Source organism: Micromys minutus (assembly GCF_963924665.1).
Source record: "Micromys minutus genome assembly, chromosome: 3".
Taxonomy (NCBI): domain Eukaryota; kingdom Metazoa; phylum Chordata; class Mammalia; order Rodentia; family Muridae; genus Micromys; species Micromys minutus.
Window position 1 is genome coordinate 85,772,835 of NC_137972.1, and position 72,089 is coordinate 85,844,923.

At 41.0% G+C, this 72,089-nt stretch overlaps 1 protein-coding gene and 1 pseudogene across 2 annotated transcripts; both read right to left on the minus strand.

The window, feature by feature from the left end:
• Positions 1–23,389: 23,389 nt before the first annotated feature.
• Positions 23,390–51,186, minus strand: HNRNPLL (heterogeneous nuclear ribonucleoprotein L like). Its single transcript, XM_080913769.1, has 13 exons — positions 50,655–51,186; positions 44,403–44,521; positions 41,551–41,788; positions 40,570–40,655; positions 39,783–39,879; positions 39,625–39,697; positions 35,497–35,568; positions 30,843–31,060; positions 28,822–28,943; positions 27,559–27,760; positions 27,091–27,148; positions 26,896–26,994; positions 23,390–24,393 (listed from the first exon to the last, which is right to left on the minus strand). Exons 1-13 carry the CDS (start codon positions 50,973–50,975, stop codon positions 24,338–24,340), a joined length of 1,761 nt encoding a protein of 586 aa, XP_080769895.1. The 5' UTR covers positions 50,976–51,186; the 3' UTR covers positions 23,390–24,337.
• An 8,504-nt stretch (positions 51,187–59,690) lies between these two features.
• Positions 59,691–60,108, minus strand: LOC308418444 (eukaryotic translation initiation factor 1A-like; annotated as a pseudogene). The gene has a single exon. The product of its transcript is annotated as a eukaryotic translation initiation factor 1A-like (transcript).
• Between the last annotated feature and the right edge of the window lie 11,981 nt (positions 60,109–72,089).

Genomic DNA, 72,089 nt, shown 5'->3' on the forward strand with positions numbered 1-72,089 from the left:
CCTTCTACCCAAGCAAGCTTTTCCTGACACATTGTATCTGCATTTACATAACTCTCAGAAACTAATGGCCCAGGCTTCATAGCCTAGGTCCATTAAGATTTAAGCATTGAAAGACCAGGATAAAGCCTGACCCCCTAACAGGTAAAGGAGAAGACCCCTAGCAGGTAGAGTAGAGCCAAAAATGTAGGCTAGCCAGTTCTGCGATACTATCCTTCTATTCTAGGAACTGGCTGACCATAAAAGAATTTATGGTCCTAAGGTCAGGGTGACTCTGTTTCAGAAACTGACTGACCATAAAAATGTAAAAGTTAAATAACACATTTTAAACAATCTTGAGAAACAAGATGTTCCCCTCACGATTCTTCACTGGTAATTTTCACCTTATAGGCAATCTTGAGAAACTAGGTATTTCCCTTATGATTTTTCACTGGTGTTTTTGGTATTCTCCAATGTCGTACTCCGCCCCCCCCCCCCCGCCCCCAGCTGTGGTTTGTTTTCCTTAAAACCTCTTCTCTCAACTGTCACGCGCCTCACGTCTCGCCGGTTGAAACAGGCGTGCAACAACACAAGATTCTTCTGCGGACAACCTTTATTGTACAGCACTCTGAGCAGGGAACTTCCTGAGCAGGAAACTTCTCTCTGAGCAGGGGACTCTCTACCAGGGTCTTCTGTATAGGCGATCTCTCACGTGCGACCTCCCCTCGTGGGATCTCCCCTCACCGGGTCTTCCTCATGCGATCTCTCTTACTGGGTCTCTCTCCCACGTGCGATCTCCCCGCAATCTCTCCTATCGGGTCTCTCTCCACGTGGGATCTCTCTGCCATCTCTCTGCGATCTCCCGCAATCTCCTCGCGTGGGGGGGAAATGCACTGCTTATAAATGCCTAAGAGACTTGTGTTGCTACCTGATTGGTGCATCCTCCAGTAGCTCATTCACGTGCCCTGAGATTGGGCTGTGACTTATGTGATTGCCAAGCAACACGAGGGGAAAGGTTTTTGTAGGCTGAATAATGGGCGGGAAGCTGGCACCATCTATCGGCACCAACGGTTTCCTACACTCAACCACTGGGGATCAGACTCTTCTACCCCTGCATGGGATATGAGTCTCGACCCCAGTGCACCGGTTCATTAAAAAACCTTGTGTAATTGCAGCAAGGACGGTCTCTCGTGAGTTCTTGGGGGGTCGTGTTATCAAAATTTGACTGAGGGTCTTCCCTCTGCGGGGGTCTTTCAGCATGAGACTGATGAGATGGCTCAGTGGTGAAGAGCATTTGCTGCTCTTACAGAGAGCTCAAAATCAGTCGTCATTATCCACATCATGTGGTTCACAACTACCGCCTACCACTCCAGCTTCAGAGGATCCAACACTTTCTTCTGGCCTCCACAGGCACCAACATACATCACAAACACACACACACACACACATATACATACAATTTTTGTTTGTTTGTTTCTCTATATAGGCCTGGCTATCCTGGAACTCTCTCTGTAGACCAAGATGACCTCAAACTCCTTCTACCTCTGCCTCCTGAGTGCTGGGATTAAAGGTGTGCAGCACCACCACCTGACCAGAAACAAATATAAGCTCCTACTGTCCCTTCAAGGTACCCGGGGCTTCAAGCCCAGCTCAACCTTTTCAGGCTTCCTCTCACAACCTACTGCCCCACAGTTAAGAGCTCTGTCTGTTCTTCCAGAGGACCCAGGCTTGATTCCCACCACCCAGAGGCTCACAACTATCTGCACCTCCAGTCACAGGGGATCCAACGTCCTCTTCTGGCCTCCTCGGGCACCAGGCATGCATATGGTGCACCAACATACCTGCAGGCAAAACATCCATCCACATAAAATAAAATAGAAGCAATTCTTGTTTTTGAAGATTCATTTATTTATTATATATAAGTACACTGTAGCTGTCTTCAGACACACCAGAAGAGGGCATCAGATCTTATTACACATGGTTGTGAGCCACCATGTGGTTGCTGGGAATTAAACTCAGGATCTCTGGAAGAGCAGTCAGTGCTCTTAACCACTGAGCCATCTCTCCAGCCCAAGCAATTCTCTTAAAACTATTTTTTTAATGAGGGAAGGATAGATAAAATGCTTCAGAATGCAAGAGAGGTAAATTCTTAATTATACCTTGTAAAATGTATAACTAATAAAAGTAATAAAATATTAACAAGCATTCCTCCATAGCCACGTGAAAACCTAAGTGAAAATCTGTGTAAAGTCCCCTCAAACTGGATCAAATGCAAAGAAGCCATGCTGAAAGAATGTCTAGAAAAAAAAAACATTTTAATAACCTCATGGGGAGGGGAGTAATTCATGTAAAAAGAAAAGAAAATGAAAATACACTCACCACTGCTCACGAGAGAACTGCAAGTTTAACGTCTGCTGAGGGACCATCTATCTTTCTGAGAGACAGAAATCCAAGTGTTTAATAACAGACTCTAGAGCTGAGGCTGGGGCTGCTCTTCAAATGCAATTAGAATTCACAGTGTTCTAGTCTCAGCAGAAGGGAGACTGTTGTACTGCCCAGCAAAATCATACACTATTTTCCCTTGGACCCAGCAGCCACAGCTCAAATATAGCTACCAGAATTGCGAAATCACGCATGCCTGTGTTATCCACAGTAGCACCATTTATAACAGCAACGACCAGAAGCAACTCAAATGTCCTTTAGTGGAGGCCTGGTTGAGTAGATCGTGGAGATTACACACAATGGATCGCTGTGACGTCTGTTAAGATGGGCCCGGGCAGCTGGCTCAGTGGTTAAGAGCACAGGCTGTTCTCCTAGAGGACTCAGATTCCATCCCCAGCACCCACATGGCAGCTCACAGCTGTAACTCCAGCTCCGGAGGAACCGACTCGTCTGCCCTTCCTGCGCACAGGCATGCGGTAACACACAGACATACATGCCGGCAGTACATCTACACTCATTAAAAATAATTGTAACGCACGACATAGCTCCCAGAGGACACGGTAAACTGAGTGGTAGATGAGAAAGGGGACCACAGCTGATAGCTGCAGCCTGCCTGAGAGGGAGAGAGAAGCTAACCCTCTGTTACAGTAACACCCTCATGACATTTTACTCTCAGGCACTGAGAGCAATGAGAGGCACACTTGTGTTTGAAAAAGGCAGCCCCACCCCCTCCATCCAAATCCAGCCAAGACAAATGGAGCTAACAAGACATCAAGTCGATTTCATAATCACAATGAGAAGAATCGTGTCAAGTGACTCCAGGAGACAGCATTTCCGCTGAGCATCCCTAGAGGGGTAGAGCCCAGGGACAGAGAGAATGTCAGGAAAATCTGAAACCATTTTTATCAGTCTTCCTAGTTATCCTATAGGACAAATGACCCACTTTCTCTGACAAATAAGAAATACAGAAGAAAAAAAAAAGGGAAGACCTTGTTTTCTGGCTTAAGAAAAAATTATGCAATAGGTAAAGTGGCACCTGCCTTTAATCCCAGTGCTTGGGAGACAGAGGCAGGCAGATCTCTGAGTTCGAAGCCAGCCTGGTTTATAGAGCGAGTTCCAGGACAGCCAGAACCACACAGAGAAACACAATCTCAAAAACAAAAAACAAACAAACAAACAAACCAAAGACAGGAGGACCTATGACGGACAAAATATGCCCAGTAATGCTAAGGAAGTATTCTTGCTTTTCAGTATGGTTTTATCAAGTTATATGGTTTGCTGCAGTTTCTCTTTTATTGAACCTATGCTCTGATTTAATTTATTCTACTAAGTGTTATAGCTTTTATTTGTCTGTATGTGTTCTTGCTTAGAGGTGGGTTTTTCCCACTAGGGACACTATGTTTTTATTGGATGACTTTACATTTTATTTTGCTTTTTTTTTTCTTTTGAGACAGGTTCTCAGTATGCAGCTCTGACTCTCTTAGAACTCTTAGAACCGTAGAGATCCACCTGCTCTCCCTCCTAAGTGGTAAGTGCTAGACTTAAAGCTATGAGCCACCATCACTGGTTTATCTTCTCTTTTCAAAAAAGTGTGTGTGTGTGTGTGTGTGTGTGTGTGTGTGTGTGTGAGACATACATTTGGGTACTAGCAGAGGCCTGAAGACAATACCAGATGCCCTAGAGATGGAGTTACAGACAGCTGTGAGGCTCCTGAACTTGGTTCCAGGCACAAACAGCAAGCACTGTTAACCAGTGAACCATCTGTCCAGCCCTTACCTCGGGCATGTTTATTGTTGTTGTTTTGTTGAGACCTGAACATGCTGCATAGGTTACTCTGGGTTCTAACTCACAGTCCTCCCTACCCCGGGTACTATCACCACCGTGCCGGGCTATCTGGGTAAATTTCTAGTTGTCCGCCTTTCCCATTAAAACTCAAAGCTCACCTCATTAAAAATATGCTTATAGAGGGCCAGAGAGGTGGCTCCACGGTTGAGAAGTACACTGGGTGCTCTTTCAGAGGACCCAGGTTCCATTTCCAGAGCCTGTGGCAGCCCAGAACCACCTATTACTCTAATTCTGGGAGATCTGGCGCCCTCTTCTGGTCTCTGCTGACACCAGGGATGCAAATGTAGACACACAGGTAGACAAAGCACCCTATCTGTAAAATTTAAAAATGAAATATATTTGCATGATCATCTTCAGTATATAGTCCTGTTTCCTTTCATGAGCATTTACTGAGACTCTTCCTCAGACAGGATCCTCCCCTCCAAGAACCTTCATATCGCTTGAAGAAATAAATCTCATCATAGACACATTCACAATAAATAAATTGGAAAGGCAACCTATGGAATGAAAGGAAATATTTGTAAGTTATATGCCTGTTAAAGGTTTAATATCCATAACAAATAAAGAATTTCAACAATTGAATAACAAAGAAAAAACTCAAGAATAAAACTGATAATTCTCTAAAGAGGATACACAGGTGGCCTATGGGCACATGCGAACACATTCACCGCCACTAATTATTAGGAAAATGCAAATGAAAGCACAGAGAGATATCACCTCAGCCCCTTCAAGATAGTTACAACCAAACAAAACTCAGAAAATAATTAGCAGTGGTAAAGATGTGGAGAAACAAGAACCTTTGATGGGAATGCAAAATGGGGCAGCTAGGAATTCTTCACCCAGGCAAAAATTACTGTACAATCCATCAGTTGTAAAAAAATAAATAAATAAATAAACTGAAAGCAGGATTTTGAAGAAATAACCCCACATATATTGATAGCAGGGTTATGCACAGTATCTGAGAGATGGGAACAAACCAACTGTAGTTCAGCAACAGGTAAATGGATTTTAAAATGTGTTGTATTCCCACAAGGGAATATTGTTCTGCCTTGGGGGAAAAAATCCTGATGAGTTTTCCTCTATGACACAGAGGAAACTAGGGGACTATCAAGGTTTGAATATGCTTGGCCCAGGAAGTGGCACTATTTGGAGGTGTGGCCTTTTGGAGTGGGTGTGGCCTTTGGAGTGGGTGTGGCCTTGATGGAGTAGGTGTGTCACTGTGGGCGTGAGCTTTAAGACCCTCATCCTAGCTGTCTGGAAGCCAGTCTTCTAGCAGCCTTCAGATGAAGGTGTAGAACTCTCAGTTCCTCCTGCACCATGCCTGCCTGGATGCTGCCATGTTCCCACCTTAATGACAATGGACTGAATGAACCTCTGAATCTGTAAGTCAGCCCCAACTAAATGTTGTTCCTTTAAGAGTTGCCTTGGTCATGGTGTCTGTTCACAGCAGTAAAACCCTAAATAAGACAGGGACATTGTACTAAATGTCCCAAAGGACAAGCAGTGACTCCACTTAGCCAGAGTCATATTATAGAATCAGGAGATGAGGAATTTCGCTATCAATCCATCTTCCCTACCCCTCAGGAGCTGAAGTCTCCAGGCAGTGGCAGTGGCCCCTCCCCCAACTCCAATCTCCTTCCCTACTACTCTCCTCCCATTCTCTTCGCCTTTAGAGATTCATTTTACGCGTATGTGTTTTGTTTACATGTATGTCTGTACACTAAAAAGGAACGTTGGAGCCCGTTAGACTCCGGTTATAGATAGTTACGAGCTGTCATGTGAGTGCTGGGAATTGAGGCCAGCAGCCAGTGCTCTTAACCACTGAGCCATCTCTCCAACTTCTCTCATTGTCTTAACCCTGCTCTTCACCCCAGCAAACAGCCACTAGGGAGCAGAGTGCCCCTTCTTGCAAACACTTCTGATATTTTCTCCCCAAAATCTGACATTTGTCACTCTTTGTATTCTGGCTGGTGGAGTTGGGAGATTCTTGGACTGAGGTCACGGTTCCAATTCTGGCTTCCCACATAAGGGAAAGGGGGCATGGTTGACTCCAACTTTTAGGGTTCTAGATCTTTGACGAGAAGGCAACATCTGACCTGACCTTCCAAGGATAGGTCAGATTTGGTAAAGTAATGATTCATGCTCAGGTGAGAGAGGAAAGCAGGAGCTCTTTAGTTCTTTGGCACTTACCACCGCGGTACCTAAGGATTTAGATCTGCTCATTACATTCAAAGGAAAGGGCTGGAGAGATTGCCCAGTGGTTAGAGCACTGACTGCTCTTCCTGAGTTCAATTCCCAGCAACCACGTGGTGGCTCACAACCATCTGTAATGGGATCTGATGCCCTTCTCTGGTATGGCTGAAGACAGCTACATATTACTCATAAATAGAATAAGTCAATTTTTTTTTTAAGTTCAGAAGGAAGCTGTCAGTAGGAAGACACTTCCTCTCCTGAAATTGGATCCCCGAGGCTGAGCTTGGAGGAGGAGCCACAAAATGAAACAAACTACTGGGATGCTGGAACCTGGCAGACAGGGAGAAGAGGAGCCAGCATCGAATATTTATCAAATGTCCACAGGGTGAAAAATCTTATTAGCTGCCTGGAAATTTGGAATAATGAGTCCCTGCTTCTTGCCCTAGGGACTTAGAGTCTCTAAGGCAAGGGCAAGCTTTCTCTGTACATTTATCCCTAACAGGGCAGTCCATTATCCCAAAGCTAGTCCTTGCCAAGGGGGATGCTCATCTCAAAAAAAAAAAAAAAAAAAAAAAACCAGCAGCTCAGCTCAGGAACAAAATCTCATCATATACTGAGGGCAAACCACTTAGGGAACTCAAAGATACAGAGACATGTTTAGGGGAAGGATTCACGGGGCACCCAGAACTAAACCAAGAGTCTCAGAGCGATGAGAAACTGAGACCACTGGAGGCAAGAGTCACAAACTCTATTCAAATGATAGTCAGAGAGGCCAGATACAGATCCTTGGCTCTGGCTCCAATTTTTCCCCCAGCTCCACAAGTACTCTAAAAAGATGGCTTAATCTTGGGGGTGGAGAAATGGCTCAGTAGTGGAGAGAACTTACTGCTCTTAAGGAGGTTCAGAATTTGGATTCCAGCACCCACACTGAGTGAGCCAAAGAAAATCAACACCCACTTCTTGCTTCCACGAACATGAACTCTAGATCTCTCTCTCTCTCTCTCTCTCTCTCTCTCTCTCTCTCTCTGTGTGTGTGTGTGTGTGTGTGTGTGTGTGTGTCTGTCTGTCTGTCTGTCTCTCTGTCTCTGCCTCTGCCTCTGCCTCCCGAGTGCTAGGACTAAAGTGTGCACCACAATGCCTAGTTATGAATCTTTTTTAAATCTTGGTTGTCTGGTAAGTATGGATCTACAGTTGTCTTTTAAGCCATGAATCAGAATATGATTTGACAAAATATCGTGATGCTGTTTCTAGAAGCAACAGACTTTTTAAAGGCTGTGCACCGAAGGTGAACACACTGAGTCTATGCAGAATGTATCTCATTAGAGACCCCATCACTGACAGGGTATTGAAACCAGGATTCTTCCTGAAAGCCTGGGGCAGGGATTACAGAGCAGCAAGTGTCTGCCTGGAATTCTCCTTCCGTGACATTTCCACATGGTCAGCAAACAGCAACACCTTCTTTATGTCCAGGGAGTGAGGCCTTGGATCGAGGTCCTGCTGCTGCTGTTTGTCTAGGGTTTGGTTTTGGTTGGTAATGTTGTTTTGTTTTTCAAGACAGGGTTTCACTGCGTAGCTCTGCTGTACTGTAACTCACTTTGTGGGCCAAGCTAGCCTTGAACTCAGAGATCCTCCTGCCTCTGCCTCCCAAGCGCTGGCATTACAGGTATGTGTCACAGCCCAGCCAGGGATCGAGTTTTAATCTCCAAACACTCGCTTTCCAGGAATTCATTCCCTCAGCTCAGTTTTGGTTTGAATCTCACACAAAGTATCTTCGTATCCATCGTATGGATTTTAAAAGGAGGTTGTCCTTAGACATTTTATTTCTTCTAAAGTAAACTCCCTATTTCCTTCTGACAGTCTTGGTTTATGGCCCTGTGATTTAGGGGTGCCCCTTTTCTAAGCTGTCATTGCAGCAAGGACTCGACCAGTCATAGCACACTTTGGGTCACTAGGGGACGCTCGAGGTTCCCATAATCCACTCCAGTAAAGCATCTGGGGGAGTCAAGGGCACAAGAGTTGAGCCAGTATGATTTCCAGTCTCCCTGTCTCTCTACTGGAAGCACTGCCGCTGGTCTTGTCAAAAAAAAAAAAAAAAAAAAAGAGTAGGAAAGATTAGCCAAACCACGGAACCAACCAGAAAAGATAAGGCGCGCTCTTGCTCTTCTCTCTTGCTCTGCCCCACCCCTTCTTTTTCTCCTCTCTGACCCCAACCCCTGTCTTGTCCTTCTATTAAACCTCTTCACCTAGGGGGAAAAAAAGATATGCCCATTTGATCTAGTGGTTTTTTGTTTGCTTGTTTGTTTTTGGTTTTTTTTTTTTTTTTTTTTTTTTTTTTTTTTTGGTTTTTGTTTTGTTTGGTTTGGTTTGGTTTGGTTTGGTTTGGTTTGGTTTTTTCAGCCTACAATGTTCCACAAGATCAGACAAAGGATTTGTATATGCTTTTCCATAGATTTGAGGGAGGAAGACTCCTCGAGTCCATCAAAACAACATCTTTAACCACCTCCATCTCCTTCCAACAAACTAAAAATCAACAGCCAAGCAAAGAGTGCAATAAAATGAAAATCCTTCTCTGTCCCTGCACCTGGGTGCTCTGCGGGCACGGCACCACACTTTCTGAACAGCTTTTCTTTTGGCTCACACTGAAGCTGAATTAAAACAGAAAGCTACTTCCTACATAAAACTACATCTAGGTCCTGGAGATGGCCCTGTGTCGAGACAAACCCCTGGGCATCTCTGTATGCTTCCAGAGAGGTTTGACGGAGGTGGGAGGAGCCGGAGTAGAGCATCAGAACTTGTCTCTCTCGGTTTCCGGACTGTGGATGCCACGTGACCAGCCACCTTGAGCTGCTGCTACACAGTTCCAAATGAACCTTTCCTTCCGTAGGTGGCTCCTGCTGGGTCTTCTATCATATCAATGAGGAATCACTAGTACATCTCTGAAGTCGGAAGGAACAGGATTTACTGGGGTTCCAGTGTGATCCCTAACCTTTGGGTCTGTCAAAACATTTACTTCACTAAAATAGAGACTATAGCAACTATACCGTGGCGCCTGGATACTTAGTTTTCAGGCTATGAAGACAAAAATACCACAGGCTGGGCAGCTTACCCCTCACCCCGTAGCTGTACAAGTATTCCTGATTGGATGCAAAATTGCCAATAGTTTTTCCTCAACATGATTCTTCACAATGAGGCATGCCATTAAGCTCTGTGGCAAAGCTATTTAGTCACAAAGTATACCCCTCTAGATATGGACCAGAAAACCCTCCAAGGGCTTGGTCCTTATCTGACCTCCAGACAGCTCTCAGTGAAGGATGTTACCCTTGGAGGGTTCACCCTGCAAAGCAGAAATGTCTTCAAGCCTTTCTAATCTCCTGGGTATATTGTAGGAAAGGGGTGAATGCCATAACCTTTCGTCATCCCCCTCCAGGGTCCAGGAGCAGGGTTTATCTGCCAGCTTCGGGGTGCTTCAGGCTAGTGATAAGGTACCCAAGACCCTGAAAACAAAGCCCACCCCCGACTCTAATCGCATTTCTAATATGAAGACAGAGATCCGAGGTTGTCACACCTGTCGAATGCTACTGTAAAGGGAAGGGATGTAAGCAGTCATTCCAGTTTTAAAACTCTCCGTGACAAGGCAAAAATGCAAAGGAAAAAATACATCGAGGTCTATATGCATTAACACGTTGATTACAAGTACTTGGAGATGTTAAGGAACCCCATAGGCAAAGAGCATGCTCGCCCTTCTCAACTGAGTATCCCTGGACAGTGTAGATGACTTAGCTCAGGCTCTGCCTCCTGCTGTCCCCTACACTGGACCCTGCAGCCCAGCCCAGCTCTGCCTGCGCCCTGAGGCCAGCTACGAAAAGCACTTCCCCGGGACCTGAACTTGGACTTGTAACTGAAAGGCCCCCAAGAGCTTCGTCCCTAGAGGACCTCAGGTCCTGACCTGGGCGTTGCAGGGGACTGCTGGAGCACCCGGGATCCAGCAGCACGAACGATGCCAAAGGCCAGTCAGCCATCCTCAACAGCCGCTGCGAGACTGCGCATGCTCGGGCTCCAGTGCTCACAGCCAACAAGTGGCGCCACAGGGCCACCAGCAGAGCTCCAAGACAAGGGTCTCCTGAGTCTGACCGCTGTTCTCACTACAGAAGACAACCGTTTAATGAGAGAAAGACAGGGGGAAAGGGGAAAAAAACCCAGTCGACATTCCCAGATAAATTTAAAAATTAAAAAGAGGGAGCAGGTGAGGTAGCGGCTCAGAGTTTAATACACTTGCTGCTCTTTCAGAAAACCCTGGTTCAGTTCCCATCACATATATGGTGGCTCACAAGCACCTACAGAGGGTTCCTGTCTCAGAGGATGACCCTTTCCGATGCCTCTGGGCACCAGACACACACCATTTGCACAGACACACACCATTTGCACAGACACACGTTTAGGCAAAACACTCAGCCACATAAAATAAGTCTTTTCTTTCTTTCTTTCTTTCTTTCTTCCTTCCTTCCTTCCTTTCTTTTCTTTTCTTTCTTTCTTTTTTTTTTTTTTTTAAATAAAACTTAAAAAGAAACTGACAGGAAAAGTTGCTGGCGACCACGGCACTGAATATCCATGAGTAGCAATCAAGACTGTTGTTTAAGAAAATGAGGTGGGGGCTGGAGAGATGGCTCAGTGGTTAGAGCACCGACTGCTCTTTCAAAGGTCCTGAGCTCAATTCTCAGCAACCACATAGTGGCTCACAACCATCTGTAATGAGATCTGAGGCCATTTTCTGATGTGTCTGAAGACAGCTACAGTGTACTCATATAAATAAAATAAATAAATATTTTAAAAAAGGAGGAAAAAAGAAAAGAAAATGAGGTGGAAGTCTTAACACATGCCTATGTGTAGCCTATAATTCCAGAGGGTTAGGCAGCACACTAGCAGGCCAGGCAGCCTGGGGTACAGAGGAGACCTTGTCTCAAACAGTGCCCTCAACCTTAGTAGACCCTGAGACCTCAACACAACTGTCTCCATGGTGGAAGTACCAGCTGTAAAACTCTGCATGTAGACAGCACCACCTGCCAACACTAAAACAGACCTAAAACATCAAACTCCACTGTGCCTGGCAGTGGTGGCTCACGCCTTTGTTCCCTGAACTCTGGAGGCAGGCAGATCTCTGAGTTCTAGGCCAGCCTGCTCTACAAAGTGAGTTCCAAGATAGACAGGAGGACACAGAGAAACCCTGTCTCAAAAAAAAAAAATTTTTTTTTTTTTTTTTAGTAAATAAAGTCCATAGTTCTGGGCAAATCTACATGCACTAACTGTGGTTTTTGGCTTCTGTACTTCCACTTCTAGCTAACTGTTCTTGTTAATTAAAGTATTTCAACCCAGGACATGATTTTTTTTTCTTAATATGCTTAGAAGCATATCCCTAGGCTGGAGAGACGGCTCAGTGGTTAAGAGCATCAACTGCTCTTCCAGAGGTCCAGAGTTAAATTTCCAGCAACCACATGGTGGCTCACAACCATCTGTAATGAGATCTGATGCCCTCTTCTGGTGTGTCTGAGGACAGCTGCAGTGTACTCAAATACATGAAATAAATCTTTTGTTGTTGTTGTTATTGAAATAAATCTTAAAAAAAAAAAAACTTTATCCTTAGGGCTGGAGAGATGGCTCAATGGTTAAGAGCACTGGCTGCTCTTGCAGAGGTCCTGAGTTCAAGTCCCACAACCACATGGTGGCTCACAACCATCTGTAATGAGATCTGGTGCCCTCTTCTGGCAAGCAGGCATACATGTGGGCAGAATATTATATACATAATAATATATGTATTATAAAAGTAACTTTTACTCTTCAGAAGTAATTGTCATCTCTGTTGTGAGGGAAATGTTAGTGATTCCCCCCAAAAAAAGCAGACAGGAGCAGATCTGTTGCAACTCACAGCAGGGTCTTTGTTTTATTAAAGCTAGCTGGGTGGGGGTGTGTACCGCACCACCATCACGCAGGATGGTTTTGGCGCTGGAGGAGCCCCAAATGTCTATCAGGGCAAGCATTGATAGAGTAAGCAGTAAGCAGGGAGTACGTGTGCAAGCATCTAATTGGAAAGCTACCGTGGCCTTTAACACAATTGGCTGGTGCTGGGAGTCAGATCATACACTTAATTTCTGCATTGGTGGTCATTAGGCAAGGGGTGGGCTTGTAACCCAGAGGGTGCAGGTTTGTTGGGGGAATAACTTGGAGACGCTGGTCTTGTTGAGTCTGTAACCTGGAAACGTTGATCTTGTTGGGGACTAGCCTAGAGACTGGAGTTAGGCTCAGGTTTTGTTGGGGAGCAACTTGGAAACTAATGCTAACACCAGCCTGTTAGTTTACCTGAGTTCAAACTTAGGTCAGGTTCTCTAAAATGGAGTCTGAACTTAAAAGCTTTGGCATCTCAGTCTTCAAAGTTTACTTCCTGTCTGCTAACCTAGACCTAGACCTGGAAGCTTCTAGCCTTTGTACAATCTACTGTAGGCCTGAAATGTTTCAGGCTCTAAGACTTACTACTGAATAAACTCACCCTTTCTTGTTCTTTCTGATCTCTGGCTGGCTGGTTCAACTCAGCTGTTCAGGCTCAGACTTTGCTTCAAGCTGATAGATTCGATCTGGCTTCCCTCTCAGCCTCTCCTGAATTATTCTGCTTGACCTCAAACAAACTCTAGCAACTTGTTTTAATCTTCTGACTCCTTCTCATTCTCTGGCTCATTCTGTCTTCACCTGTGTCTAGCTTGTTCTCTCTGCAGACTGTCTCTGTAAAACTCTCCTGGTAAAGCTGACCGCTCTCTCCCCCTGCACCGCTCTCTTCTTGTGAGAGTTGGCCATGTCCGATTCTGTCAAATATCCCTGATTCGTCACTTTGTCTACCATTCAATTAGACATCACATTCAGACATGGTTGTTTCCTTCTACAAACTAACTTTACCTTCATTGTTTGAGATTAAGTGTGTGTGCTAAGAGCTGAGGTTTTTTTTTTTTTTTTTCCAGTAAATAACACAATCTTAGGGTTCACAGTATGATCCTGTAAAAACATATATCTTACATGTATACATGCTATGCAAGTATAATATACTAAAGCTCAGTACACAAATAAATAAATGCCTAGCACATACTAAATAGCAATTAAATAGATGTAGAGGATAGATGGAAAGATGGAATTAATTAATTTATTAATTTGTTTGTTTGTTTGTTTTAAAGGTGTGGTTTCTCTGTGTAACTTTAGCTATCCAGGAACTCACTCTGAAGACCAGACTGACCACAAACTCAGAAATCCACCTGCCTCTATCTCCCAAATGCAGGGATTAAAGTAATGCACCACCACCTCCTGGCTAATGGATGTTTTGTTTTGTTTAGCAAGATCCCATGTAGCCCAGGCTGGTCCCAAAAACCACAGTTAGGGTTATTGTGGTTATGATAAAACACCATGACCAAAACCAAGTTGGGGGGAGAAGGTTTATTTAGCACTTCCGTGTCATATTCTATCATTGAAGGAAGTCAGGGCAGGAACCCGGAGGCCGGTGAGCCAGGAAGCAGCATTCCTCCATGGCCTTTGCATTTTCTCCTGCCTCCAACTCCCTGTGCACCATGCCTGCCAAAGATTTTATATTTAAACATGCAATCTATGAATTTCTACATCTTAAATTATTTTTTAGATTTATGTGTGTTGTTGTATGAGTTTTCTTTTTTCCTCACTGTGTGTGTACCATACTGTGCCCTGGGAAATCCGGAGAGGGTGTCACATCCCCTAGAATTGGAGTTCCAATGGATGGCTGTACCATCATATGTGCCCTGGGAATCGAACCCAGGTCCTCCGCAAGAGCTGCAAATGCTCTTAGCTGCTGAACCATTTCTCTAGCCCTAACCGTGAAGTATAAAATTTTAAGAACATACTTGAAGGGGCTAGCAAGATTGCTTGGTGGTTAAGAGTGCTTACATCTCTTCCTGAGGACCTGGGTTGGGATCCTAGCCTCCTTGTTGGGTAATCCCAGCTCCAGGGCATCTTACATCCTTTCTGGCCTCCCTGAGTACCTGTGCACAAGTGGCATAGGTGGTACCCGGGGTGAGCTTTAAAAAAGAGCATATTATAGCCAGGCATGGCAGAGCACACCTTTAATATCTCTTAAGAGCTCAAGAGATAGAGGCAGGCAGATCTCTGAGTTTGAAGCCAGCCTGGTCTGCAGTGCAAGTTCCAGGACAGGGCTACTGAGAAACCCTGTCTTGAAAAGAAAAAAAAAAAAAAAAATAGAACAGAACAGAACTGAACATGATTCTGAAAGCTGCATGGCTGGGATTTAAAGGGTTAATTTTTATGTGGAAACGTCAGACATTTACAGAAGCGGAGGGAATAAATAGTAAGTCCCCTGGTCCTTCACAGATTTAATAATCATCAGCTCCTGGCCAATCCCATTCCAACCGTACCCCAGGCTCCCTTCCATCAGGTGAATCATATAAAGCAAATCCCTGAGTCTGCATAATCTCACTCACGCACACTTTCCCATGAAATGGCATTTTAAAAAAAGACTTATTTATATGAGCACACTGTGCTGTCTTCAGAAACACCAGTAGAGGGCACCGGATCCCATTACAGATGGTTGTGAGCCACCGTGTGGGTGGTGGGAATTGAACTCAGGACCTCTGGAAGAGCAGTCGGTGCTCTTAACCGCTGAGCCGTGAGATGGCATTTTTCATGCTCAGTGTTTATTTCATATCACATGTGTGTACAATCCATGGACACCAGTCTGGAGATTTCCAGAGACAGTGAAAACCTTACCACTGCCAGCATTTGACCCAGTGATTGAAACTGAACAGTGAGAACTGGGAGCAACAATTTCTTTAGCTAATGTATTTCTGCTCCTCGAGGGCTGTTTTCTAAGAAAAAAAGGGCTGCCTTCCTCCCAGTGAAACTCACTACTAACCATAGTGACAGGCTAGGCTGAATTCCGAATGCAGGGAAGGCGCAGTCTATTAGTAAGATTCCAGACTCAGGGCAGAATGTCAGCCATTCCTCTAGACACGGGTGGGGTTTAGTACAACACTCGGCATGGCGGGGACAATCTGTTGTCTGCCTAAATGTTTTCATGTGAAATTATTTTTCTTCTAGGAACTTCTGGAACACACACACCTGCATAATATTGAGAGCCCTTTGAAAAGAGAAAATTGGACAAATAAAGCCTAGTCTCCACTCAGCCCTAAGGGTTTAAAATCGGCACACCCGCCATTGTAAGGGTCCATGATTCGAGAATGATACAGACCCACGTAGTAAACAACAGCAGGGGTCTACCACACTTCAGGATGGAAGACAGGACTTTGAAGGGTCAATTTAAATGCAGTTAGGGTAGGAATGAGTGACTTTGACCTTTGCTCTGTCTCTAGGGCCATGGTGCCTTTGAGATTGGCTAAAGCTCTTGGTGATTTGGGGGGACTTTTGCTTCTGCGCCTCCTTACTGGCTGCCCGTGAGGGGTGGGTTTTCCTGAAACTGTCTTTAGACCTTTCCAGTTCTGGGAACAGAAACTTAGGGCTAGTCTCTCACACTGCTGGTTCACAGCCTGTCATGGAGTCAGCCTGGCTCTGGCTGACTCAGTCCTCGCCCCTCTTGCTTCCTGGCAGAAGGACAGTGCAGACATAACAGAATTAGAATCCTGGTATTTTCCAGCAGCATCTTTTCTAGTATTATAATAGTAATAAATATTTATACTTCCGTTAATAATACATGTTCACAAAAACAATGTTCTATGCTGAGTCCTCCCAACTCTAGAAATTTGTATTTTATAAAAGGACAGAAAAAAGAAAATGCACAGGGATCTAGAAATACATATGAACACATTTCACTGTTTAGGTTAGCAGCTGGTGGAGTGTGTCACTGGTATAGAAATCTTGGTGTTGTTTGCTCTGTTATATACACTTTTCTTCCTCTCCAACCAGGGAACAGTGCGATCATGTGACATCACGCAGAGTGTCTTGGCCTACCATGGAATTCCCTGTTTCCTTCGTTCCCTTTCAGCAGCATGAGCTCTACTTGCTCAGGTGCCCTCCTAACATTAGTTCCGCTTTCCCATCATTCTTTCCAAAGCCTAAGATTCCAACAACCAGCACCTCATCCTTATAATCTCTGCACCTTACAGATGAGAACCACAGGGCCAGTACATGCTTCTACTGAGCCATGAGCAAACAGACCAAGGCACAGAGGTCCAGGAGAAAGTCCAGGACCCTCAAACACTTCCAGGAGATGGCCAAGGATGTGACCATTGTGTCTGTGGTCATTGGACAGTGTGACCTGAAATTGAGATCAAGAACTCTTGAAAATCCTTTTCGGCCTTGGAAACCTTGGTCTTTCTGGGAGGGTGTCCCCCTGTCCATGTTGCCGAGACGGTTTGGGCACATATCCAGGGCTCTTGCAACAGCACTAGTGATGCTCTCAAAAGTCTCCTTCTAGCTAAAGACAGAGGTTGGCCTTCAAGGACCTCAGTGACCTTTTCAAAGCTGGTGCAGTGGGTAGAGGCAGGAGTATAAATAGTTTAAGGTCAGCTTCAGCTACAGAGCATATCCAGGCTAACCTGGGCTATATGGGACTTGGTCTGAAAAACCAAAAACCAAACCAACCCAAAGACCAATATTCTGATGGCATGGTGGTATGACCTTTAATACTTTGATAGCACTCTGGAGGCAGAGGCAGGAAGCACACACCCATTGTCCACCAAAGTTGGGATTATTGACCTGTTGTCCAGAGGAAGAGGTGGGTACAGTTTGACTGTAGGTTTATGTCAAGTGAAATCAGAGACTTCAGGGAAATGGGGCTTGCTGGATGTTATTACAAAGCAGGAATGATTCTGTGACTGGTCCTTGAATTCTTATCTAGAAAGCAGAAAGAGGGAAACAAGCTATGGCTGTACTTGGAAAGGAAGCAGCAGTCCCTATTACTGGAATAAACACAGGAAATACTGAGAGGCCAAAGGCCAAACCTACTCCATCTTGGGACCTGACTCCATAAAAAAAAGGGGGGGGGGGGACTGAGAACTTGACCTGCAGCTGAAGCCAAGCTCCACCAAAGTACCAGGAAGGACCCCATGTCTTATCCTTGGCCTATACCAAAGAGTTACTCCCTAGCTACTTCCTAACAATAGTTAATCAAAGATTAGTCTGATTGTTTCAGATGTACTTTCAAACTGTGATTGTTCATGGTCTTGCTTCAGAGTACCCACCCACTTGTTGGCTTACAATAATCATTCTATTAGATACTTGTTAGGCTGTACTCTCCACCCCCCACTCACACCCATTCCCTATAAAACCTTGTCCCACTTGCTCTGCCTTCCTGTCCTGCTGTGTTAGGGTTGGGTTGGATGGAAGCCCAAGCCCAAGCTTGTAATAGAGACCCTAATGCAATGACACTGGAACCAGCTCCTTGGTGGTCTTTTGAGGTTGACAAATACTTCCTAACACAATGGTACATTGTTTTTACCATAACAACTGAATTCAGAGATCTGCTTACCTGGGTAAGCACAGACAATAAGCTAGCTGGGTGGGATCTGGTCCTAAAATTACCATTCCTACCACACCTGGCCTAAACTCACTCTGTCCCAGGCTGACCTGAACTCAGGAACCTGTCCAACTTTGCATATTTCTGACAAGCTGGCTTATCAGTGCAGCTGCCTTTGTTTTCTCAGGTCCATGAAGCCACTCACATATTGCATATTGCACCCTTATATTTTGCATAGTTGAGAAATCCTGTTTATATATTTTTGAACTCAGGCTTTTGGAGTTTTTCCCCACAGCCTTAAGGGCTGTCCTGAAGGTCACAGCATTTATCATTTTGCTAAGGACGTTAGACACACCTTTGCCTCCTGGACTCATGCTGTCTCTGATTATCATGGAATCATTAACCTTAGCAAAGAGGACATTCCCCAATAACCTTGGCAAGGAGAACATAAAGTAAATTATGTACGTTATTATATGAACAAGCCTTATGTCTAGCAACCATCAACACTTGTGGAGGCCCAAGCCTTCCTGGCTCTGTCATGCTGTCCCTTCCATGTGGCCATGCAATGCAGTGCTCGGGAAAAGACCATGTTTTGTCTTTAATACAAATTTCCTTCCTAGAATCCAGCACATTGCTCCCTACTCATATCACATATTTGACATGACATGAATAGTCTTTTAACTTTGGAAATGTTCAGACATTTGCTAAAAGGAAGATAGTTCTTAGAATGAGATGTTCATATTTGACATATTCGCTGAGCAGGAGGAAGAGATCATTTCTTAAAATTTCTAATCCCATATGGTCCAGTTTTTCTTCATATGTCAATCTCTCTCCCAACATGTGAATCATATTTTCCCACATCAATATCCTTGTACCACGACTGAAGTCATTTAACTCTACCTTTAGTTTTCAAAGCAAGGCTGACTAACAGGGATCACATCCTTGCATAAAATGTTTAACTTCCATGTATTTTGTCTGGAGCAGGCACATACACATACCACTGAGTGCTTCTGGAAGTGACGGGACAATATATGAAGTCAATACTCTCCCTCCATTGTGTGGATCCTGGGCTCAAACTCAGGTTGTCAGGCTTGGCAGCTAGCACTTTAACCTGCTGAGCCATCTCACCACCTTCGACTATTTTAACGATGATCAAAATGAGGTTTGGAAGAATAATGTGCCCATTATCTCTGCGGCAGAGTAGCTGGAGCTAGGGCTAAGCCAGGACGCTCTCCTCTACATGGCACAGCTCTTAGGCATTGGCTAGGGTGTGAGCAATGATATTTTTTTTTAAGATTAAGTCTGCCACTGGCTGGCTACTCAGCATTCCTCCAGAACTTTGTACCGAGCTGAATTATGACCCATTTTCCTTTGAGCTGTTTTTGCCCGAGCATACAGCTCTCTACCCAGCCACTGATTTGTAGAGCTCCTCTTTCCTTGTGTTCCTACCTAGTTCTTGGCACTCTGGTGTGCCCTGGCATGGAATCAGGCTGCTGACTAACAGTTATATAAGGTGAAATCTACTAGATATGGCCTTGGCAGAAGTGGATCCAGGTTTACAAGGACCTGAAAACCATAAAAACTGGAGACAAGTAACAGAACCCGTTTCTGTCATCAATGTGAAATTATCTGAACACATTGTCCTGTCCTTTCCCTAGGTTTTAAGCGCTTGGCTCTGACAAGTGAGGTGCACTGGAGTCTAATTTCTTCCCACTTCCGAGTAAAATTGCAAGAAGCCAAGCTTGATGAACAAAGCTGCTTGGACCCCTACGTGAAGCACCCAACTTTTCAGAACAGTCCTTCTTTGGCTTATTATGAAATGATACATCTTGACTTTTCAAAATATGTCAGAAGACCAAGTAAAAAGAAAGGAAGGGATAGAAATAAAATCAATCCAGGGCGAGAGATGGTACTTGCAGCTCTTACAGAGGACCCAAATTCGATTTTCAATACCCACATCAGACAGCTCATGACTGCCTGTTGCTCAGGCTCCAGATCCTACAACACCCTCTTCTACACACACACACACACACACACACACACACACACACACACACACACACACACACACAGAGTTTAAAAACAACGGTGGGCAGTAGTGGTGCACACCTTTAATCCCAGCACTCAGGAGGCAGAGGCAGGCAGATCCTAAGTGAGGCCAACCTACACTGCTGAGTGAGTTCCAGGACAGCCAGAGCTATGGTAGTTAGGCCCTGTCCCAAACACAAAATGACCAAACTCCTAGGGAGGGAACTACCAGTTGTGTTATGTTCTCTCAGAATGAGAAGAGCAAAGGCATATGGCAACTGAAGAGTACCATTGCTTCCACCTAAGGAAAGCAGAAGGGTCTTTAGAAGAAAAATATTTTCCCTTATCAGGAGGCAATAACTATGCTGCCAAGCGATTCTCACTGTCCAAGACTTAGCATTTGGATAGGAAAGACACTTTAGTTGGCAATTCTTCAGATTTGGAGATGTATTTTCTCTTTATTTTTATTCCATGTGCATTGGTGCTTTGCCTGCATGAGGGAGGGAGTAGAATCCCCCAGAGTTGGAGTTACGGCTGTGATCTGCCATGTGGGTGTGGGGAATTGACCCCTGATCCTCTGGAAGAGCAGCCAGTGCTCTTAACTTCTAAACTGTCTCTCCAGCCCTGGAATGTGAATATTTTCAACAAAAACTTCTGTTCAAGGATTAGTAGTAGCCTAAATTGCATGTTCTAAAGGCCATATGCAAAACCCATCAGGATGAGACTGAATCAGTTACCAGCCCATCTTACCTTGGCTGCTCTACAATGGACACAGTGAAGAACTACAAACTTGCCTTCAGTTGATGCCTATTCTGCCATGCTGGGGACCAAACCCCGGGCCTTGCACATGCTAAATAAATGTGTGTCCTACCGCTGGGCCACCCCTAGCCTCAGTCACTTCTAACTCATCTGTAATAACTTTTGTCCTACTGATGACAAGGAATGAAGAAGCCCTCAGACTCCAGTGGCAGAGGACTCAACCAGTACATTGTTTAGAAAAAAATATAAAAGAAACAAAAGGGAGAGGGTTTCAATAAAAGATGTGATCCAAGTAGCCAGGGCTGTATGTTTTTATATGGTTACAAAACAAGGAAACAGCAACAAAGTGGTAAAGGGTGACCTGTCTTCTTTAGTTGCACGATAGAAGACTTTTCCCTTGTGCCAGAACTCTGCCATAAACTAATATAGTACCTAAAGGTCACCAAGCAGAGGGGCTTTGATCTGTGGAGCATTTGCAACTGACATAATTGTTTGTCCACACAGCCAGGTCACTCACTAGACACTTAGGGTCCTGCTGGAGCCAATTCATAACTGCTGAGATCTCCTGTCTCCTGCCTCTCAAATAGCTGGGAGTACCAGGCCCAGAAAATGTGTAGCTTTCTGGCTGCTGTCTGTCCTTTTGTTCATGCTTTATGTCTATATTTATTTACTGTAATGCTGAAGACTGAACCCAGAACCTCATAGGCATGTTAGGCAGATGCTCTACCATTCAGCCACATCCACTTGACAACTGTACCACTTGTAGTAAACATCTTACTTCTATAATCAGGGAAAGCCAAGAAACCATTTTCACATCATTCATTTAAAAGCAATTAAAAAAAGAGAGGTAATTGAGAACACAACTTTAGAAAGCAAGTAGCCAGGCTCAAGTCTACACAGTTATGTTAAAGGACACAGCCAGCTGTGGTGGTACACACCTTTACTTATCCCAGCACTCTCTCTCTGTCTCTCTCTCTCTGTCTCTCTCTCTCTCTGTCTGTCTGTCTGTCTGTCTGTCTGTCTCTCTCTCTGAAAAACACCATTCTCTTGTATGTCCTGTCAACTCTGCCAACACCAAGGTTCTTCTAAGAGCCTTAGCTTACTGGATCATTCTATTCCATAGTTACGATTATGCTTCAACATTTCTTATGTAACTGAGTCTTTGTTCTTTCTGTGTTGTGTTTAATGTTTTTGTTTTGTTTTTACAGTATACAATAGAGTTTATTCACGAAATGGGGAGGGAGTTGAGAGGATAGTTGAGACAGAAAAAGGCAGAGAGGAGTAGGGGCCTGCCATGAGCACAAGGAGGGAGGGAGGAGAATGGGGAAAGGGGCGGGGAGGAGCAAGGAGAGCACATTTAATGTTTTAATGCTCCCTTGGACCAGTCCCACTCACCACTGTATTACCAAGGTCTGAGATTTTATTTTTACTACCAATCTTCAGGTTAAAATTTTTCTCTAGGCTGGAGAGATGGCTCAGTGGTTAAGAGCACTGACTGCTCTTCCAGGGGTCTTGAGTTCAATTCCCAGCCACCACATGGTGGCTCACAACCATCTGTAATGGGATCTGATGCCCTCTTCTGGTGTGGCTGAAGACAGTGTACTCATAAATAAAATAGATCTTTAAATTTTTTTTTTTTCTCAAAGCACATGACTTGGGGAATGGGAAGGGAGAGATAACTGAAGATGTAAATTATCTTGATCCCCACGACCACCCCTGTTCTGGTAGATAAAGCTTCTAAGTGGGAGTGCTAGGAATTGAATCTAAAATCTCATTCACATTAAGCATACACTCTGCCAAACATCCCCAGCCCTGCTCCAAAGTACCCTTATATTTTTTTAAAATTCTGGGACATGGTGTTACTAAGTTGATCAGGCTGGCCTTGAACTGACTCCATAATTCAGATAAGCTTTCAACTTGGGATTTTCCTGTTTCAGCTTCCCAAATAGCTAGAATACAGGCCTGTCCACCAGCTGACTTCAAGCTCAGAAAGACAAGTTCTCAATGAACACACTCAGCTTCCAAAGGCAATGCTTATGTGCACCAACTCGATCATTCTCCTTCCCTCTGTCACAATTCATGTCCTATCCCCAACCAGGGCAGAACCACTGCTGCTCAACAGCGATCTCAGCTCGCTCTCTATACACTGGGATAAAACTTCCCCAGTCCAAGCTGCCCCTCTGAATGACACTAGCTTTAAGGATTGCCTCATGGGCATCTTGCTGTAGGAAGGACACTGGCAAGCAGTTACTAGGGTAAAACTAGTGCAGAAAACAATTACACTGATCAAAAATTAAAAGCCAATCTGATTAATTCAGGAAATAAAACACATATGAAACTCTTACCAATTTTATCCACATAATTTCAATAGACCTTTCCATACGTATTAACTGCTGAGCCACAAATAGTTGAGAGTGCACCTGGGCAGCAGAGGGCTTGTCAAGTATGCATGAAGCCCTGAGTTCACCCACATTACTGTAAAATATATATAAACCATGAGAAGAAATTTAGTTAGCTAGGCAGTGGTGGCCATTTGAATAAAATGACCACACCCATTCTCTAGTATTGAAAAAATGTTAACTGTATAACAGCCTTAGTGTGATTACTTAAAAAGAGAAAGAAACAAATCCAGAAGGGGAATGTTTAATAAATGGTGTTGAGACAAATAGCTGTTTTGATCAAAAATAAAATTAATTCTTAAATCTTACACCATATAGAAAAATACATATATTATGATGGATCAAAGATTAAGAAATAAAAATGCAAATATTCCAAACTCTACACACAATTTTGGAAGGGCTCACAAGTTCTCTGAAACTCATTTAAGGAACCCAGATTATTATAGAAGAACTGTTAATTTTAATTTCTATAGTATTAAAATATCAATGTCTAATTCTACATGTACTTTTAAGATTATGTCACATGCAAAATAATGAAGATGAACACATTAACTTATTATTATAACTTTATAAAACCTCCGAACTGCAACTAGGAACAGAAACATGTCGATACCCATGAATGACAACTTAAAAAGAAACAATCAATTTGAGTCTGAGTGCATACCATACCGTACAAGTGTGTTCTAGGCTATTAAGCCTTTTAAAATCGAAGTCAACTAAACCTGTAGTTCTTGAAAGTCAACATATGCAATGTTCTTCTCAAATTTGATTAAAACAATAAATACAACTTATATTTAATATGAGTAACTGTAACAAACTCAATCATCTATTGTAGGAATTCGGTATTAAAATGCAATACTTCCACCTGCATTAATCTCATACACATGGAAAAACATCTGCAGATAATTACCATTAAGAATGCAAATATATTTTACCATGGAACAAAATTTGTAATAATGTTAGAAATCATACATTTGCATAATATACAATGAAGCTGTAGACAGTCTACATTATGGTACTCTATCTTAAGGTGAAAACAATATTTAAGTTAACAACAAATTTACTTGAGGCAAAATATGTTTATTACAGAACAGGTTCTTATAGTAAGCAAGGCAACATTAGATCAACCACTTAGATTATCATGGATGAAGTATAGCTTTAAAACTGTAATAAAGACGAACGTAAATGCTAACATGCTCTTCTCTTCTTATAAATGGGATGATGTAGAAAAGCAAAGCTTCAGTGTATAGGGGTTGGAACCATCTGTAAAAATTGAGAAAAAAAATCAAAGTTAATAATCCATCAAAATTTCAAGACTACTTTGAATAATAAATTATTCTAACATTTTACTATTGGTCATAATAATATAAAGAAGAAAAACTCTTAAATATTTATGTGTATGAGTGTTTTGTCTGTAGATACGTCTGTAGTTATGCCATTAATGCGCATGCCTGGTGCCCCTCAGAGGCCAAAAGAGGTGCCAGATCCCCTGCATTGGAGTTACACTGAGCTACTATGTGGGTGCCAAAAGGGGCAGTCAGTGCTCTTAATCACTAAGCCACTCTAGTCCCAGGAAGGAAATTCTATATGCATGGTAAATTTTAACTGTCCCTACTTAACAGACAGCAAGCTCCACAAAAACAGTGTGTTACTACATTCCCACTGTTCTAAGCATTAAGAACATACTCAATTCTCAAGTGAATTAGTTCACCATGAAAGATCAATAACAGGATAAAACAGCCATCACACCGGAGTGCATTTTAATAGAGCATATGCTAACGGCACAGCACCTTGGTGGGAACTTAAGTTGAAAACTTTCTAAAATTAAACAATTTATATTACAAGGAGGTATTTTTCTTAATTTTTTAGGTAATTTTCAACATATGCAAAATACTACCCAGCTTCTATAATTTAACACTTGGCAGTACTATTATCTGCTGGTGCCCCACAAACATTTGGGTGCATGTTTAAAGCATGTTTCCACATAGAAAACACTCAAGTAATTTTTAAAACCTTTGTCCCTCTCTTTTTATTGGAATGAAGTCTTGCTGTTTATGTTGCCCAGGCTGGTCATAGAATTCATCAGCTCCTGACATTCCCACCCAGTCTCTTGAGGATCTGGAACTAGAGGCTCACACCCCAACCCTGCGGTGGCTTGTTTCCTTTTACTGTCACCGCACTCACCCATAGTTGTTTTTATTATTATTATTATTATTATTATTATTATTATTATTATTATTTTGAAATAGGATCCCATATAGCCTAGGCTGGCCTCTGGTTACCACCTCCTGAACACTAAAATTAAAAGTGTACCATATTTAGCTAGTGCTTTTTTTAAGATGGAATTTAAATACCCTTTAGATACAGGATCAAAGTAAATTATACAACATAGTTTCATCTGTTCATAACATATGAAAAAAAGGTCATTTACCCCTTATGGAGACAAACACAATACAACAGTATTTTTTCAGCTATCATACAGGTAAAAACTGAAGATATATAACTCAATGTTGTAAAATACTGGGCAATGGCCATTGTAATATGTCACAGGTGGTTCTGTAACCACAACAACCTTCTTAAAAGGACAATCTAACGTTTTGTCAAAAAAATATACATTAATGTCCTGTACTAAGGAAACTAACCTATACACTTTAGAAACACCAGCTCTTAGTCAGGTAGTAGCTACACAAGCTCCTCAGAGCTAGGTGCAGACAAGTTCTAAGCCAGACTGATTGGTATATGTGGCAGAACCTTCCCCTTATGAATAAAGATTCCAAGGAACCAATCAATAGGCAGTGGATAAAGAAGGCGGGCTGGAACTTTAAAGAAGGGGGAGGGGGAAGGTGGAGCAAGAGAAAGATGCTGAGTAGGGCTTTAAAAAGCCACAGGTAGCTATGAACATCTTATAAGGAGTGCATTGTTACAGGACAATTTGTTTTACATCAATAGGAACTGGCTCTGAGTTCATTGTGTGGACGTTTTGTGGGGTAAGAATTTACAAATCTATATCTGACTGATAAGTTTCAAGCTTCTAGAGTTTTGACTTTACCAGGTTATAGGGATTTGTGATAGCTAACCACAGAAGGCAGAGGGCTGGGAATGTGAGCAGAGAGCCTGGTGGGCTGATAACAGGTTGGCCAGTCTGCTCAGGCCAGTCTGTCTGCCGCTGCCTTGCCAGCGGTAATGTGGGATTTCTATATTTTATTTCACACTACAGGTCTATATACTGAGTTCCAGACCAATCAGGGCTGTGTTCCTCATTCCAGAGTTTGGTTGAAGCCCACCACCAGTTGAGAAACAACATTTCCAGCACAATCAGTATTTCCTTGAAAGGTTACTGGACAAGAGATAATTCCTTCACACATTCATGTTATGACAGCAACGAACCAGGCTTAAGGCAAAATTTATTTAACTTTGGGTAGAGTTGCATTTCCTTCCCCAATAGACTTCCTGGCAATCTCAAACAAGACTGGTGACTTTGTTTACAAAGTGAAAACCATTTCCCTTCTTCACAGTTTTAATTGTAATCCTATCTAAGCCCCCCAAGAACCTCCCGGTGGTTTCATTTAGGTTTTAACAACCTTTTAAAGAAAGCTTCAACCCCACCAAAATCTGCGACAAATACTGTCAAGCCAGTGGGGAGCTGCTTCTCTGAAGAAGAAGCACACTACTTTTTCCTGAGCACCTCCATCCTCCTCTCTTTCTGGCAGTGAGTACTTCACACAGGTTTGCATTCCAGAAGACAGTGCCTACTGGGTCACTTACTTGGGACTCGTATCTGATAGTGATTGAGCGCAGTAAGAGCTTCCACAGCATCTGTTTTGCATTTCCACTCCAACAGCCCAGACAGAGTTTTCGCAGAAGCTACAACAAAACAAAACAAACACAAACCCAGTGGTTACTTACGTGTCAGCAATCTTCCTGTAAAACTTGAAAACTTCCCCAAAGATGCTCACTTACCTTTCGCATCAAATACTTTATATTTGATGAATGGAAGAACTTCGTGGTCGTTACACAACTGCCAAGGAAAGGTAAAACTTTATCAGAAACAGAGTTAATAAAACTCTCTTAAAAAGATAGCTTTATAGTATCATTTAAGCCTTTAGTGTAACATGAATTAGTTTATGTTCAACTTAACATCAAGTTCTATGAGAAAAAAAAAACAGTGAAAATTGAAACTATGTAAATAATTTCATATATAATAAAACAACAGCTTTTTTAAAGTTATAATACATTTCCTCAGACTTAGAGTTATCTGAATACTAAATAACACCACCAACCTCCAACCTCTGCACACACAAATTCAAACCAAACTAACAACAAAAAGCAGGATTTTAGAAAAATTTAAAAATGAGGTTTAACTATGAGGTACTACATAAACTTAAAGCAGGAAGAGCAGCATTTTATACACTCTTCTTCAGTGCCTACCTTTGTGAAGGTCTCCTCTGTGACACACAGCGGGACATTGTAGTAATGCAGCACACACGAGGGCGGCTGGATTATATTCTTAGAGGCTTGGCCAGCACTTGTAAAGCGATTATTTTTGCTCATTGCAAAATCTTTGTAGCTGCTCGTACCATCCTCTAGCTCAAAGATTTGACTTGGAACAACTGAATGTTGTTTAGACACACTGGCGAGTAGAAAAGAAAAACACAATATATCTTGTTAGACAAAAAGCAGCAGCAGATCATTACACAGGTTTCTATGAATCAACAAAAGAAGGTGATATTTAAATTTAGTGCAGGTGATCATTTATCCAAGGGGATTGGTCCAGGAACCCCACCCACCCCCCTGTCAAGGAAAATAAACAAGATGCTCAAGTCTCTATCAAATGCTATAGGATGCACATTAACCTATGCACAACCTTCTGTATTATCTACTCTTTTCGTTTTGGGTGTTTGTTTTTGTTTCCGAGAGAAGCAGGCCTGGAACTCACTATGTAACTGAGGATGACTTTAGTTTTCTGATCCTCCTGTCTCCACCTTCCAAGTGCTCGGATTACTGGTATAGCCACGATGCCTGATTTTATTGCCTTTTTTATAATGCAAATCACTGCTATAAACTTCTTATAACACAGTATAAATATTAAATGTATAGATGTGTTATTTAAGAAATACTATGTTTATGTTCTATACAAATATTTGTTTTCTCACAAATATTTTCCAATAATGGATGGGTCAATCAATAGGTACAGAATATATCAACTGTATGCATTTTGGTTCTAATCAGTCATTTCTATATTTTAGGTTAGAAAGAAAATATATCAAATATATTCTCTTGTTAACTTATACGTTTTAACATTGTTTTATGATAATGAAAGTAAAACTTAGGAGATCTCGATTAATAGATGGCTCAGTGGTTAAGAGTGCTTACTGCTACTGCAGAGGACCTGAGTTCAGTTCCCAGCACCAAAGCCAACTGGCTCACAACCACCTGTATTTCCAGTGACAGGGAATAATGCCCTCTTCTGAACTTTTTGGACATTTGCACTCATGTATGCAAAAATATTTTTAAAATGAAAAAAAATACATTTAAAATTAGAACAATTATATAACCTTAAAACTTGCTGCCAATAATAACAATACTAATATTGTTACCTTCAGATATATGCTTAGTTACTACAAAATAGCCTAAAGTTTACAAGAATTTCAAAATATTCTTTAACATTTATAACTTAAGACAAGTAATTACCAAACATTAAGTCTTTTCCCAAACAGTTTGACATTATTAAGGTGTGTGACAGCTCTTTCCACAGCATACTCGTCACCCATTTCTACGAGTGCTGTGCCAGGAATGGTCTTCATAAACTTTACCTGCAAACACAAAAATGCCCCCAAAGATCATTTCTTAGAGTCTTAACCTTAATCCATCATTTATGAGATAGCTTTAACTCTTACCAAAACTGAGTGAGTTAAAGGGGGAGTCTGTTCTGTAACTGTACTCTACTGCACACTGAGCACAGGTTACCTCAAGGTTTTAACTGTGTGCTCTAGAGCTAATCTACTTAATCCTCTACTATAGACTGTCAGATGAAGATAATGAAGATAATGACAGAATCCCCAGGCACTCAGCCATTTTGTCAATATTTATTCAACAAATGTATCACAATCCACCACTAAACATTAGATAGAACTTGGGGCTGAAGAGATGGCTCAGCAGTGAATAGCATTCACTCACTGCTGCTCTTCTAGAGGACCAGGTTTAACCCCAGCACCCACATGGTCTCTAACTCTAGTTCCAGAGCCCTTTTCTGGCCTCCTGGGTACCAGGCATCCAAGTGGTACATAGACATACATAGGAAAAACCCATACACATAGAACACAATAAATAAAAGTTTAGAAAGTATTAAATTTTTGAGGTAATATGAAACGAAACAGTAGAATTAGTCAAACTACATACCAAAAACTAAGTCATGATACAATTCTCAACACCAAAGACAGATTACTAACTTCCAGAATTTTAGTTGTCTGCCTACCCATAGACCAAATACAGTGTCTTTTCTTCTTCCTCTTTTCAGTATGATGGAATGATGGAACTAACTTTTGTCTAGGACTCTCAAGAGCTGCTTATCAAAACTTTAGAATTAATGAACTAAGAACTAAAAACACCAAGTTTTTAAGCTATGTTCCCACTCCCATACGAGTGACTTGCAGATTTATACCTTATCACTAGCAAAAGAACATTAAAATCAGTTACAATAGAGGAAAAAACTAGTAGACAATATTGAAACATTCTGTCAAAGTGGATCAGTTTCAGATATTAACTGAGCTCAAATAAAAACATACCGTCCCTCACAACGCTGAGTTGGCTCAACAGTTAATATTTGCTCTTACAAAGAACCTGGATTTAGTACTAGCACACACATATGTGGTTCATACTATTCTTAACTCCAGTTTCAGGGGTTCCAACACCCTCTGCTGATTTCCATGAATACCAGGCACACATGTGACGCACAGGTATGCATGCAAGCAAAACATTCATTTAACAAAAATTTTTAAAAAATTTCATATCATGCCATCTAGAAAGCAAATGTGCAGCACCACTCCCCACCCTCCAAAGCAAGCTTTGAGACACATTTACAAATACCTAGCTCCAAGAGTATAACTGTTCTTTCAAAATCTATAGTTTAACATGTTCAATGTTAAGACCTGTTTGAAGTGATCAAAGGCTTTCTATGCCTATTACAGTAAAAACATCATAAACTGAAAATGAACTTAAATACCCAGTCTAGCCAATATCACACAACCTGGCTGACACTGTAAAGAATCAGTATCGGTCTTTTGCTCATGTGAGAATAACTGAAAAGTCTGGGCTGTTGCCGCTTCTCAGGATTACAGAGAAATATTACACAATAGTACAGCAAATCTTAAATCTAGAGTATGATTTTTATTAGATGTATCACATTCATAATATTATAAAGTATAAAAACCAGGAGTCAAACGACTGCTAAACTAACACTAGTTATCCAGGCTTTACACCATCAGTATACAGGAGGGGATTAAAGTGCTGCTTTGGACCTTGCTCTTTACATTTAAAGCATTATTACTAACCAGATAATATCTAAGTGTTACTGATCACTTACCATTTCTGTAGATAACACATTTTTTAAAGCTTATATGAGTCATTAGTGATTTCCTGATTAAAGTATGTGCAGCATTTTTTGAATTACCACTAAATATTCCACCCAAATAAACTAAGAAAATAAAATATACCTTTTCAATATTTCCATACAAGCAGAACAGGTTGAAGACTCTTGAACAATTCATTTTGAGCTGATGTAATCCACTAACCATTACAACGGACCCAGATGGACTTCCTCCATGCATGTAAGAGGAAGAAGCTTGTGGTAATGGATAAGCCACAAGTTCAGGTGTATCTCGAGAGCCCATCCTATAACGACTTGGTAAAGGTAATAACGGACCATGTGATCCTGTAAAAAGGACCAAATAATAAATAAGTAAAACACAAGTACCTATTTCCATTTACAGAAGTTAGTAGATACACTTCACCATATAAAAATCCAGAACCTGTGTGTTCTAAACAGGCACTCCAACCCAAATTAAATTTTCATAATTAGTTTCATGTACATTAAAAACAAACAAAAACCCTCAAGTATACAAATACTTAATTAAATATGTACAGAAAATAAATCAAATCAGCATTTACATGTACCACATCCAACAGACTTAGCTATACCTATATATACAATAGTCTATATTTTTCAAAAGATTTAAGACTAAGCTATAGAATAGAGAGCCAGTGTAAAACTTTGGGATATTTAAGTATGTGTGTGTATGTATATATGAAGCTATGATTCAGCCAGACATGGTGACATACACTATAAACCTGTAGTTAGGAAGGCAAGAGGACCCAGAACTAAAAGGTTATCCTTAGTTACATAAAAGACAACCTAGGTTACGAAGTCCTTTTTAAAAGAGAAAAAAGGAACACCAACACAACAGAAAACCCACCATTGAGATTAATTCCATTGTATATAAATTATATCTCCAATTTTTTTAAAAAAAGTCTCTTTTAGAAGAAGAAGATGTAATCAAATATAAGAAACTACCTTCATATACCTTATATAAATATAAAAAAAAAAACATTTTTAAGCCAGTGTGATGGTGTATGCTTTTACTCCCAACACAAAGGAGGCTGAGTCAAGTGAATCTCTGTGAGGTGTGAAGACAGCCAAAGTTACAAAGTGAGACCCTGTTTCAAACAAGCCCCCACCAAAGAGAAAAAAAATCATTTTCAGCTCTGCAAAAAGTTCTCCTTGAATATATTGTATTCTTATTAAAATACTTGAATATATTGCATTCTTATTAAAATAAAGACTAGAATTCATTAGGTAGTACCTTATTTATACACAGGTCTTCTATCATTCTCCATTAATACTTCATTTGGTGTGTGTGTGTGTGTGTGTGTGTGTGTGTGTGTGTCTGTCTGTCTGTCTGTCTGTCTGTCTATGGTACATGTCCTATGGTAAAGGTGAAAACAGAGGACAACTTGCAAGAGTCTGTTCTCTTGTTCTTCATGTGGGTTCCAAGAATCAAATTCGGGTTTTCAGGCTTGGCAGCAAGTGTCTTTACCCACTGATTCATCTCACAGGCCTGCAATCTTTTTTCTTTTTTTCTTTTAAAAAAGGAGCTGGAGAAATAGCTCAGTGGTTAGGAATACTGACTGCTCTTCGAGAGGACCCACACAGTAGCTCACGACTGTCTGTCTGTAACTCCAGTTCCAGGGAATTCAGCATCCTTACAGATATACACACACATATTTAAAAAAAAAAAAAAAAAAATCAAGAACCCAGCAGAAAATATCTAAAACTCTAATGGAATACCAACCTCGCCCTGCCACCACTAATCTCTTAATCTGAGAATCATGGTTTTTGCACCTACAGTTTCATTTTCAAGCTTTTTCTTAGGAGTGTGACAGAATGGAAAGTTGTGTAGAGACTGAGGTAGTACCAACAACAGGCAGAGAATGCTAACAGCAATTAGGAAAAACCCAGAAGCAGCAACTAAGATGAAAACCTACAGTGCAGAAACAAACCCAGGGACCGAGTTGTACCAAATGGAATCTTATATGTTCTAGCCTCTTCCAGCACCTGTACATGTGATATACATAAACCCATGCAGGCACACACATTTAAAAAAAAAAAAAGACAACGGAATCCTCTTGAGTAAGTGAATAATGAAATAAAAACAAACCCCAAATATCCAAGGCTCTCCTAAGTTAGTGGTTAGAGAAGCACTGTCTAGAATGTATACAGAGGAGCAACAAATACCAAATCTCAAGCTGTTTCCTTATTGTTAAAAAGAAACTTTTATCATTTGGTTTTTCTTTTCTTCTTCTTCTTTTTTTTTTTGGTTAGGACTCAAGGACTTTGATCAACATTTGCTAAGACATTATTCAGATTATACGGTCTCCCTGCCACAAGCATTTGCTTATGGCACAATTATCCTTCACTAAGATCACTACCCTTTCCCTACAGACAGTAAAAGACCTGCAACAGACAAGCAGTAGAAACTTCTACTGAGCTTGAGTTGAACAAAATTCATAAATGTTGATCAAATACAAATAAAAATGATGATTTTACTACGACTATAAGTCATCAGAATTAAATTATCTACATCATTTAGACTGTTGCGTATAGCTATCAGCCCTAAATCATAGATGCAAGTCTTGATGCTTTAGAAAAAACTAATGTTTCATATAATCAATTTATATGGAAAATGCTATATAAATGGCATTATGAACATTCTAAATCATTTCCTGTTTTTCAGAATACTGATCCAGGAACTATATCTAATAATGCTAGCCATCAACATGCAAGTGCTTGAAGCTCACTGTTCAAGTTTGGCTCAAAGCCAGTCTGGTTTACACTCGAGTTCCAGACCTGCTGGAGATAATATAACAGTGAAACCATATCTTTTACACAAAAAAATAAATTAAAAAATTGTGACAGTATAAAATTTATTCTGATAGAGCAATGAATAAATTTAATCTAGCTAAAAATATGCACGACTCTTATTTTAGATCAATACCTAGAAAAATTCAAGATGTAATCACAAAATGCAAATAAAGCTATTCTGTTCAACTGTTGCTCTGAAGGGTACAGTTGTGATCTTCACATCTGTAAAATCTCAGTATCCCCAGGACACGCTCTTATCTTCTTTGCACTTCATCTTGCTACACCTCTTTCTCTCTCTCTCTCTCTCTCTCTCTCTCTCTCTCTCTCTCTCTCTCTTTCTCTTTCTTTCTTTAAAATTTTCAGTCTCTGCCTTAAGCCCATGTGCTTACTTCTCTTAGGAAGCAGAACAAATCCATCTCCAAGTTCAGTATCTTACGGATGTAGCTGAGAATATAAATGAACCCACACAACCCACGACAACTGTTTCCTGAAGGCCACACTCGCTCCACCGTCTCCGTGACCCTACTTAAGACCTATCACTGTGCACTTCTCTTTACATACGCTGCACTTAAAACTTTACCCAGCAAACAATAAAATCAAGTATCAACAATTCTCACAACAGGCTTTTTTTAAAGTAAAAGGTTCTAATAGAGTAATTTACTTGTCTATCTAATTCTTTTCAGTAAAATATGTGATAATAGAATATTATTCTTGTTTTTTCACTTGGTCTTTTAAATTTTTCTAGCTACTTTGGCAAATGTCCAACCAGGTTTTGGGCTTCTGGTGACTACCATTAACACATTTTGGCTCTTAACTAGTAATGTGATCCTTCTGTAATACATCAGTCCTTCTTTACTGCAGAGACTAACTATACATATACACCTAAGCTACAGAAACCAAAGAAATCACACTAAGCCAGCAAGACGGCTCTATGGGTAAAAGGTGCCTGCCTCCAAGCCTAACAGCCTGAGTCCAATCCCTGGGTACCACATGCTGAAAGAGAACTAAGCCCTCTGACCTAGCCACTGACATGCCCACACAAAATAAAAATGCAATTAAAAAAAATTTTTTTAAAGGACTGTACAACACTTTTAACAAGAAAAAAAGTTACCTTCTCTGCCATACAGATTACTAAAAAAACACTGAATTGTTATCACAGATGTAAGAAATACATTTTTCAAGTTTTAAAGAAGACAATGGCTGCTCTTTCAGAAGAACTGGGTTTAATTCCCAGCCAGCACTACATGCAGGTGGCTTACAATTGTCTAACTCCAGGTCCAGGGATCCACTACATCCCGCTGGCCTCTGCATGCAGCAGACACACACACTGTGCACAGACGTACATGCAGACTAAACACCCATGCACATAAAACATAATTTAATTAAAAGAAGGAAATACAGCCAGTAGCTAAAACTTCAAGAATGGTCATAAAATGGGAAAGTAATTTGTGAACTGAACCAACTTTATGATAAATCTAAAGACTTCCAAGACATATCAAGTTCAACTTTCTTCCACTTTAAAAAAAAACAAAAAAAGATAAAATTTTCCACTTTAAAGCACAGACTACATAACATCAACAATCCCTGAAAATTAAAAAACTAAGCATCTATAAATAGAATCATGCTTCTTTCAATTGCCAAATGAAAATAAACCTACTAAGCAGTAATACCCCTTTCATGTCCTCTAAGCCAGAGTTCCTTACAAATCAAAACCAATCAATCAAACAAACAAGTATACAATCCCCCCCCAACCAATAGCTCTCAATTTATTCACAAATTATTTAATGTATCAATATCCTAAGAAAACAAAGGTTTTGGACAACTCTTTGGAAATAAACTACAACAGGTTAGGAGCTAAGGAAGAAAGACAAGAAACAGAGCATTCTTCATCAGAAATTCAGTATTCTAGTGGTTGACCTATGACCTTCCTTCTGCCTTGACAAACTTACCATAGCCATCATGTCTAAACGAAGAAGGATGATCTCCCAAAATGGCTTGTCTCTGGCGACCCTTTCCTCTATCTGACACAAAAGTAGAAACATGGTTTTAACAATTTTGATTCAAGTACTTAACAGAGTTTTCACATGGGAAACACCCATTCAAAACATCCATATACTTCATAAAAGAAATATGACTCCTGGTTAATTTTAAACATCCATTCATATCAAATTTAAATACAAACACCAAAAGTTTAAGAAAACAATTCTATCTAACAAATTCCACTGAAAATTATGTTCTTGATAAATGCCAAATACAATCACACTTTCAATGTAAAAGATTAGATGCTTTGCAGGAAGTGAATGTACACACTGCTAGAGCTTGACACTGTACAGAAGTTTTTACCAATACATGTCCTTAAAACAAGCTTGTAAGTGCAGTACTTTGAAAGACAGTACCTGAATCATACTATTAGCTTCAACAGCAACACATTTTCAAAGTAGGCTTCTTTCAAGAAGTTTCAGCATAAGCCAACAACAACCTGTATTACATGGTTTCACAATCAGTAAACACAGAGTATTTTATATGTACATACACATATTTACAAACACCTACTTGAGAGCTGAAAATTTGCACATCACTGGCTTATGTTGTATCATATATAGGTCATTTTCTATTGACCATAATAACATCAAGCAGAAGTATGAGCAACCTCCAGAGTTTAAATGCCAAGATAAACCTAGCCAAGGGGGCTACATTATTGGATGAGAATACTACAATACTCTAAAGATAATTTTTATTCTAGCTATATTTTCAAAAACAGCATGCCAATTTTCTCAAATCTTATGAGATATCATTTTAAAAAATTACTTCCAGGTTTCCAAAATAGGACTTCTAGTATCTGTTAGCAAATTTCAAATCATCATATACTTTTAGAAGTTTGCCGATTGAACTACAGTGCCAAAATATCCTTAGTCACCTAAACAAGCAAGGTTTATGGAAGATGAGAAATGCTTTAACTTTCACGTCAGCCTAGACAAGTCTATTTTTAATTACCCATTTTAACCAAGCTAATCATACCACGGAAAGGGACTGGAGGGGGTCATCTAGTTCAGCTTTTATTCAATTAAACAAACAAACTCTTATAACCATCCCTTTTGGCCACTGCTTAACCAACCACAGCAATAAGGCATTCACTATCTTTCTTTACATTTATATATAACCTAAATTTCAAGAAAATCATTTTTTTACACAGAATAGGAACTGATCTTCTACCTACATTCTCATGTATTTAAAACCTAATTCTTAGTACTAAACATTCTTCCAAATGCTCCTGAACACTTAATGTGGCCTCCCCTCAATCACTGCTTCTCCAGGCTAAAAAAAAGAAAAAAGAAAAAAGAAAAAGCCACTTAACATGGATTCCAGCATTTCCCAATATTTGTCTCAATCCTCTTAAGTTAATCCAGTCTGTAGATTCCTAAGCTAAATTTGTCTGCTTGAGCAGATACCACTAAATACTAAATTTAATTCCCCATTTCTTATAAGAACCATAATGTTTTCATGAATTTAACTGTTCAGGCTAAGGATTCTCTGTAATAAAATAAAATGTAATCACATTTTAAAATAATGAAATTGTATTTTAATGAGTTTTTTTTAATAGTAAAGCTATTATGAAGATCTTGTCTTTTATTTGTTTTGTTTTTGAGACAGTATCTCACATAGCTCAGGTTGACTTCAAACTCCTGATTCTTTGCCTCTACTTCCCAAGTGCTGGAATTATAGGCATGCACCACCATATCTGGCTCTCCATAAAGGTCTTTAGAAAAGGAAACAAATAGATTGTAATGATCTGTCAATTTGACTCAAGCTTAAATCACTACAGAAACTATGTTTATGTTTAAAAGCTGCCATTCTAGCCAGAAAGCTACCTGTCAATAATAAATTAGAAAAATTAGAGTACTTTCCTTAAAAGCATAAATATAAATTATTTTACTTCCTTAATTATGTTTTATTCTTCAAATATCTACCTTATAAATTATCTAACTAGAATTCCATTAAAAAAAAAAAGCTGGTTTTGTGTAAAATTCAGACCTTTTAAAAGAATACAATGTTAAAATGTATAAATGTTTTATTGGGTGCAATTGCACCTTTCATCCAGCATTCTGAAGGCAAGGTTATGATATATAAGTTCAAAGCTACCCTGATCTACAGATTGAGTTCCAAGACAGTCAGGGCCACACAGAGAAACCCTGTCTTGAAGTCTCCCAGCCCCAGAAAGAAAAAAGAAAAGGAAGGAAGGGTGAACAGGTAGGTAGATAGGTAAGTCAGACCACCAGACCAAGCAAGTTTATAGTGAAAACTTAAGTTTTCAATAACAGTGTTCACAAGTGAGAGATTTCTCATCAACCATTCATCCTCTTGTTTGAGTTCCTAAGGATTTGGTTTCCAGTATTGGATTCAACTCTATCAAGCATAGACCAAGCAAATTTCCACAAGTATCAAAATTTGGGGGGCCTAACAAAGCTACATTTTACAAAACAAACCTACTTATAATTCCAGGCATAAGATGAAATGGTTTCCTGGAAACTGAGAGCAAACAAAGTCAATCTCAGTATCTGAACATTCGAAGGACCAACACTGTGTTTTACTCTCTCCTTTGGCTTATGTACATGTACCATAGAGTACCTACTGCTCAAGATATTTCCTAGCTAACTATTGGCACATTCATCTTGAGTTTTTCTAATTTGTAGTTTACTGTTAATATTGTAGTTGAAATGTAGCCAATACTGAAGCCCCCTTGTTTTTACAAGATTGACATTTTAATTTGTATATTCCAAAATTACCAGTTACTTAACAATTTATCAGTAAAATTTATGCTTGTGAAATTTAGCATTTATAGACTACTGATGGAAATGCATTTCAAATGAAATGCTCTTAATATTCAGATTTACCAAGTTTAGAAATATTCTATCTTGAAAGGGACACATTATTTTCACCTATATTTGAAATGTCAAATTTTCTGGTTACACAAATTAACATAAGTAAAAAAAGCCCTTGTTACAAAATGACAACTTATAAACAACCACTTACAAAAATCAAACCACACAGAAAAACATCTTTTACATATAATGCACCTTTTCATTTTGTTAGAACCTCTGTTCATGTTCATAATTAGGAAAAAACAAAAACAATAACAAGGTAAACTTAAATGCAACAAATGTGTACTTTTTTGTGCTGAGGATCAAACACAGGGGCTATGCATGCTAAGCACATGCTTTATACCACTGACCTGTTTATCCCCAGACAAATGCGCACCTTTCTAATCCACGTATCTTTAATGTTTGTGTGGATTGGTTAAAACATTATCAATTCCCAAGGTCTGTAGATAAACTGACCCCTTGTTAAAACCAATTGACAATTTAAAATCTAAGCTGAAAACAGTTACATCAATGGGCAGTGAGCTTTACAACATTGCATAGTCTAGTTTTCATAAAAAGATCTGCCGCTGAAACCTTAAGGGAAATCCGATCAGTATACATACAACTTGAGTAAATGGGCACAGTCTATCATGGTGTTCATCCCATGCAAGTCTGAAGTACTGTTAAATGGCGTCCTTTAAAGACTTGGGGTGATGATGCATGTAGTATGCAGTCAAGGTGAATTGCAAGTCTGAGTTTTTCAGAGGGCTTGTGCTGATGCCGATGTTGTGCATGATGAAGTGTAGAGTCAGCCTGCCGGAGTCCTCTATCCTTCTTAATGCCTCGTCCAGCTTGGGGGGAAAGTCCTTTCCATAGAGAAGCAGTGTGCAAGTTTGCAGTTTGTAAGGAATATTCTGTATCAGTTTTCTCTCCTCCAAAGAGAGAGAGCTGCTTGGAGAAATGCAAGTCCTTGAACTGCGGGCGTGCCTGTATGTGAGGGCTCCTTGTTGAACTAAATATAAATAAGCTCAGCAGGTACCAGTAGGGGGCACTAATGTCCAAGGTTCATTTCCAGCATTACAAGGACTTTTGCAACAAAAGCATTCAGCAACAAGATTTTCATTTTAATTAACTAGCTCATCTCAGAAAAAAATTACAACTGCTTGTAAAAGTTTCTCAGCAGATCTCAGTACATTCTAAAATTCGTGAAATACCTACCTCGTCTTCCCAAATAAGGTTTAGTGTAGTCCCAACTGTCATTGTCATTCCTAATAACATTTAGACGAGTTGGCTGTTGAAAGTGAAGATAAGTAAGTTTAAACTGAATACCAAGTATAAATATTTCTTTGGTAGAGTGTTGAAAAAAAAAAACTTACCCTTGCATATTCAATTTTTAGTGTGCAACATCCAGCATATATATCAGCTCCATTGAGCGCTGCTTTAGCTTTCTGGGCGCAAAGGACGGACTCAAACGTAAGGTTTTATTAAGGAAATGTGGCTGAATTTAGTTGTGCTTCATTCCCAAGGATGAAAAGAAAACCAGAACTATGTTTCTGGGAATGTTTTCCCAAATATAACTTCTAAGTAAATCTTTATTTAATAAAGATTTATTTTAAAGATTGAGAACAGCAAAGAAAATATAACATGATCAACACTGCCCACATTTATCCTTCCAAATCACTAGAAGGTCTATAAAGTAGAGAATGATGAATTAGGTTCTGTTCCCTAGTGAAGGGCAATCTATAACTATAAAACAGAAAATTATTTTACTCTTAAAGAACAGGGCCAAGGAAGTAACACAGTTGTTGGGCTAGCATGTAAGGCCTATAGGTTCAATCCTCAGCACTTTAGGGGACTATTTTATGGTATGAAGTTATCAAAAGAGTAAAATTCCCCTATAAGTACTGCAGTTCCATCTCTTAAGCAGGGTGTGCTAGTGCACACCTTTAATCTCTGCAGTCAGAAATGGCTCATCTCTCAACTGATGGCCAGTCAGTTAGTTACTCAAGACCCCATCTCAAAATAAGAAAACAAGCAAACAAACAAAACGTAAGACTGCTTTAAGATGAAAATACATTTACCTAAAAATTCTCAGAGGAAAAAAATGAATATGAATTACAAATACTTCTATACATCAGCAACACATTTACAAATAAAGGATATTCAACCATTGCTTGTATGCCATTCCTTTTGAATATAACAATACGCTGTACTTTTCCAACAGGGTTGCATACAGTATATAGAACATCCTACAAAGAAAACAAAGTGTATTTATTCATTTTTTATATTTAGAAAAATTTAAATTATATTCCATTTTGTTTTATCTAAAAAGTCAAACTTTACAAGGCATCACTCCTCTTAATTACTAAACTTTTCTTAAAGAGGATCTCATTTTATAATTCTAACTGACCATGCAGACCAGGATAGCCTCAAAATAAGCAATCTACCCACTTTGGCCTCCTGAATGCTGGAATCAGAGGCATGACCATACCCAGCTATTAACCACCTTTTTTAAAGGGTAAAGAGTGGGGCTAGAGGAGCAGTGGTTCTCAATTTTCCTAATGTTGGGACCCTTTAATACAACTCCTCATGCTGTGGTGACCCCCAACCATAAAATTATTGCATTGCCGCTTCATATCTGTAATTTTGCTACAGTTGAGTATCATATTGTAAATATCTGACATGTGACCATGTGAAAGGTTGAGAATCACTGGGCTAGAGGTAGCTCAGATCAGATCCTGATTGGGTTTCCAGTAACACAGCAGCTAACAACCATCTGTAACTCCAGTTCCAGGGGATTTAGGATGCTCTCTTATGGCCTCCAAGGGGATTACACACGTGGTAAATGAACATACATACATGCAGGGAAAACACCGATACACAAAAAATAAAAATAAATATTGAAAAAAATTATCTCCGCATGTTGTTGCACATCTTAAATTCTAGCACTTGAGAGGCAGAGGCAGGCAGATCTCTTTAAGTCCCACATCAAACTGGTCCACATAGCAAGTTTCAGGTCAGCTAGGGCCACATAATGAAAATGTGTCTCAAAAGAAAACAACAAAAACAAAACTAGTTGGCAGATAAGTAAACTTGTTATTTGTTAGTTGTTATAGAAGTAGTTTGCTCTACTGAAATACATACCACTGTAATTGGATAAAGAGGATTCTGAATAGAAAGCAAGAGGACTTTGTTGCCCCCTGATGGGTCATCAGTATTTCCTGGTCGAGTGATTCTTTTACTTGTAGAATAGTTGAAGAAAGCCTGCTGGCCAGCAATGTACACAGGCACATCTGCAGCAAATGTCACACATTCTTTGGCACTATCGATATTTTCAAACTCCACCAGAGCCTGTCGTTTAAATGGCATCATCATCACATAGCTGAAAAGGAAGAAGTATGATTTATTCTCAGTCAAGTAAAAGCAGACTTTAATCCTCTTGAATGAACACTTATTCATCTCATGCCCTACTCAAGCCCTATCCATTACCCTTCCCCCTCCCACAAAGCATGAGAAAACATCAAGACACAGAAACTAAAAACTCCAGAGCCAACAAGAAAACCCACAGTTCAACAGTTCAACAGCAGGAACTAGCTGGCATGGTGGCACAGCTGTGATCTCAGCACGTCCAAGTGAAGGCAGAAGGGGACTTCAAGTTCAAAGCCAGTCTCAAAAGAAAATAGCAGAAGCACCCACACAACAGTAACTAAGAGTTATTTCTATATTATTTTATTAAAAACAGATAACTAGAAGCAACCATAGATTGACCAAAGTTCATAAGTAATTTACCCCAAAATACTCTAAACAGTCCATGAAAACACATCTAACAGAAGAATTCAGTCATCATGTTTAACTATGAACATGAGAATGAGGTATTTACTTTTGAAAATACATTCCTTTGAGGGCTATATTTTAATAGACAAATAAGTGATAAATGGAGAGGTCCTAGCACTCAAGAGGCAAAGTCAGGAATAGCTCTGTGGATTTGAGGTCAGCGTGGTCTACACAGTGAGTTCCTAGCCAACCAGGGCTACATTTTAAGACCCTATGCAAAAAAAAAAAAAAAAAAAAAAAAGAAAGAAAAATCACAGTGCATGTTTTCCAACTGTAACAGGAGAAAAAACATATTCCCAATCGACAGGAATAAGAACTTCGACTGTCTTAAAATACAACGAACATGGTTTAATCATATCAAAAAACAAATACATCAAAGCCAGGCAGTCAAACCACTCTGCTTAGCAGATAGATATCCAGGACCCACAGCTCTTAGACACTGACAAATAGTGCAGTATTAGTAAAAACAAAACAAAAACCCACACATCAATTCATAACTTAGTAAATCCTACCTTCTTCGTTTATAAACCTCCAGAGTTATCAACAATTAGGGTTACTACACACATACTAGTATACTAGCAAGCAGCCTGGTATACTATAGGATCTCAGTACATAGCTATTACTCTATTTTCTTCAGAACTTGCCACACCCAACTTTATATCCTCAGAAGACAGACAGAGCCTGGCACAGAGCAGGCTATTAAGTATGTGTTGACCTAGTAGGTTGGTTAGCTATCCCCACCCACATCACTAAAATTAACAGGGAAACAGGTCTTGGATTTAAAACTATAGCAACTACAAGTACAACAGCAAGAAATATTTCTTATAGAAATAAATTCCTCAATAAAGTTTTGAAGCTTTTTATATGTAAAAAATATTAATCCTGGAATCAGGTCTGTCATTTTAAAAGGGGGGCAGGGGTGAAATGGCTCTGCACTTATTACTCTTACAGAAGACCAGGATTCAGGTCCCAGCACCCATATGGTGATTCACAACCACCTATATATAACTCCAGTTCCTGGAGACGCAGCACTCTCTTTTAAGACCTCTATGGAAACCATAAATACATGCAGACAAAACAATCACACACATTAACAAATCTAAAAGAGAATATATGCTGTCTCTTATACATACATACATAAATCATGGTGCAAGCTAAAGATGCCCCCTGGAAACACAGAAAACTAAAAATAAAAGTATGAAAGGTACTGGCCTATTATAGATTTGGTCATAATAAACCTGCTTTCTTGCTGGGTACAATGGCACACATTCAGAAGGCAGAGGAAGATGGAGTTCTGTGAGTTTCAGACCATCTTGGTCTACATAGCAAGTTCTAGGGTAGCCAGGGATGCATAAGACCCTGTGTCTTAAAAAGAAAATGTTCTCTCTACCCAAAATAAGACATTAACTAGAAGCAAACTCAAAAGAGTTACCAGACAGTAACTTTATTTGAAGACAGGACAAGGAGAATTTAAATGACACAGACATTTCAGCATGTGCTTAAACAGCCTGGTGAAAAAAAAATTTTTTTTAATCTTTATAAAGAATTAATGAGAAAGACCAAACAAAAACAAAAGAGCATGAGGAGTCAACACCATGAACATTTTTTTTTACCTACTAACTTGTTGAATGGCTGGTGATATATCATACTAAGCACCTACAAATAACCCCAGAATTTAAAAACAAGCTTAAGGCTCAGCAACAGAGAGAATTCAATCTCTAGCACCAGAACACAAAAGGTAGTAACAAGCTTAGACGTTCCCAAAGGCCTCTCTCATTGGGTCAGGATGCAAGTCCTAGGACTGAGTTTAATCCCTGGAACCACAGGGTAGAGACTTGACTCCCTCAAGTTGTCCTCTTACCTACACCCACTATAAGTAAATGTAAAAACTTAAAAAGCAAAGGGGGGGGGGAGTTGTCCAAAGATGGCAGATACCTATCATCCTAGCACTCAATAGGCCGAGATAAAATGAACACAAGCTTCAAGCTGGCCCTCCTTTAAGAGGAAGTGCTACCTCAAAAAAAAAAAATAAATAAATACATAAATAAAGGGGGGGTAGGGAGTTCTTAAGCAAACAATACATACAATCAAGTCAAAACAATCAAACAAGGCTTGCCCTCCCACATTATTTTCAATGTCTTTGAAGTCTCCATTCTCCTTACCATATTGTCCCAAATTTCTCCAGTGCCTCCACAAGGTCAGCTTCCACAACAGATTCACAGAGCCCTCGAACATGGACAACAGGGGAAACAGAAACCTTATGATGGCTTCCACCTCCCTCCTAGGGAAGAGAAAACAATTTCCAGTTAACTTCAAAAGCCTAAACTACAACTTTCAGTAAATTCAACTCTACATTATAAAGCAAACACATACACATTAAAAAAAAAAAAAAAAGACAAGTCAAATTACATATTAGCAGAAGGACCTGAAAATAAATTGAATATTTGATTTGAAATTGTTATTTCTAGTAGCCCCCCCCCAACCCCCAAACACATACAACCTTACAAGCTTTGGTTTTTCAAGGCAGGGTTTCTCTGTATAGACCAGGTTGGTCTCTAAAATTTTCATTTCTAAAAAAGGATGACCTTGAGACACGGGCACCTGCCACCACACCTGACTCCAAAGTTTAATCTCTAGAACCCACACAATAGTGAAAACGGAGAACTGTCTGTGTACACAAAATCATTTCTTTAAAAAAAAGTGTTCAAGCGGGGCTGGAGAGATGGCTGGTTGGCTCAGTAGTTAAGAGCACTGGCTGCTCATCCAGAGGTCCCGAGTTCAATTCCTCGGTGTTCAAGCCAGGAAGGGAGATGTGGTGACGTGCAATGTTTTATTTACTGAAGTGGTGGTCTCAAGAGTGATTTTTTTCTCATACCTTTTGGTCTTACATAATTTATAATGAATAAATTTACAACTATCTCACACTTAATATTGTTTGTACCCCCTTGGGAATTTTTGATCCCTGAATCTTTTTTTTTTTTTTAAAGATTCATTTATTTATTATATATAAGGACACTGTAGCTGTCTCCAGACACACCAGAAGAGGGCATTTGATCCAATTATAGATGGTTATGAGCCACCATGTGGTTGCTGGGATTTGAACTTGGAACCTCTGGAAGAACAGTTAGTGCTCTTAACCACTGAGCCATCTCTCCAGTCCTGATCCCTGCATCTTATATCTAGATAAATAGACAGACAGATATTTCCCCCTTAAACTACAAGAAATAAGGTTGTGGGCATCATAAGACTTCATCCCTAATTAGTTCATATTACTTTTACATAGCCTTTATCATTTTCATTAAGACAGAAATAAGTTAATGAGAAAAACCTATCAGTGTCTGCTTTCATATTTCTCCAACTATCATTACTTCTAACTGCACTTTTTAGACTATTATAAAATTCACCTTCTGAATTCAGTTTTGTGTCTCTAGAGCCTTTATCTTGGCAGTAACTTTTGAAGAGGCCTTTTAGCTTTGCCAGTTTCTCTCTAAGAACTGCCCATCATGAATAATGACTATGATGAATACAGTGCAAAAAATGGCTAGTTTTCAAATTGATCTCTCTCACAAAAATGGATTACAGAACAATTTTTAAAACTTCCTCAGAAGAGCTTACAGCGAAGTCACTCCCTAAAAGCTGAGGATTGAAAATGTTACTGCACTGATCTGGTCTGTGTATTATATACAAACCACAACCCTTTAACCCACAAATATGTATATTATCGTGTCAAGGAAATTTTTTTAAAAGAATTCAGAAAAGTCAGAAAATACTAAATATAATATAGTATTTGATGGAAAAGTAATTTTTCTCAACCTCAAGGCAAAAGACAACCTCATACTCCTTGTATTTCCTTATTCCCACTCAATCTATGATTCTTACAATTATCTACCTTAGTGTTTCTCTCACTTTAATTATATACCCATACATACTTCTGTTTGAGACAGGGTCTTACTATATAGCCCTGGCTAGCCTAGAACTCATTAAACTTATGTATGCTACTCTGCCATACCCATCTTTAACACAAAAACTTTCTATCATTCACTTTAAAACAATTAAAATTCCAGTTATTTCCAATTGAAAAGTTGACAATTCATCTTCTCAAACTATATTTCTACCGCTCCAAGGCTTAGTTCTTCTATCCCCCATCCTACCCCAAAATAGTACCTTTTTAATTTTTTAAATACATATATATGAGTACGCTGTAGCTGTCCTCAGATACACCAGAAGAGGGCATCAGATCCCATTACAAATGGTTGTGAGCCACCTTGTGGTTGCTGTGAATTGAACTCAGGACCTTTAGGAAAAGCAGTCAGTGCTCTTAACCGCTGAGCCGTCTCTCCAGCCCATTAACTTTTTAAAGAAAAGCTCTCATACATCCAAGGCTAGCTTCAAACTTCCTATGTAACAGAAAATGACCCTGAACTTCTGATCTTCATGCTAAGATTATAGGTATGCATCAAAATTCATGCAGTATAGAAAATCAAACCCACCATTTCACACAAACAAGGTAGGCAAAAACTTAGCAATATCCCAACCGTTAACACTCTTCTTAAATCACCATTTTCTCTATTTGTTAGATAGCTATGACAAAAAATTTGAACTCTTCTGCAACACAGAGCGAGCCTCTTTACCCACCCTAAAATCAGGTATGTATGTGTGTTGGTATGTAGCTGTGATATTTCAGAATACTAATCTTCTCTCATGCTAGGCAAGTACTCTCTACCTCTGAATCTTTATCCTAGTTACTGATTTTTAAACTAGTTGGCAAATGATTATTGATAATCCCCATCTATATACCAACTAAACTGGATGTGGTAGCAAACACCACAATCCCATCTCTCACATCACCAGCATCCATGGTTCAAGGCCAGGCTATGGCCCCATTAATACTTTTAGTATGTATTCTCCAGCTTAAGATATCCATTTAAAATCTTTTCTCCTACAGCAGTCTTTTCTTTTTTAAAAAGATTTGTTTATCTCATTCTTGAGTACACTGTAGCTGTCTTCAGACACGCCAGCAGAGGGCATCAGATCCCATTACAGATGGTTGTGAGCCACCATGTGGTTGCTGGAATTTGAACTCAGGACCTCTGGAAGAGCAGTCAGTGCTCTTAACTGCTGAGCCACCTCTCCAGCCCTACAGTGTCTTTTCATTTCGAGAGCTAGGTTGTTGTTTTCTATTTCCCCCTACCTCAAAGTAATGTTCCAAGTGTGTACCCAGCAAATGCAGTACACGCGGTTTTGTTTTCAGTTTTTTTTTTTTTTTTTACAATTCAATTCTTTCTTTGGACAAACTGGGTCAAACTATAAGGGAAGTTCAGTGGGTCCCCAATAATAGGCTCAAGGCTGCTCTTGTCATACCCATGCTATTCAATAGCCATTCAAGGGCAGCCTCAAGGACAAATTCTCACAAGCCAATCAAACTTTGTTCAATATAGCCTTTCATTTGGAAATCTTGGGCCATTTTTCTGTTTCAGTACCTTACAAAACTACTCATTAAAATTTGAAAACTCTAAATAGTTACCTTATTAGCAAACAAATTACCTAGCTTGTATGTTTTTTGGCTATTTGGGCCTTTTCTTTCCTTTTGGGGCTTTCTATTTGGGCAATTTTGCAGTTAATGTTATTTTAGCAGTTATCTTGGAGTCCAGGCTAACCTCAAACACATTATGCAGCTAAGGCTAGCCTTTAACAACTGAGTATCTTGCCTCTTCCCAATTGCTATGGCATCCCTGACCTTTCTTGGCTTTCTGAGATTGGTCTGGAGCCTGGGCTACACACCAGAAGAGGGCATCAGATCCCATTACAGATGGTTGTGAGCCACCATGTGGTTGCTGGGAATTGAACTCAGGACCTCTGGAAGAGCAGTCAGTGCTCTAACCACTGAACCATCTCTCCAGCCCACAGTTTCTCTTTTCACTTCACAAATTTCCAATTAGAGTTAAAAAGATAGTTCATAACTGTACCTAATCTGCATTTACTGTTTGACCACAGATGATTTCTTCTATAGGTTAAGAACCACTTAAGTTGGACTAAACTCCTCAGTTAAATGAAAACCATATTTCAACATCATAAAGTACTAGACGCTCTACCTTAATTACATACATGTTTCATAGCTGCAATAGTTTCAAAATATTACTGAAAAATTACAAGGAAGTTTTTTGAAAAAGGAGGCTCAAGAGATGGCTCAGCAGTTAAGAGCACTGCCTGGTGCTCTTCCAGAGGACCTAGGTTCAATTCCCAGCACCCACATAACAGTTCACAACTGTCTGTAATGGAGCTTCAAGTGATTTGACTGACATACTCATATAAGCACACATGCAAGCAAAAATACCAATGCACGTGAAATAAAACTTTTAAAAATTCTTGAAAATGGAAAAAATGAGTCTTCCTTAAACTCCAAGTTAGCCTATAAACTCTAGTGTTAAAATTTACAAATTAATTTACTGGAGTGGAGTGTCGATAGGGTCAGGAAGTTTCACAAGCTAGGCAAGCGCACCAAACCAAGCTACAGTCCTAGTTCCAGTTAAACCGTTAAATAAAAGCAGCTCTCCTTAACTACAGAGAAATGAACAACAATTTGAATTTATAACTACATACATTAATTCCCTTCTTGTCATTTGAAAGCTGCATTTATTTAACTTCAGCTTCAAGGAAGGAAAGCATGTACAGTCTTTCATATTTTACAGACTAAGAAAACTCAAGGGCATCAGTTAACTGAGTTTCTCGAGGTCACAAAAACCATATGCTAAGACTAGACTCCTGATCAAACTCAAGCCCTTGCCCAATGTCACTTCTATTGCTTGACTTATGTTAATTGCTCATTTCTTATTAGCATTCAAAAATAACTATTTTCGAAACAAAATTTTTATCTTGTTGCATGTGAACACATGAATATGTGTTTGCACCCCAATCTGAGTCAGAGGACAACATCTACCATGTGGGCTCTGGCAACTGAAACTGTAGGTTTTCTGGTGTTCGCAAGCACTCTTCCCCACTGCGCCATCCACCTCTCCTGCCAACTGTTTTAAGTGTTCCAAGACACTTAAAAGACATTTCATAGTATTATACCAAAAAAAAAAAAAAAAAAAAAAGGCTTTTGGCAAACTTATAACATTCTTACAATACTTGATTTTGATCGTAAGACACCCTAAGAAAATCATCATCTCCTTTATCCACAGTTCCGAGTTACATTCTGAGTATCTCAAAATGCTTGACAGAAAAATCCAGATAACTGCACGGAACCGATGCTTGACCGTGACCAAAAGGCCAAGAACGACTCACTAGATGGAAGTAGCTGTCCTTTGACCTCCATACTTGCCTGCAGGTTCCAATTCACACAAAACAAATGAATGTAATTTTTTTTTTTTTATTCAAACGGGCTGAAGAGCGAGCTCATCCAAAAAGCACCTAGTGCTCTTGCATAGAGGGCCGGAGTTTGACTCCCAGCACCCAGTCAGGTGACTCACACCTAAACTACCTTAACTCTACCGGCTGCCACCGACACTTGTTATGTACCCACACATAACTACTTTTTTTTTTTTTTAATTTAAGCTAGACCAATAAAAATTTGAACTTTTGAAAGGAAAGCCACCTCTAATTAAAAGGGTCAAAACAGTTCGGATAGATTTGCTTCCTTAAAGTCTCCATGGAACTAACTGAAGCTGTGGGCTACTCTGTCCACATTCCTTCAGCCTCCAGCTAGCATTTCTGATAAAGGAGGGTTTAAGGCATGTGTGACTACAGCTCTGAATTCATTTCCTTCTGTGGGGACAAACTTGGAAGGACACTACTAATGGAGAACTCGTCATTTGAAAACCTTTTATTTGACAGCAGGGGCACACTATATTACCCGCCCACACATTTTTGTAACATTTTGTTAGTGAAAACTATCCTGAGCCATCGGCCGGCCCACAAAGAGTTCTCGACCGAAGGAGTTAAAATAGCAAGGGAACCAAAGTATAGGGAAAAGCACGGGGGGCGTTAATTTGTCATTCAATCGCGGCTTTCAAGATGAGGCTACGAAAGCCTTCCCGTTACGGTGCCCGGCGCGAGGATGCTGCGGGACGCCGAGGCCGGGTCCCCGCACAGCCTCGGAGCCAGAGTTGTTCAACTAACAAAGAGCTGATCCCGCCGAGGGCGCGCGGCACAGCCTCCCGGAGCGGAAGCGACACCCGCCCCCGCCGCCCCCGCCGCCCCCGCCGCCCCCACCCCACTGCGGACTCCCTGAGGCCCCGGCACCCCAAGCCCAATCCCGCATTCGCCGTCAGGATTCGGGAAACGTGTACCAATAAACACATAAGCCCGAGTCCCCAGCGACACGCTCGGCGTGCACGCAGCAGCAAAGGAGAGGCGGGCGGGCGGGCCGGAGGGCCGGGGCCCTGCTGGAGGGACGCGGCGCCGCGCTTTGTTACCGTGGACGGGGGCATGCTCCGAGGGCCGCCGCCGCTGCCGCCTTCGTCGCCGCCGCTGCCTCCCTCATCGCCGTCGCCTTCGTCGCCTTCTTCTCCGCCGTCGCCTTCCTCGCCGCCGCAGCCGCCGCCGCTGCCTCCGTCGCCGCCGCCGCCGCTGTCGCTATCGCTCCCCGCCTGAGGCGTCGCTTCCTGGCGATTCTCGCTCTCCTCGGCCGAGTAGACGATCTCTCCCTCCTCCGTCTTGAGGCGCTTGGCCTGGCTCTCGAACTCCCGGTCCTCCTCGTACGTCTCCTCCTTCGGGGAGGAGGAGGTGGAGGACATGGCGGCGGTGGAGACGGCGCGGGATACGGGCCTCAGATGTCGCCGATCAGTCCCCGCCGCGGGCTGCGCCTCCTCAGCGCGGGTCTGAGCGGCTCCGGCGACCTCTGCGGCGCGCTCCAGGAGCCCGTGACAGAGAAGGGAGCGCGGGCTGAGGGGACGCTTCCCTTTATCTCCCAGCCAGCCTCCAGCCTCTCCCTCCGCCAGCTTCACGGCTCCCAGCCCCGGGGGGAACGCGAAACTAAGGATGCGGCCCGGGCAGCGGCTTCCGGTCTTCCCTCCTCCCTAATCCGCTCCCCGCCGCTCAGGCGGAGCCTCCACCCGCCTTGACTGCTGCCGGGCGGGATCGAATCCTCAGCCCAAGAGTTCCCGCCCCCCTCGCCGAATTCTTGCCTCCTATTGGCTGGGGGAAAATCTATCTGGTTTCCAATTGGTTGAAGGAACTGCTGGTCAAATCCCAGCCTGGACCCTTGCCAGGCTCCAGTCCGAACCGTGCAACGCCCGCTGCGCGCGGCTCCGCAGCGGTTGCGGCCCCACGGCAGTTAGTGCTGTTAGGCCCTGTCCGCAGCCCAGGTACCCGGTGAATCTGGGGGGCAGCGGTGCGTTCGGCAGAATCGGGGCTGTGGGTGTTAACCGCCTTCCCGCTAATTTGAATGTTTTTCTTCTCTTTTTATAAAGATGAGGGAAACCTCGAGAATCTCCGCACGCCTACCCCACACAGCTCCAAAAGTGCGTGTGGCAAAATTTCATCAGAGTGCGTGGACTCTGCGCCACAAACTAAACATTGGAGAACAGCTGTTAGCTAATGTGGCGAGTCAACGAGGTGACCCACACAGGCCCGCGCAAGGCATAGCTTATTTTCAGACCGGAGCTTTTGCTGCAGGCATACACATATAAGTCCCTGTTGCAGTTAAATGTTCTCAGCCTTCATCTAAAGCCCCTTATTCTCACTCTTCCGGATGATCCATTTCATTCATTTCCCAAAATAGGAAACGGTATCACAATTCCGTTGGTTCCCAGCCCACAACTCACTTCCTCTGTGAAGCCTAAGGACTATTTGCAAAAGGCCTTTTAATATCTAAAGGTGTTGTTTAAAATCCAAAACAAAACTGGACGTGCTTAAGGGCAGGAACTGTGTTCATTTTTGTAATCTAGTTCCAATACAGTACACCCCAACCCAATGGATTTCAGTGACCACCTTACTCAGTGGTCCTTCTTTGATAGGTACAAGGTTTCTTTTAAGCAAGAAACCTATCCTGCCCTAAATGCCCTCTTACTTTAAGCCTTGGGAAACTAAGATTAGTTCTGTGCACCCGTTTTAAACGAATGTGCCTCTTCCTTTCCCAGCTGTAGGTTGCTTCCTCCTCTTGCCTGTTTTTTCCCCACAAAGGCATTTCTTCCACCAGAAAGATGTATTTCCCACGGATCGTGCTTCAAGGAATCCAAGAGTTTCTGCACACTGCACAACTGTCTGTGTGTGTGTGTGTGTGTGTGTGTGTGTGTGTGGCCGCTGGCAGAACTGAAAATTAGAAATTTGTTTTTAAAATTAAGATAAGACCGAAGTGTACCAAAGACAGATCAAAGAAGGAGTTGCAGAGCTGGGGACAGATAAGGAAATGTCATGAACAAGTGTGCCTGCAGTAAGAGAAACATTGCCCTAGTTTTGCCCAAAAAGTTTCTGTTTGAATAAGATACCCCACACAAATTTACAATGCAAAAATCATTCTGCTAGAAAGTTCACATACAGGAGTTTTAAAAGCTAAGATCTGAAAAGCCTTAGGTTTAAAGGGCTGGAGAGATGGCTCAGCAGTTAGGAGCACTGGCTGTTCTTAAGGATCTGATGCTCTCTTCTGGCACCTTCATAGGCACCTGTAGTCCCTAAGCAGTGTTCTGCAAGAGCTGTCAAAATGCCCTCACCTGTCAAAATGGTGGCATCAGTTAAAACTAAAGGGGTGGGGGGTGGGGGGGAAGGCACCAATCCCTGAACTCCTAAAGCTCAAGACTTGAAATCCTACCAGTCCTGACTCTGGAAATCTCCACCCTAAGAAATCCTCTCTCTGCCTGCCTTTTGTCCAGTCCCCTACTGTCCTCTCCCAGGAGCAGAGGGTAGCCACCTCTGGACACCTCCCTCCTTCCCCTGGATTCATCCCTCCAATAACTCTCTTTTATGAGATTTGCTTTCTGCTATGACTGTTTCATTGGAAGAGGTCAATAAACAATTGGGATAAGAAGAAGGGAAGAAGTGGAGTGTGGGGCTGGGACTCCTGAGAACCTCAGCTCAGCTGTGGACCCCCTCCCACGCCTCTGCTGAAAAGGCTTCTTCTCAGAGCTGTGTGGTTCCTGCGTCTCAGGATACCCTTCCATTGGGATACCTTCTCCCCTCCAAGCTCTGTGGTTCCTAGTCTTTCAAAGTCACAGGATACCCTTCTATCCAAGCAGGAAGGCCAACACACCACATATCCATATGGTACACAGACATACATTCAGGCAAAACACACATAAAATAAATTAATATATCTAAAAAATTTAAGTTTAAAAGCCTAGATATCTTTAGCCTTTCTGTCCTTATTTATGTATGTATGCAAATATTTAAGTATTTATTTATTTTGGAGACCAGGTATTACTGTGGTGCCCTAAAACTTTGTATGTAGTTCAGGGGTTCTCTGGAAGTCCCTGCCTCCCTGATCCTGGGATTAAAGCAATCACTACTAGTCCTGGCTTTCTGTCCTTTTTTATAGTAGTTTTAGCATCAGAGACCAGGGAGAAAAAGGATAAATCATAGCTTGTTTGCCAGAGAAAAATTCTTCTGGTGAAATGCGTACTTCCCAGCATACTTTTATTTCAAATATGGAGAGCTAGCACCAAAATCATTTTTTAAATTACATATGGCAATGTCAAATTGGGAAATTAAGTTTTTAAACTGTTTTTTCTTTAAGATGGTTGTGCATGCCTTATAAGATCCTAGCACTCAGAAGCCAGTGGCAGGCAGATCCTGAGTTCTCTGCCAACCTGGTCTACATTCCAGAACAGCCAGGGCTATGAAGAAAGACCCTGTCTCAAACAAACAAAACAAGATTTTGTTTGTTTGTTTGTTTTGGAGAGTTTGACTATTTCAATATACTGTTGTGAGTCAAACTCACAATCTTCCTTGCTTTGCCTGTTAACTACCATGCCTGGCTGTTTTGTATTTTCATACAAAAGGTGAATTTAACAAACTATATTCACATCCAAACTATAGGTTTATTGGGACTTATGCAAATTTTCTAAATATGTGTTAAAACATTTTCAATGTTTAAAGCCCTGAATTTTAAACTAATTGACAAATTATAATGCAACTCTCATGCTAAATAGAAGCAACCTTTAAAAATTATAGTAAACCAAAGCATTCTAGTTGCAATTTACTGTTGGAGGTGAATTAAAATTTCTGATACAAATTAAAATGGTTTATCTATAATCTTTCACACCTCCTAGAATCATCCTATTGGTAGAAATTAGAGAATGAATTACTATCAAGATAAGTAACTATAAATTAGGTCTGCCTGTCCACTGTAGTAACAGACACAGTCACTAAATCATTTTCATTCATGAATAGCCGTGACTCTGGAATCTGATTCCTTGGGTCCAGTCCTAGAGAGAGAGCCAGGTTCATTTGTTGTTGTTGCTGCTGCTGTTTTTGGTTTTGTTTTGAGTCGAAGTTTCTTTGTGTAGCCTTGGCTGTCCCGGAACTCACTATGTAGACCAGGCTGGCCTTCAACTCAGAGAGATCTGCCTGTCTGTCTCCTAAATGCTCCACTGCCCAGCCAAGAGCCACGTTCTTAACTGCACCTCTAGAGAAAGATTCTTGTTTTCTCTTAAGCTTTTCCGAAAATGCTTAATTACAGAACAGACAGAGAAATAATAATGCCTCTGAGAAGGAGTTTGGGGCAGAATTTATCAGCATGACCCTTTCAGGGGTTAGCACATGGAATGGCAGGTAGGTAGTGGTCATTGTTATTGCATGTGAATTATATAAACGGACACATACATGCTTATATGGCTCAGGTATGTACTATATCAACTTGATTGTAAAGTTTAAAAAGCAGGATCAAATTGTCTGGAGTTAACCGTGCACTGCAGTGCACACCTGTAATCCCCTCATTTGGGAGACTGAGGTATGATCTCATATTTGAGGCCAACTATTTGCCACTGCATACACAGCAAGTCCCTGTCACAAAATGTCACAAAACAAGTAAGAATTCGAGAACAAGCTCCTAGCTTTCTAGTGTCCTTATCACTTAGAATGTCATATCATTTACATAGGTAGCAATGAGATTTTAAAGTGTAAGCAGCATTTGGGGACGTGTTATGAAGGACTTTGTCCATTTCCCCAGACCTGCCCTAGCCCAGTAAGTCCAGTGCTGCTGTTGTACCCCCACGGGGTTGTGGCAGTGGAAAGGGTTGCTGTCTACCCTCCTTGGCAGTGACTAGTCTATACCAAAAGCCTAATGCATAAGTGATTCCAGACGTTCATGGCCTTGAGAAAGGAGTTAGTCCTGATTTTCTTGTCATTTCTGGCTACCAAGCGCTGTATAATTTTTCAATCTCATTGTAGATCAAATCATGTATCATATAACTCATGACTTATTATTATTTGGTATCCTCTCTTGAATCTTTTTCAGGAGATAGGGGTGAGCTAGCTAGCTTTCTTTTTTAGTCAGTCAGTCAGTCAGTCAGTTAGTTTTTTGAGACATAGTTTCTTCATCTAGCCCTGTCTGTCTTGAAATTTGCTCTGTAGACCAGACTGGCACCAAACTCAGAGATCTACCTACCTGCCTCTCCCTCCTGAGTGCTGGGCTTATAGGCACGTATCACTATGCTTTCATCAAAGAACCTACTGCTGCTGTCTGGATTTCTTATCTACAACAAGCTGAAACATTGCTCATAGCTTAAATGACTGTCTGATATCACGTAACATTTTCTTGAAAAGGATCACCATTTTCTGATCCCTACAGCATTTGAAGCAGGGCTACAGATTGTGAGTTTTCAAACCCAGACTCAATTTTCAACACTGTTGCTATGTCACCCACTACACAAAACTCTGGTTTTATGCCTGAACTTCGGTAAAAGTTAAATACACCTTCATAGAGATGTTTTAGGTCAAGGCTCCTTGTTTTACCTGAAATCCAGTTCTTCAGAAACAATCTACTTATTTCTGCAAAATACTGTTGAATCCTTTACAGAGTTCTATTTCTGGGACCCTTCTATTAGTTTGACAAAAAAAAAAAAAAAAAAAAAAAAAAAAAGCACCTAGAAAAAGAATTGAAAACTTATTTCATCTACTCTACCAGAGGTTGGTTAGTTATGATGGAAAGTCACCGTTCAGGAAGAATGCACCATACAGGAAGTGCCTGTGGCAATATTAACTCCAAGTGTAGTCAAGTGTAACCACAGTGGTGTGTGCTTTTGAGAGTTCTGCATATCTGTTTGGGGGCTCCAGCTTCCTCCACAGTATTTGGACTCTGCATTCTGTGTTGTTGTTTAAGGAGTCTGGGGCTGGGGATTGGTGGTGGACACCTTTAATCCTAGGACTCAGGAAGCAAAGGCAACTGGACCTCTGAGACCAAGGCCAGCCTTATTGGTCTATAGCAGTGTTTCTCAACCTTCCTAATGCTGAGACCATTTGATACAGTTCTTCATGTTGTGCTGACCACCCCCAAACCATAACATTCTTTTCATTAACAGCTGTAATGTGGCTGCTGTTATGAATCATAATATAAATACCTGATATGCAGGATATCTGATATTCCACAGCTGCGAAAGGCTCATTTGACCCTCCAAGAGGTTGAGACATACAAGTTGAGAACTGTTGGGCTACACTGTGAGTTCAAGCCATCCAGGACTATAATGAAACCCTCTCTTTCTCTCAAAAAAAAAAAAAAAGATAGATAATGATCAGGCAGGAGCTATAATTCAATGGTAGAGTGTTTGCCTAGATTCAAGAGAGGATACTAAGTAATAATAAATCATGACTTATATGATACATGATTCGAACTGTATGAGATTAAAAATTATACAGTGCTTGGTAGCCAGAAATGACAAGAAACTCAGGACTAACTCAATTACAAAAAATATAATAACCTGGTCTATAGTGGTGAATGCCTACAATGCCAGCACTCAGAAGTTGAACCCAAAAGGATCCAGAGTATAGGGTCTTACGAGAGGGGAAACTATGTAATAAATGAATACATGATAAAATGAAATTGACCTTAGAGCTGCTTAGTCATGCCATATGATAAAATTCAGGCCCTAGATACACATTATAGATATAATAGCATTTAAATAGCATTTAAATCCTTTCTACTTCTCTCTCTGATAGAATTATGTCATCTCATGTCAATTAGGAGTATTTTACATGTTAAAAGGTAATTTTATAGCCAGGAACGATGGCAGATGCCTTGAACCCAAGCACAGGAAAATCAAGAGCTCAAGGCCGTCCTAAGCTACATAGCAAGACCCTGCCTTCAAAAGAAAAGAAGGAAGGTTTTTGTAGCTCCCCATTTTGATTTTTGCTGTCTTTGTTTCTCCTAGCTGGACAGTGTCTCTTTATTCTGAATATGCTAAGAAACATGTGAATCAAACAGGAATGATATATAGACACAGATATAGATGGTATAGAGATAGATATGGATAGATATAAATAGATATAGATATCATTTATTTTGGGTGTTTTTGCTCATTGGTGTTTTGCCTGAATGTATGTTTATAGGAGGGTGCCAGGATCCCCGCAACTGGAGTTACAGACAAGTGTGAGCTGCCCAGTAGATGCTGAGAATTGAACTGGGATCCTCTGAAAATGCAACCAGTGTTCTTTACCACTGAGCCATCTTTCCAGCCCCAACAGGACAGATTTTAATCAGAATTATGTAATTGCTCCTTTTATTGCAATTATCTCAGCTGCAGCAATACCTTTCTCACTCCCAAACCACAATCCAGTGGGCCATCCTTACTTGAAAACAGATATGTTTTCATAACACCGGTGAGCTATTGGCCTTAACCTGTGTGGTCCAATATCACAACCAATGGTCACATTTGCCGTTTAAATTGATGAAAACAAAACTTGACAGTCAATGGCTGGATCATACTAGCCACACATCACATGACCAAGAACGATTCAAGTGGCCGCTATGTTGGACAGAACAGGAAGATGGGCACAGGAAATGAGCGTTGTTCATTTACCAGGTACAACAAACATCACCTAGTCCATAGTGTAGACCTCGATAAGGTGCTTATTCTAAATTAAGCTCTTTATTTGGGTCAGGAAAAAATTACATGAGGTCTGGGGGTGTAGGAAAGTTGGTAGGGTGTTAGTCTAGCACGCAGGAAGCCCTGGGTTAAATCCCCAAGCACCACACAGACCATGCATAAAAGTACAAAGCTGTAATCCCAGCACTCGGGAGCTAGAGAAAAGAGTATTAAATTTAAGATATTCTGTTGTTATGGAGTTTGGGACCCCTGGGGTAAAAGACCACAGACTCAATCCAAATATAACTACATTTTTATTGATTAGCTGCTAGCCGGATGAACAATCTCTGAGCAACATTTGAGATTTTTGTGGAGAGGTATGGGAAGGACTTTGACTTTTTTTTTTTTAACTAGAAATCATCCAGTCATTTATTTGTTTTATACCAGAGATATAATGAATGTATTAAAAAGAAAAATGTTTTTATACCAACATATTTTTATTCTGTTTCTAGACTCCTCCATTTAGAAAACAGGAACCATCTTTTCATTAAGCTGCGGTTCCTTGTCCTTTAACCTAAGCTTAGTTTAAGAAAAACTTTGCTTGTACAATTATATAACTAGCTTTAATCAATACATGGTAATTAATTATCCAAAGCCTCAATACAGTAGCTAACTTTTGGGAAATGACTTAACACAAACAGCCTATTTTGCAAAGTAAAAAATATTTTGTGTGAACAGTTACCTTCTTTGAAAATTTCTCTGTGCGAGTATCAGAACAGACTTACTTCTCTTTTTAATTTCATTTTCTATATTTTGGGTATGCCTTAGAAAAGTAAAACTATATAAGCATTGTCAATTATTATATCTAAAGTCAAGATAATAGATTATCTCTAAGTACTTTCTGCAATGACTAATTTTTAAAACTCAAAATTGCTACCCATGAAATTTGAAAACTGCACTATAAGTTGCCTTTTTATTTTATGGGTGGCACTAACTTGAAGGATAAAATGAATGTATAGAACATGGAAGTATAAAATGGCTCCACAAATACAAAAATAGCCATATTCTGTTTGACTCCACATGCAGACTTACATATCTGTAAGTCAGATGAGAAGTCTCAAATGCAGCCAGATGAGTACTATAAAGGTGTGTGCTGAACTAGGACTCACTTCAGCCCACAATGGTCACCTACTGACAAAAACACTCATGGGCCTGAAATGGAGCATCACAAATGGAAAGGCAGTCTCTGAACAGTGCACACTGCTGTGCCCTGAGTTCAGTGACATCCGTAAGCACAAAGTGTCAACATGTCACTTTAAGATAACTCAACATCTTTGGTCTTCAAAGAAACGTAATATTTCAAAAATAAAATTCATCAATTTGCATTAAGAAGTCATACACATGCCAAATGAAGTTTTACTTAACAGCTGAAGGTCAAGATCCCAAATGTGTAGCGCTATCTTCAGAGAACTTGGAATGTAACATGCTTGGGTCAGGTTAGATATCGTCAATGTCTTCATCATCAACTCCAATATCATCAAACTGGATTTCCTCATCATCCCCAGGACCAAATGCGTCCGTTTCATTGATTTTAGCGTGTTCTGGGAGCTCTCCATATGCCTTCAGACTTCTTGCTTCATCTGCATTATACTTTAAGATTACATCAGTTTTGTTATCTTGATAGTCTCGCAGACCAATCAGTATAATGTCTGAGGTATTTATCCAAACCTTTTTTCTCAACTTTCCTCTTACGTGGCACAGCCTCGTCACGCCGTCAAAACACACAGCTTCCAACCGTCCGTTTCCCAGCATCTAGATCACCTGAGCACACTCTTGCCAGCTCTCTCTTCTCAGACTCCTTCTCATTCTTACCTCTGCGCCTGTTTTTGCCTCCTTTGCCTTTATTCTTTGGCATGATGGAGAGGACAACCACAGGAGTGGGGTGAGGATTCCTGCTGACAGTGGCTGTGACTCCTTTCCAGGAGCTACCACACTCCTAGGATGGGCGGCAGGAAGTATCTAACGGTGGATCTGAAGCGACCGTGAGGCTGCCCTGTCAGTACAGAAGATTCACAGCAGCAAACAGCGTTCCAGAGTCCTGGCTCCTGATAGCTACAAAATAATACGTCTGTTTCTGGCCTGGTTCTCAGGAAGGTGTAGTCTCTCCAGTGGTGACAAAACTCAGCAGAACCCTTTTATGGGGCAGCCAGACAACACGCCCTTCCTAAGCAACGGCCGGCCACGCCCCCCGGGAAGGACTTTTAAAGCAGGAAAACCGCAAGAAGACTCTCTATATCTACGTAAGCGAGCAAAAACTGGTTATTCTGCCAAGTTAAGTGACCCAAAATAATTTCGGGGTATCTGCATAAGCAAATTACAGAAGGGAAAGCAGTTAGTCATATCTTAACAATTAGATAGTCATGGTTGTATTTTTAGGTGGGGTCACTGGCTCAGGGTTACTGGGAACTTATCTTCCAGGGACTAGAGTCGGAGACAAGCAGCTAGTGGGTACCAAGATGGGTTCTAGCATAAAATGGAATTTCTTTTAACCGTTATACTTTGACTACACAGAGACGTAGGGACTAGTCTGAGCCATGTGAGACCTTGCCTCCTAACACCCCGAATTACATGAAACATTGGATGAAACTGAGCAAATTATGCGTGTTTAAGAATTTCAAAGACTGAAACAAAGTTTATTCCATAACTATATTTAAAATGAGATTGTATAAAAAACTATTCTATTTATTTAAATAACTAGATAGACGTGAATAAAAAAGAAATTAATGAAAGAAAAATAAATAGACATTGCCCCTTTTATGCACTAGATATATAAAAATGTGTATGGTTTAAATTGGCAGAATAATTGGGATAAGCATATGGAAGGCATTTTTCTTTTATCTCTTCTTTTTTAAAGATTTATTTATTTATTATATATAAGTACACCATAGCTGTCTTCAGACACACCAGAATAGGGCATCAAATCTCATTACAGATGGTTGTGAGCAACCATGTGGATGGTGGAATTTGAACTCAGGACTTCTGGAAGAGCAGTTGAGCCATCAGTGCTCTTAACCACTGAGCCATCTCTCTAGCCTTTTCTCTTTTCTTTTAATCTGTGCGAATGTGTTACCTACATGTATGTCTGTGAATCATGTGCATGTCTAGAGACTGCAGTAGCCAGAGAGGGCCCCAGCACCAAATGCTCTGATAATGGAGTTACAGACAGTTGTGAGCTGTCATGTAGGTACGAGAAATCTAGCCCTGGGTCCTCTGAAAGAGCAACCAGTGCTCTTAACTATTAAACCATCTTCCCAGCCCCACAAGAGGCAGTCTAACAAAACCAAGATAGCTGATATGAATGGTTTCAGAAGGAAAAAAAATCCTAGTGCCTTTAATCACAGCATTCAGGAGGCAGAGGCAGGCAGATCTGGGAGCCAACCTGGTCTACAGAGTGAGTTGCAGGACATCCAAGGCTACACAGAGAAACCCTGTCTCAACAAAACAAAACAAAACAAAAAGAGTAAAAAGTCCTTTAGGGCCAGTGACTCTTTGGGTAAAGGCACTTGCTGCCTGGCCAGACAACCTGAGTTAAATTTTCAGGACCACAGGAAGAGAACCAACCAAACCTCTGATAGCCTCACATGTGTGGGGTGGGTGTGTGTGTGCATGCGTATGTGTGTGTCCCACGTGCACACACACATTTTAAAAGCCCTTATCTAGTCTTGATGAGGTAAAGCCACAGTGAAGTCCTTCACTGTGAAAAAAATTGGCCTCATTTAATTCTCATCTTACTGTCTCCATTTAGCAGGTGACATTTAGAAAGACATGCTTCTTTCCAAATTCTCATCTGTTTTTCACTATACTAATAATTACATGTGAATTATTATATGTGTGATCTATGCTGATTACACAAAAATTGGAACCCTTAATCCTCTCTTTGGGTGGAACTACTTTTCCAGGAATATAATTTTTAAGCAACCCATAATTTTTATTTTTTATATGTCTCTAGATAAAAATCTTGTTTCAGTATCTCTTAGTAAAAGGACTTCAATCAATAAACATTTGCTGAAGTATTGATAAGTACATTCATGGTCTTTGTTAAATGTTTTATTTGGTTGCTATTATTGTTATTTGAGACAGGGTCTTACCCTGTAGCCCAGGCTGGCCTCCAGCCTGAGATAGTTTCTCTGTCTCTGTCTCCAGAGTGCTAGGGTTAACAGGTAGGAGTTACTACAGTGGACATGATACAATCTGATACAAAGTCAGCCTCATCAGTCAAAGTTTAATTGGCAGAATCCATTTCGGCTATTTTGAATTAGAAGCAGTGAATCACTAAGAATTAATACTGACTGGAGACCAGGTATGGTGCCACCTGACTTTAATCCCAGCCCTCCAGAGGCAGAGGCAAGTAGATCTCTGTGAGTTCCAGGCCAGCCTGGTCTACATAATAAGTTCCAGTATAGCCAGAGTTATGTAGAAAGGCTGGGTCTCAAAACAGAAGTTAAATAAATAGACTTGATTAGACTAGCATAGATTAGACTTGACTAGACTAGACTACTGCCGGTGTGGGTGCACATGCCTTTACTCCCAGCACTTGGGAGGCAGAGGCAAGTAGATCTTTGTGAGTTCAAGATTAGCTTAGTCACATAGTGAGTTCTAGGGCTACACAGTGAGACACTGTCTCAGAACAACAACAAGAAGAAAGCTAAGGCTATTCATGGAGTTATTCAGAACCACACCTCTAAAATAGACAAACAGGTGTAGTAAGAAACCATAATACAGGACCTGGAACACTATACTCACAGTCATGGAAGACACCATGATCAGAGAGCTTCAGAATCCTACCATCTGCTGAACAAGCATGCCGGGTACACCTCAGATGCTTCTGATAGTCATAAAGCTAGAGGCTGCTACAGAGAAAAAGAAAACGCCCTAGGCAACCACGCCCACCAGCAGAAACACAAAAGCCAACTGTTGGGCTGAAGAAGCAGAAATCATCAAAGACAAATTTTACCTACTTTTCAACCTTAGATTACTCCAGCCGGTGTCATAGTGAAACAGGTGGATTGCCTAATGACCCTCATAGTGCCAACCTCAATCTTAAAAATGCAACTTTAAAACAGAGAATCTATTCAAGAAATAGCTGAAGAAGGACCGAATCCAAGTTTCGGTTAACTGCTATTTACTTACTTTCTGACATTTTGGAAGTGCCAGGAATAATAGTTTGTTATTGAGACAGATTTAATGATTCAAGATTCAATCTATATCACTGGTGCCTTAGGAAAGATGCCTATTGTTGGTGTTGGTGGTGGTGGTAGTGGTGATTTGTTCATTGGTTGGTTTGGTTTAATTTGATTTTTTTGAGAAAGGGTCCTAAGTAGCCCAGATTAGTCTCAAACTCCCTATATAGTCGCAACTGTCCTTCAACTCCTAATTCTCCTGCCTCACAAATGCTTGGACTATAGACATGTGCCACTATGCCCTACTATGAATTAATCTTTTTAAAATTCTTTCAAACAATACATTCTGACCACAGTGCCCCCCCCCTCAGCTATGCACACCTCTCCTCTCCCCATACATCCACTCTTCCTCTGTTTCCCTTCAGAAAAGAACAGGCCTCCCAGGGATATCAATGGAACCAGCTGTAACAAGTTACAATAAGGCTAGGCACAAATCCTCATATCAGGGCTGGGCAAGGCAACTCAGTAGGAAGGGTCCCAAGAGTAAGCAAATGAGTCAGAGACACCCCACTCCCACTGTTAGCAGTTCCTCAAAAACAGCAAACTAACAACCATAACATATTTGCAGAAGACCTAGTACAGAACCATGTAGGCTTCATGATTGCCACTTCAGTTTCTATGAGCCCCTATGAATCCTGGATAGTTGATTCTGTGGTCCCTGATCTCCTGCTTGTCCTCAATTCCTTGGCTCCTACAATGAATCAATTCTTGTTCTTAGACACCTCTCCCCCCCCAACCCCAGTTGTGAAATCATGTCTCCCATTCTGTTGTGGTGCTAGATTCTTCTAGGAATATGACTTTCTAGCTAGAGACTAAGTTGGCTAGCTTCTCTTTCAGCTACATATGGCGTATGACAAAGTTCTGGTCAATGATATATCTATATTATTTGTTTGAATGGAGATGTGTTCTGAGTTAGTTTCTACCATCCACAGTACTGTAAGAGATGACCGAGTAGCAGAAAGAAAGTATCAGATACCTAGATGATTTTTGTAAGTAGATTCATGCCTCTTTTAGACCTCACAGTTCCCAACTGTTTACATGGGAGGAACAAACTTACATTCTCTGTCATCTTGTCTTCTAGGCTCCAGCTGACTCTTCTCCACTGTCACTGCTCTTCTTGGTGGTCATCTCATGGTACTGGCATCTCCAAAACACTACTGTCAGTCCTGGGACACTAATTGCAACTGAGGATGCACCTTCACCAATGGCCTTCCATGGCCTCTCACAGTGCTGAGCCTCAGCTGCACTCCATGACCCCTTTATTCCTTCAAAACCAGTACCACCTGGGTGACTCTTACACATTACCAAGTCCAGCCACAGCATGAGGTACAGCCTTGGCTATCTCTAGAACACAGCCTCTTTGTGCTCTCAGAAAACACTTCCCAGAAGATTCCACCTCAATGATGCTGGTCTCTTCTTAATCACCACTAATTTTTAGCTAACCAGTATCAATAGTCCCAGTAATGCAAAGGTTTTGCTTTAGTAGTTCTGATATCTTGTTAATCACAGTTGATTCATCAGCCCCAGCTAACCAAAACAGGATCTTCACAATCAAAACAGCAACAGCCCTGATAAGAGTCTTTAATCTTCCCTCTGAAATTTCACAAGTCAGGCCTCCATCTTCTGCTCTGTTCTTAATATTATCTTCCAAGCTCCTACTGAATATCTCAAAGAGCTCTTAATATCCCAATGGCTCTTCTATCTCAAAGTTCCAAACTTCTTCCACAATCCTCACCAAAACATGGTCAGGTTGTCAGGAATACCGCACTTCCAGTACCAATTTGTCTTAGTCAGGGCTTCTATTCCTGCACAAACATCATGACCAAGATGCAAGTTGGGGAGGAAATGGTTTGTTTATTCAACTTACACATCCACATTGCTGTTCATCACCAGAGAAAATCAGGACTGGAACTCAAGTAGGTCAGGAAGCAGGAACTGATACAGAGGTCATGGAGGGATGTTACTTACTGGCTTGCTTCCCCAGGCTTGCTCAGCCTGCTTTCTTGTAGAACCCAGATCTACCAGTCTAGGAATGGTACCACCCACAATAGGCACTCTCACCCTTGATCAGTAGTTGAGAAAATGCCTTACAGCTGGGTCTCATGGAGGCATCGCCTCAAGGGAGTCTCCTTTCTCTGTGATAACTCCAGCTTGTGTCAAGTTGACACAAAAACCAGGCAGTACATTCTCCCTGTGTAGTTTATTTTGAGATCTCTTGGTTATAATTTGATTGGAGCCCTGCCTTTAACAGCTGATCCATCTCTCCAGTTATGGTAAATTTTAGTCTCAACTTCACATATCTATGGTAAGCCTAAGAGAAAGGAGTTAGATTCCTCAGAAACATAAATTGGGTTTTTTTTTTTTTTTTTGCATACTGTTAGACCATGTATTATCTAATTACTGAAAATTTATTAATCAGTCATTAATTTGTTAGTGCTTTTGTGCCCCTGTCAAATAAAAACCAAAATTTCCAGGCATGGTAACATAGAAATTCTTCAATTCTAGAACTGAGGATGAAGAAGCAGATGAAAGCCAGTGAGTTCAAGGCCAGTCTGGCCCTACATAGTAAATTACAGACCAGCCAGGGCTATACAGTTAAGACCCTGACTCAAAAGCAATTTTTAAAGATGGTCTTTCCAGGGAAATGATTAAAAGTGGTTAGAAGTACTTGTTGACTTTATAGAAACCTGGCACCCACATGGTAACTTAACAACCATTCACAAATCAGTTCCAGGGGATCTAATGCTCTCTTCTGACCTCTGTGGGTACCAGACATGTGAATGGTACACAAAGATACACGCAGACAAAACTCTAATACATACAAAATAAATAATTGTTTTTAAAAAATCCCCTGAGTAAAATTTTCTTTGTCAAATGGTATTATTTTTATGTCTCTTATACTTTGTTGTGCTGAATTAGTTAAGCTGCTTTAATGCTCCTGGAGGGTCACCTTGACTATTTCAATGGCTGGGCACTTCCAAAACTCCCTGCAGACAGCAAACACCCCCATCCAACATTTCTGACTTAACACTTCCTAAATCTATATATTTTTTATCTTTGCTTCCCAAGATGCTTCTGGGCAGCCCTTCCAAGGGCCACTTTCCTTCCAAGGGCCACTTTCCTTCTTGTACTTACATTTTGGTTGTAATTCCCTCCTGTTCCTTCCCAGGATGGTCCATCCTAGCCCTTCTCACAGCAGACACTTTCTTCCTCCTCTCTTTCCCTAGAAACCTAGAAGTCCTGCCTCTCTCATCCTGCCCAGACATTAGCTGTTGGCTCTTTAAATCAAAAAACCAGTGGGGAACAGGGACCTTCAACGTTTGGACAGCAGATTCCCAATTTTGGGGGCCAAATTAAGACAAAGCATTAGAAGCAACTCCCAACAATAATTTATACAAGCAGAGACCTAGTAAGCATTAAGTTTAACCAAATGCATTCACTGTACGGTTTCTGAAACAAAGTGCCTTTGACTACAATTTCTAATGCTATGATTTCTATGGGAAATAACAGTGATGGGGGAAGACCGTAGCTAAGGCACGTTAGCTTTTTAGTGGACAAGGTGATTTCAGGGAGAGTATCTCTTCACCCTCATTTCTGTTTCCCACTTTGTCTGAACTACCACATAAGTAGTGAGAGCCCAAATGGTATAATTGTTGTGTTGTTGTTGCTGAGTCTTCTTTAACAACACTCAGCATGGCTACATGCTTGGACACATGGATACATGTTTTATTCTTTACAGCAGTGCCTACTGCAAGCAGGTACGTAAGCCAGGTATAGTGGCCCATAATCTCCACACATGGAAGGTCAAGGAAATAATTCCATGGATTTAAGGTCAACCTGGGCTACACTATGAGTTTCAGATCACTCCAGGAGAGAGACAAAGACAGACATAGACACACAGAGAGAGACAGAGACCGAGACAAAGACAGAGAGTGGTTCAAGCAGAAGCACAGAAGTGACTAAAATAAACGGAACTGACTTTGCAGCAGCAGATGACAACGTAAATCTGACTTGTCATAAAATGATCATGCTGTAATCAGATTTATTTTACTTAGCTGTTTAAAGATCTCCTTTCACTTTCAGTCTGTGATAGAACTATCTGCTAATGGTGGTAAAATATCAAACATCTGAGGACTCTCAGCCAGAGTGAAAAGCACTCTCTAGGAAGATAGATTTTCTTTTAGATTTACTTATTTTGTTAAATACCCTAGAACTGGAGTTATGTGTGATTATGAGATACCACATGTATGCTGGGAATAAAACCTGGGTCATCTACAGGACCATCAAATGCTCTCAACCTAAGCTGTCTGCATACCAGAAACTATCTGTGATGACCTCTGGCCCCGCCCAGCGGGAGGGTTCAAGGAAGGAGGAAAGGGCTGGAAGGTGCTTCTGCCTCAGCTGCCTTGCTGCCTTTGGAGTCGCCGCTGATGCTCTGGTGCCTTGGCTGAGCTGTTCTGAGACACTGCTCCGGCTGCACTGAGCTGGTGGAGGGCTGGCTGGCTGGCTGGCTGCAGGGGAGTTTCTGGTGGTGAAAGCTTCCAGAGAGCATTCTTTCCCCAGGCAGTGTTACAGCTCTCGTGACAGATACTCTCAGATGACAGAGTAATTCTCACACAACTTTATTCCCTCTGGATAGCTTCTTATATGCAGTTTTGGGGTGGGGTGGATCTGACAGCAGGTTCTTATTGACTTGACCTGAGATTCCTCATCTACATGAGGAGGGATTTATAGGCACTGTCCCTAAGTGACTGACGGCCACACTTCGCTCTGTGGAGGGCTGAGGCTACTGACAGGGGTCTGGGAGGCAGGAGCAGGCAAAGCTCCTACCATCCCTCTGGGTCTCTGGGGCTTCAAGCCCTAGCTCAGCCTTGCCAGGCTTCCTCTCACAGACCAGCACTCCACAATGAGCCATCTCTCCAGTCCCTTACATTTCTTAGAAGAATTTAAATACAATCCAAACTATCATAAGAACCATAAACATATAGGTATTCATACAATTATTGATGACATGAAAATGTATAAAAGCCAATAGACAAATTGTCTATATGTACATGACGGTAAATATAAGAACTTTGTGACAATTAAAATGTTATTTAATGGCAAAAATTAAAGTATAATTCAAATATCTATCTCTCTCTTCCTTCTTCCCTCCCTCCGTGTGTGTGTGTATGTGTGTGTATGTGTGTGTGTGTGTGTGTGTGTGTGTGTGTGTGTGTGTGTATGTGTAGGCAGTATGTATCAGGGTTTCTCACTTTTGGCACACTGACATTGGGAATGTGTTCATTCTCTGCTGCTATAGAGCTGGAACGTTTGGTGGTACACTTGACCTCCATATCCTTACAGAGCTGGTACTTGCTTCCCCTACTTCAGAAATGTCTCTCGAAAGCTCCAATTCTGTCCTATGTGGAAGGATTTTCCCTTAATAAATAAGCATTATAGGAAGCCAATCACTGGGCGAGTAGGTGGGACTTTCAGATCGGGAAGAGGAAGAGGGAGGCAGGAGAACGGAAGGGCAGGAACAAGGGGAGGCAGACAGAATGTAGGAGGCTGTCCGGTCGAGTGGTGGATCCACCACTGGAGGATTTCTAACATAGAATAGTTCATAAAATTAGGATGCTAGGCTCTGCACCCAGTGATTGTGCTGCCTTTTGGTTCTAAACTAAGACTGTGCTGTTTTCCTCCACGCACCACTCAGCTGGGGTCCAGAGAAAGAGAAAGGTTTGGCAGAGCATAGTGTACAAGAGTGCACCCCAACCAGCCGCAGGAATTTGGAAGCGTGGGGGCATGCGTGGTAACAGCCAGCCATGGGAACTTAGTGAGCCAGGAGGAGAGAGCGACTTCGGAGCTCCAGGGAGGTAGAGCCAGTATGTGTGAGACAGGCCCTGGCTAGAAGGACAGAATGGAGGTCTCAGCCTGTCCTCCAGGTTGGAAATGAACCGAGGCCATCTGCCGGTGCCTAGCTGGCGCTAGCGTGGGATACTTTTTAATATTTTACACTATAGTCCTAGGGAGCAAAATCAATTACAGTTGAAAGCTGCAACTCTACAATGATCAAAGCTATATGAAATTTATAAACAGATAAAGCTGGTAGTGATGAGAGGAGACAGAACTTTGTCCGTTGGGCGAGGATCATGTGCTGGTTGGTTGTATCAACTTGACACCAGATATGGATATACCTTAAAGGAGTCTTACTTGAGAAATGTCTGCATAGGATTGGTCTGTAGACAAGTCTGTAGGGCATTGTCTTGACTAATGATTGACGTAGGAGAGACCAGCCCACTGGGGTAGTACCACCCTTGGACAGGTCATCCTGGGTGGAGTAAAACATCACACTGAGCAAACCAATTCCTCCATGGTCTCTGTTCAGTTCTTGCCTCCAGGATGCTGCCTTGAGTTTCTGCTGTGATTTTCCTGGATAATAGATTACAAGCTAGAAGATAAATAAACCCTTTGCTCAAGTTACTGTTGGTCAGGGTGCTTCTTTCAACAATAGAAATCATAAGATCAACTCTAAACCAACAATTCTAAGAGGCCAGGGACACTAGAAAAGTTCTGGTGACTGATTCCTTATTATCCCTTACCCTCGCCTGGGAGACATATTTGAACACATGACTGAAACAGAGACAGCAACTGGATAGCTTATAGCTCAGCCAAGTGGATCAACCAGAACATCCCCTCCCATGCTTACCCCAGTTTCTGCCATAAATCTTATTAAACGTTCCCAGAATAGCAGTTCATTGGTTCACTACTACTGCACAGGAGGAAGTCTCCCTTCCGTCTCCTATGCTCTCACCTGTGAATTCATAATAAAGTCCTTTCTAAAGCCTACTCTCTGTGGTCCAGGAATAGCCTCCCTCTAATTTGCTAGACATGAATTCAGAGTTGTCTTTCGTGACCATGAACATTTGACATTCTTGATTTTAAGCACACTCAAACTCCATACCTGAAATTTTCCTGCAGTTGGAAGGAAGTTCATAAAAACTTTAAAAACATTTTTAGTAAGATGACAAAGTTAGGGCTTTAGAGCAATCTCTTTGATATTGTTAAATAAAAATATTAGAAAGGGTTAACGTGAAATTCAAGTACTGCTATTATCACATTTCCAAGAGAAGTTAAAAGAACCGGCTGAGACTAACATGTCTATATACAGCCAGTAACATTTATTGGACACAAATTTCTCATCACTTGTTATTACATACCATACTGTCTGCTCCTGACAGCACCCCTTCTTGGATTCTAAGAAAAATATGAGTATCGATGGAGTTGCTCAAATTGTGGTGAGACAGCCAGTAGGTAAGAATTACCTCGATTCATCTACAGATAACTACTCTCCAGAAAGGGACACATTATGCAGACTAATAATCTTTGCCAAGTCAGAATTACAAGTCCTTCAAAATTCTGCATTACAAAGGTCTGTCAGATTATCCTGGGCCAGAAGGCTGAAGACTGATGTTCCAAGCTTTTAAGGAATAAGGGACTGCCCAGGTAATCAGAGGTCTCTATAAATTAGCTAAGATTTGGAAGCTATGTTTGTGTTTCTCATATTTTAAGGTAATAATAGATGTTCTTGGATTTCTGACGTGGTTGAAGACTGGTAGTCTCATAGCCAGCCCAAGCTGTTCAGCACTGAAAAAGATATTATAGATTTGAAAGGGTGGTTTTCAGATGACATACAATCCAAAACCAGGATATAAGTTAGGTGTAGAACCAGTCTTTTAGAATAGATGGCAGAGTTCTTTATCTAATGGACAAAATTGATGAACTGGGTGTTAAGTATATCTTTTACTTCATAAATTGTAGAACTCAATTTATATTTGAGGAAAAAAAGCCTATTAACTGGACAAAAGGGGGGTTTGTAGACTGCACTGGAGCTGTTTGTATTTTGATGCTAATTCCACTTCCCCCAGAAGGGTTGCCTAGTTACATACTCAGGTGACTTCATCCGAACCTTCTTCCCATTTTAATTTGTAAAATAAAGGTGAGAGCCAGTAAGAGAGAGGGGACAGAGAGGGGGTTACTGGAGAAGAAGGAAGTGGGAAAAAATGGAGCTGAAGCACGTGGCCTGGAGAAACCACAAGTTATAAGGGATGTCATAGCTGGGGAGCAGAGTAGTGTAGGGTAGATCTGACCAATCTAGGCATGCTTGAGACTCCCATGAATGAGAAGAGAGATCAGGGATTGATGCAAAGGCAAGAGGTTTATTAGTCCAGTGCACTGGGGTGGCCTACATCCAGAGGAGAGGCAACCCTGAGCCCTCCATCAGTATAGTTTTTATACACTTAGTAACAGTGGGGTACAGTGATGGTGATTAGGCATGCAAGCATTGGTGGGTTTAGTTAACTTTTAAATCAATTGGCTACTGCCAACCTGGGTTGCATCTAAGGACCTATGCCCTATACTCTGGGGCTGCCCAGATAAGACATTTCTCCCTGGGAAATACTGTTTTAGCACCTGCCTGGGTCATATATTAAGGGTCTACCCCTACATTCCAGGGGCTGCCCAGATAAGGTTGAAGTACTCCTTCTTGGAGGATGTGGGACCGCAACAGCCCTTAATGGGAAAGGGGAGATGTAAGACCCTCAGTGGGAGGGGGAAGCTATAAGGAGGGTGTGGGACTGTAAAAGCCTTTAGGGTCCCTCAATATTAGTTGAGT

Excerpts from the sequence above, each read along its gene's own strand:
- HNRNPLL (XM_080913769.1), bottom strand. The coding sequence starts at position 50,975 with ATGTCCTCCACCTCCTCCTCCCCGAAGGAGGAGACGTACGAGGAGGAC. Across the intron at positions 39,880-40,569 it reads GGCATACAAGCAATGGTTGA|GTTTGAGTCCGTCCTTTGCG; the intron begins ATATCCTTTATT and ends ATAAAACCTTAC. Across the intron at positions 28,944-30,842 it reads TGTATGGAAATATTGAAAAG|GTAAAGTTTATGAAGACCAT; the intron begins GTATATTTTATT and ends TTGTGTTTGCAG.